This window comes from Juglans regia, chromosome 12 (assembly GCF_001411555.2).
Source record: "Juglans regia cultivar Chandler chromosome 12, Walnut 2.0, whole genome shotgun sequence".
Taxonomy (NCBI): Eukaryota; Viridiplantae; Streptophyta; class Magnoliopsida; order Fagales; family Juglandaceae; genus Juglans; species Juglans regia.
Window position 1 is genome coordinate 3,668,542 of NC_049912.1, and position 72,089 is coordinate 3,740,630.

The 72,089-nt window shown below is 36.4% G+C and overlaps 3 protein-coding genes across 5 annotated transcripts; 2 read left to right on the forward strand and 1 right to left on the reverse strand.

Moving 5' to 3' along the window:
- Positions 1-638: 638 nt before the first annotated feature.
- LOC108998268 (cytochrome P450 87A3-like) lies at positions 639-34,066 on the forward strand. 3 transcript variants are annotated; one of them, XM_035683120.1, is made up of 9 exons: positions 639-880; positions 1,101-1,425; positions 1,516-1,665; positions 1,819-2,067; positions 2,496-2,585; positions 2,708-2,786; positions 3,255-3,361; positions 3,512-3,639; positions 4,204-4,463. In XM_035683120.1, exons 1-9 carry the CDS (start codon positions 675-677, stop codon positions 4,304-4,306), a joined length of 1,437 nt encoding a protein of 478 aa, XP_035539013.1. In that variant the 5' UTR covers positions 639-674; the 3' UTR covers positions 4,307-4,463. The 3 variants fall into 3 exon arrangements, with proteins under 3 accessions (XP_035539013.1, XP_035539012.1, XP_035539011.1); XM_035683119.1 differs by lacking the exons at positions 1,516-1,665; positions 1,819-2,067; positions 2,496-2,585; ... (2 more) ...; positions 3,512-3,639; positions 4,204-4,463 and adding exons at positions 30,593-30,742; positions 30,898-31,146; positions 31,414-31,503; ... (2 more) ...; positions 33,405-33,532; positions 33,705-34,066 and having other exon boundaries at positions 666-880; XM_035683118.1 differs by lacking the exons at positions 639-880; positions 1,101-1,425; positions 1,516-1,665; ... (4 more) ...; positions 3,512-3,639; positions 4,204-4,463 and adding exons at positions 29,535-29,749; positions 30,177-30,501; positions 30,593-30,742; ... (4 more) ...; positions 33,405-33,532; positions 33,705-34,066.
- A 26,156-nt stretch (positions 34,067-60,222) lies between these two features.
- On the forward strand, positions 60,223-60,954 carry LOC118344055 (cytochrome P450 87A3-like). The gene is made up of 3 exons (XM_035683817.1): positions 60,223-60,352; positions 60,444-60,593; positions 60,749-60,954. The coding sequence occupies exons 1-3, from the start codon at positions 60,266-60,268 to the stop codon at positions 60,950-60,952; spliced, it is 441 nt and encodes a 146-aa protein (XP_035539710.1). The 5' UTR covers positions 60,223-60,265; the 3' UTR covers positions 60,953-60,954.
- Positions 60,955-69,696: 8,742 nt separating this feature from the next.
- On the reverse strand, positions 69,697-70,362 carry LOC118343971. Its single transcript, XM_035683486.1, has one exon. The coding sequence runs from the start codon at positions 70,360-70,362 to the stop codon at positions 69,697-69,699; it is 666 nt and encodes a 221-aa protein (XP_035539379.1).
- Between the last annotated feature and the right edge of the window lie 1,727 nt (positions 70,363-72,089).

The window sequence follows — 72,089 nt, forward strand, 5'->3', positions numbered from 1 at the left end:
TTTTCATGCCATGTTAATTTCTAAGTGGATGTTTAGGCTGTGTTTTAAAGTTGAATTGAGTTGAGTTGAGATGATAAAATATTATTATAATATTATTTTTTAATATTATTATTATTTTAAAATTTTAAAAATTAAATTATTTATTATATTTTATATTAAAATTTTAAAAAAAATATAATAATAAATTGAGATAAATTTAAGAAACAAACAAAACCTAAATATAAAAAAAAAGTATTTATAAATAAAGAATGACCTTTCATATTTACTTTTTGACTTTTTCATCTAATGTGCAGACAAATGCTGTTTTGCTTAATCGTAGTCGGCCTGCCTTTCTTGACTCCACCAGTGCTGTTTTGAGATAATTTACTATTACAAAATAGTAAGGAACTGAGGAAAAAGCCGTAGTCGGCCTGCCTTTCGTGAACAACAAATGCTTCCTTCTCAGATCTTCCCTTTCGCATTTCAGTCAACTACTCAAATTTTTTTTTTTAATTTCTGACAGATGACGTCAGCGGTTACATGTACCCATGTCCACGTAATTGCGGATGTATGTAGCTAAGCCTGGCTAGCTACACCATTTTTGCCTATATAAAGACGCTCCGGATCCCCCAGCTCTGGAACTCAAGTACCGCCCTTGATTCAGTACTACTGGGCAATATTTAAAGATATTGATCATGATCATGTGGTTCTTTATTCTATGCCTTTCTGCTTTACTTGCAGTTGGGATTAGTCACTGGGTTTACATGTGGCTTAACCCCAAGTGCAATGGCAAGCTTCCTCCTGGTTCTATGGGCTTTCCCATTATCGGTGAAACCTTGCAGTTCTTCGCTCCTCATCCATTTCACAACATCCCTCCCTTCATTAGAAACAGAATGGAGAAGTACGTAACGTCATATATTATTCTATCGATCATGCATGAATACTAAAGTTCACACACTCTCCACACTTACTGTAGTTTTATTAATCATATCAAAACTGCCATCTTAATTTTCCTTTACTAATCCCAGTTTAATATTTTCCAATTTCCATGTTTAATGCATGGCATGCCCATGATTTAATTTAACTTGCAAATTTATCTGGTTTTGTTTGTATTAATTCAGGTATGGGGCTGTATTTAGAACAAGTTTAGTTGGAAAAAAGGTGATAGTTTCCACAGATCCTGAAGTCAACACTTACATTTTCCAACAGGAAGATAGATCTGTCTTATTATGGTACACAGAGAGTTTCATGAAAGTTCTTGGAAAAAAAAGTCTTCTCACTCATCATGGGGTAATTCACAAATACCTCAAGAACTTGATTCTCCACCTTGTTGGCCCCGAAAACCTTAAGGCAAAAGTAATGAACGAGCTGGATGCAGTGATTTGTAGACATCTGCATGCTTGGGCTAGACATGGAACTGTGGACTTGAAAGAAGTAACCTCAAATGTAATAATAATATTGTCGAAATTCATGCCATATATTTTTATTAATTTTCTCAAAATATTGATCATATATCTAATTTCTATTGTTTTGAAGATGTTATTTGACTATGCTGCTAAGCAGTTGATGAGTTATGATGAGTCAAAGACACCCTTAAAATTGGCAGAGAATTTCAAAGCTTTTATCTATGGTCTCCTCTCTTTTCCTATCGACATCCCTGGCACTGCATACCATGCTTGTCTCCAGGTACTAATTATTATTTAAATATTGCTCATAATATTAATGGAAATTAATAATTATAAGAAAAATGAGCATGTAGCTTGTTTATTTCCTTTTCTTATGTCTTTGAATAATATTTAATATATAAATTAATTAGTTTCATTTTGTGTTTGTTTTTAGGGACGTAAAAATGCTACAAAGATAATTACGGATATCTACAACGATAGGAAAGCATCAAAGATTCATCGTGGTGATTTCTTAGATCATTTGCTTGAGGAAGTGGAGAGTGAAAAGTCTATTTTGAATGAATCATCTGCCATTGACTTGGTCTTGGTGCTTCTGTTTGCTTATCATGAAACTACTTCGACAACCTTAACATTAGCACCAAAGTTTATCTCTGATCATCCAGACGTGCTGGCAGAACTAACGGTTTGTAATAATTAAGATTGTTTAAAATTAAAATCTTTTTTTCAAGCCTTCCTCTGATCTTCATGTTTAATTAGTTGCACCACCACAATTATATATATATATATATATATATATATGAGAAGTACTATTTATATAAAGAGAATATATAAAACTAATATTAAGGTTTGACCACTTGGTTTGACCGTTGGTATTTTTTATTTTTTATTATTATTATTTTTTATTTAATATTTAAGAAAGTAAAGTGTATTGATATATTTTTTTATTTTTTAAAAAATTAAAAATATATGAAAAAAATATGAAAATAAAAAAAGTAACAAAAATAAAAATAAAAAAGGCTGGGCTGCACGCCCAGCGGTAAATGCTGGGCGGCAGAGGTAGCTTTGCCCTTTAATTAAAAGAAGGAAATAATCAATATTTTCATATGGCAGAAAGAGCACGAAGAAATTCTAAAAAATCGTGATGAAGAGACATCTGAAATTACGTGGCAAGAATACAAGTCAATGACTTTTACACATATGGTACGTACGAGTAGTGCTTATGATTAAACTAATTTATAATTAAACCTTGATTTATCCACTGAATTTTATGGTATTCTCTTGTTTATAATAAACTTAGAGATTTCTTAATTTTTAATTTACAGTTTATCAATGAAACTGTAAGGTTGGCAAACATTGTCCCGGGAATTTTCCGAAAGGTCGTAAAAGATGTGAAAGTGAAGGGTAAGTAGAAAAGAAAAATACTATTTGTATTTATAAAAAATTTATTTTTTCACATATTAATAATTGATATGTTAAAAATTATGAAATTTAAAATTTAAAATTTGAATTTGAAAACAAAACTGATAAAATTAATCTTATAAATAAAAGTATAAGTGAAAATTGTAAATATATATAACGCTACTCGTAAAAAAAATAATGGCCTTCGTCTTAAATTTAATCATCTTAATGTAAATAGTTAAGATATAATTCACTTATAATTTGCCAAATCAACATAGATAGCTTGAATAATATATATACTATAAGAAAAATAGATATTTGTGACGAATTATTTGCGACAAAAACAAACACATTTGGCAGGAAATAATAATTTTTGCTGGAAATAACTGATCACAAATAAACAATTTTCTCTTAAATATAGCTTGAATATTGTTGTAAAGATCATAACACTTTTCTGTTTTTGTTTTGCAGGATATACAATTCCTGAAGGTTGGCTAGTCATGGTTGTTCCATCTACTCTACATCTAAACCCAGATGTGTACACCAATCCCCACACATTTAACCCATGGCGATGGGAGGTATGTATAATATTAATATATTTATATTTATGTAATTTGCATTTAATTGATATTATTACTGCAAAAATGTTAATTTAATTAATCATTTTATACTATTGGATATTTTTCTAAGTTGATTTTCTCTTCAAAATGGAATATTGGGAAAAAAAGGGAAAAGAATTGCATGCAGGGTCTAAAACGTTCATGGCGTTCGGTGGTGGTGTGAGACTCTGCGTGGGAGCCGACTTTGCAAAGCTCCAAATGGCCATATTTATTCATTACTTGGTCACAAAATACAGGTATATTATAGATATATATATATATATATATCACAACTAAATTATATTATTTTTATATTTACTTGAAGACTAATCAATAGCGGAACTAAAAATTTGTTGTTGGAAGTCGAGTAAAATTAAAATTATAATAAAATATTTTTTGTTTTATTTTTAGATTAAAATAATCTCTAAGATCAAAATAAATTTATAGAGGGAGCCATGACAAAATGAGATTAATATAATCTTTTTAAATCATAAAAAATTAATATATATATATATTTTCAAATATTAGCCCCTACCCCTTCATAGGTCCGTCCCTGCCTGAAGTTTTTCAACCTTTTCTTCCCTTTTTACGAGCTAGATTTAAAACATTTTTTACACATCATGCACAACTTATTAATGTGACATGTTTTAAATAATTTTATATATTAATATAACAAATACTTAAATGGTAATTATTTAAAATATGGCATACAATAAGTATGACTTATTTATTGATAAAAAACAATATTTCTTACTCTTTTATTTTTCCATTTGTTTGTAACTAATTAATAATATATATATATATATATTTATATAATTTAGGTGGAAAATAAATGGAGGAGATGAGAAGATGATTCGAAAGCCAGGCTTGGTGTTCCCGAATGGTCTACCAATTGAGATCTCCGAAAAGGACATGAAGTGCTGATGAAGGAGATCGTTAGATCCAATGCGAAACGAAATAAATGCACCTCATGATGATCTTATATATTAATGGTGCCTATTATTATATATTGCTGGTTTGAGATATCTTAATTAGGTGAGGGATGCATGGGAATATTGTAATAACTAATTACCACCTTCATAAGTGTGCGCGCGCGCTATATATATATATATATATATATATATATATATATATATATATATATATATATATTACATAAATAAATTAATCATGTATTAGTGATATTGATGATTATTAGTGCGTGTTTAATTTTCCAATCAATAATATGATGATTTTAGGTATTCATGAGCTTATATATGATACAACGTCACGATGAGTACGCTTTTCTTGAGTGCACCAAAACAACCAGATATTGTTGAAGAAATTTGAGCGGATACAGTAATCTAAAAAAATAAATGTGATTTTGAAGCGTGTAGAACACTATATATCTATAAGGTGATAATTGCCCCAACTCAAAAGAGTTTGCTACCGAACCCATTCACCTCCAGGATACAATAAAGTTACAAACTACAAATAGTAATTCTGAAGTTTTTTCTTCAAAATTTTTCTATAAAATTGTGTAAGTTACTAAAAATATGGGAGAATTGAATGTTAAAATTCGTGAATCTCATCCTCTATTTGTAGAGAATGAAATGGCACCATGTAAAAGATCACAACTCTTAACTTGTAACTTTTCAATTGACATATACTGATTTAAAGGTCATGATGTTTCACTTAAAGACCAAGAGGCATGCATGCCCAAGTGGTTAGGTGCGAGTCCAACAATGGCACATTTCTTGTGAATTAATTTTAAAGCATTGCACTCATTCAATGTGCCTCTTCGAATGAGACATGCGCTCTTTAGACCTCTAAGCCTATCTCGTACTTTGATAAATTTTTTTTTTTGAATGCTTATCTCATTAATAAATCGAAGTTACAAATGTGACTTATCGATACAAGAAATTCCAATACACAGAAAATCCAGTTATAAGCCAACTAACTCAACAGATCTGTAGCTTCCCCACACACAAATACATTTGCGGTGGACATTGTCTTAACTTCTAATCAAACTTTCTCGGAACAGAGAAAGCGCTCTGTAAAAACAGAACTTAAAAGTCCTCTCTATCTTCCCAGGGAAGAAGAGTACGGGACACTGCTATGGATATAAAATCCAAAGCCTATTCCTATTTTATTATAACTAAACTAACCAACAACTATAAAAAAACCACATAAACAACTACAAGACCACAAGTTCTGGTGAGACCTCAGACGACACGCCCACCGCAAGCATCGTCATTTCGAGCTCTGGTAGAACGAGCACCCAGCGTATATACAGACCACAACAGCCTGGCCGTAGCATCGCCCAACACTCTCGAAAGCCTTGCCCCGGATTACGTCCGATCTAAAAGCCCAAACCTCACTCGGGTCAACAAAAACAACACCAACATAAGAAACAAGACAAACTACAAAAACTGAAAAGGACAACAATCATAGAAACGAAACAAAAGACAATACAAAAAAACAAAACGGAACAGTGCACATTGATCGGCATTGTTTCGTGCAGAACTGTTCACGCTGGGAGGGAAGCCGACGGTCAGACTTGGAAGACCCGGAGCCAGCGGTTCCACAGCAACCGAGCGTGGTGTCGGTAGAGGGTTCCTCGGTGGCGCGTGGCCCCCACGCGCCAACGCTGTCGGGATTTTCGTCCCGCGCGTGCGGTCTACACGCCACTCTGATGGACGCCGGATTTGGAGGTTTTGTAGATCGGCGGCTGGGCGTCATACCGGTGGGGCGCGTGAAGAGAACTGGTGGCCGGAAAGGCTCGAACGGCTATCCTCCCTTATTCGGCCAAAGAACTAAAAAACACTACACAGAGGTTAAAACTAGACAGAGAAGAGGGAGAGGACAAGGGGAGGGGGCGAGGAGCCGAAGCTCCCACCCCCTTTCAGCAGATCTGGAGGTTTTGGACGGGGTTTTTCGTTTGGGGGTTTTCGTTCGGAGGAAAAAGTCTCCCTTTTGAAAGGCCAAGTAATTAAACGGAAGAACAAAGACCATACTTTGATAAAATTAAATCATCACAATGTAGCCATGGAATTTCGAACAAATTCTCATTCTTTTGAAACAACACTTCATTACCATTGAACCAATGCATCTCCTTATAGTAGTTGTTTACGATGTGTTTCACACACCGATAACTATGTTCAACAACCTGGACTACAAGCAAGGTAGTGGCTTGGGGTTATGGGTAACCTTTGATGCCTAAGTTAGTGTTCCCCTTACTACTTGGGAGAATTTCAGTATATCAAAAGAGCATGAGGCAATTCTAACCTGAGGTTTGGCTTTTATAGCACTAGCCGAGTTAGTCCCCTGTATCTTGTGTGAGATGTATCTGTCTTTTGTACGTGAGGTTATTTAGTTGTTTCTGATGGGGCAAGTCACGTCCTTTTGGTTGGTTGGTGGCGCACACTCTACTGCATACTTTTGCCAATGATAGGGGTTGTGTCGCGCGCACTATTGGTGACAGGTTGCTTTATTGTGAACCCTCTATCCTTGCGTGTGTCACCTTTTTGACAGGGCAATGTCAGGTCACCCTGCATTTGTCTGTCCGTAGTCTGGGCTTCATCTCCCCTGAGCCCTAGGCCCTTTAGCCCATGGTCAGTGCACTTAAAGGGAGGGGGTTATGTGTGACGGCCTTTGGCATGGTCTCAGCCCAGCCCAAGAGGGAAAAATGAATGTCCTTCCCCATTGGGCCCAATCTAGTAAGGGATTTCGCATCCTCTCTAATTACCTTGCCAGTTTCTAATGTATGTGTTCAATGAGAATTTGTAATCATGTACATCCATTTAATTCTTCTGGCAGCTTATGACGTCTGGCATGGGAGGATGTTTGTCATATGCATCTTTTCCTCTTCCCACGTTTGGAGGTTGCATCTAATGGCTTGCCCCATATTTTCTCGTGCAGCAGAAATCGCGGGATCTGTCACCTGTCGTTCTGCATCACAATGACACCTGTCTTTTCCCCTTCTAGGCAACTTGATTGTCGCAGTCTTCTTATTTAAACCCAAGTCCCACATCATTTTCCACTTTCTAACTTTTCAATTTCCTTCGTGCTTCTTAGTCTCTTGTGCTTTCCCCCTATCTTCCATCTCAACCTCTCCTAGCCTTATTCTTCTTCCTCACATGCCTTGAAACCTTACACATGACACCCAATAATGCTTCGTGTTTTGCTCCTTGGGGTGCTTGCGCATCCCATCCATAGGAGTCTTAAGAGTTCTCGGGAAGGGTTTGCCATGAGAATGGGCCTGTACCCTTTGATGTATACTAGCAGACTGCGACTTCCCTTCTGCCGTCCAATCTGAGAGGTTTTGGACATCCTTCTCCTGGTGCTTGCAGAGCTCCATCCCAATGCTTGTAGGATCCTGATGTGCTACTGCATCACTCGGCGCACAATCCTCGAACCCCTCGATAAGGTCTACCTAGACTTGACTGCCAGTGAGTTCTTGTTCACACATAGCGTGTTACACTTGGACAACAACTTGTGCAGTTTTCGTTCCCAGTTGAGGTATCCGGTTGTTCGACTAGAGACTCGTTACTCTCGTATCAAGGATTAGTTTAAACAAATTCTTCTTCATGACGGGAGAAGGTTGGGAGTTCGTAGCTCGGTAGGAGGTTCGTAGTGAGTTCCCTGTCCGGGTAGTTTGGGGGCATTGTACTGGATGACTAGGAGATCAGCCTAGAGATGTCCAGGCATGAGCAATCTTGATTGGAGGCAGTTAATGCCTGGGTGAGGGCATATCCCAATGACGTCAACTCGGAGGCCCTGCTGACCAGAGACAACATAGACCACTTCTTGACTTCTTCGGACTGGTCTTGTTTCACCGGGAGGGGCTTGCCGAAGAGTCAATCATCTTTTAGGGGGTGAAGGAGACCTCCCAGCCCTCCTTTGGAGGGTGGCATGAACAGACCTCGCATTGAGGTTAAGGAGTCATTAGGGTCAGGAGACAGTGGCAACAACTCCGGGTCGCGAAGAAAACTTTTAGAGCCGTGGAGACTGTCAATGAACCGTCACGTTCCTTGGTGAGCATCAGTGATTCTTGAGCCAAGCAAGCACTGCCCCCACCGCTGGTGGTGACTTGGGCTCCCACCACGTTAATAGTCCCCCAAGTTTCTACCCCGCCGAACAACGCGGTGCCGATAAGGGCTCTTAGCGTGGGGGAAGAAGAATTAGAGATGGATTTCTTCTTGGCCTTCCTCGATCTGCCCCTAAAGGACTCCTTAATCTTCGTTCCCCCGCCTGAGGTTCCCTTGGAGTTAGTTGCCTCTCTTAGCACTGGGGATTTTGAAGCAGTTGGGTATGCAGAGATGACGGTGTGCTTGGGCAACAAAACTGAGTTCGTCTCCTTGCACCCTAACCCTAATGTGGGATCATCCCCGAGCCACACTCAGGTCATGGACCTTGACGAGGACAGGGTCTCCATCCCGGAGTCCCCTATCTGAGTGTCCCTGAAGACCGTGACCGTTTAAATCGCAGCCTTGGAAGAATTGGCTGAGGCTGCTCCCCCTTTGACCACCACGAGGTCGCTGGAAGACCCCTAAATTGAAGAAGGGGTTATCCTAATCATCCATTTCAGAAATAAATTTCAAAATTTTGAGGCTCTGTAGCAGCATGGGGCGACAACATGGGAGGGTGCTCCTACGAATGCTAGAGCTAGCCGTGGAGTAAGAGAGGTGCTGGAGCAAACTCTTACCACCGTGCAGGAAGGCGGGGAGGCTTCGCTTGAAATTTACACGGTTCTCGAGACCGAAGATGTATCTGAGCAGGGAGGTGCACCCGTCCACAAGGCAGGAAGGGGAACTGAGTCGGGGAGACTCGAGCTGGGGTTCGTCGTCACAAGCAAGGCGGAAAGGGCACCTGTTTTAGCATCAGTGGTCTATCATCGTGCATAAGGTATGTCTGGGCAGGCCCTAGAGCCACGGCGTAGGGGCATTGCTTGCTAGAGGGAATTTGGGATCTGAAGGAAGGGGACCTAGGAGCCTAGCTCAGGCTATGATCGGGCCCGTCTTGAGGCCATAAGTCGGGAGGCTGGCAAGCTGAAGGCCTTCTTCTCCTCAGTAAGAAACTTAGTTAATTTTTGGTTTGTTGCTTCTTGTTTAATCTCCCCTTGGCTTGTTTTTAACTTTTTTCGTGTTCTTTTGTTCTACCAGGGAGCCGATCAATTGGCTGCCTTGATCGTGAATGAGAGGAATAGGTTGTCTAAGCTACACGACTTAGACATGAGGTTGTGCAAATGGCTGGAGAAAACCTACATGGACCTTTTAGAAAGGTCGAAGCGCAAGTCCTCCCAGCTTGAGTCTCGAACCAAGGAGGTGCGAGATTTGGAGGCCTAGTTGGCTATGGCCAACGTGGGTCAACAGGCGCGAGACCAGGGAATTGCATTTTTAGCATCTGAGCTAGCTGATTTGGGACTTTGATTTTGAGCCTTACGATCCAAGTTAGCTTATGGCTTGGGGGTTGCTGTCCATCTTTTCTCTTGGTTGCTTGAGGTAAAGAAAATCAGCGACCATGCTTGGGCTTGTGGCTACAAGGAAGGCTTGGACAAGCTGAGGGACCACCTATTGGCAGAATGCCTCAAATTGCTATCATCTCCCTCCCTTTGTGCTTTATACCACCTCATGCTAGTTGTTGTTTTCTTGGACATGAATAATCTCTGCAACCTCAGTTTCGGTGGAAAAAATCTCAATACCTTTTGGGGTATTGGTTGTCGCCTACGTTACGTAGATAACCACCTGGATGCCGCACGCTTTGGGCACTCTTGCTTGTTGGCATTTTCCTTCCAATATAGCATGCAATCATTTGGACATGCATGCATTTTGATGTATTTAAACCCCAAGCCTCATTCTGAGGACCGTGCTTCATTAAAAGAGTTAGGCAAAAGTGCATAAGGGAAAACCGTCTTCAAAAGTTTAATAAGCATGTCAAAGGACTTTACACTCCAGCCACCTACTGTTTTGATGTGGAGCAACTTCACAGCGAATGATGGTTTTGAAAAGGTTCTGCAACCGTGATAAAATTGACGCCGAACATCTTCCAACAGTTTCTCAAAAGTGGTTGATTCCAATTGCATCAAGCTAGGACCCCCACTTTGTATTGCCATCTCTTCATCAACACCTACGGTTTGTAGCGGCATGAATATTACCTTACATTTCATTGATATCATCAATGTAACCATCGTCACCAATTTCACCAATCCTCTCTAGCATCTTCATTAAAATTCAGAGATTGTTGCTCCCCATGAAATATCCATTCTGTGTAATTTGGATCCAACTCTATAATGAATACATGTCCTTCCACCTCATTGATAGGAAGAAACAAGAAATTATGGCATCTTCAACACATACGTCTCACTCAATTGTTTTTGTCAGTGTGAGCTCCAGTCATTGTGAGAAACCTTCTAACCCCTTGGACATATTCTGTTGACCTAAACCTATCTCTGGCATGCATCCAACTTTTGTCCATCTAATGATATGCAACATAAATGATTATGAACTGGGTAATTAGGAAAAACATCAAGCATATGTGATTACGCATAATAGACTGTATATTGGTTGGGTCTTTACTGCAAAAAATAAAAAATAAAAATAAAATCTATCATTGATGCTATCAGTTTTCAATGGCCACATACATGCTCTACTAGAATCTGCCTGAAAATTGTTGTTCATGAGTAATATCGAATAAAATATTAACTGTTGAATATAGACTCATAAAATCACTGTAATGAGCTGGAACTAATGTAGTGATAACCACCACATATCTGCTTAAGTACGTTTTTGAATTATAATTAGTTTCTGGACCAAATGAAGTTAATGGAATTCGGGGCAAGGATATTAATTAATATGCATTTTACATTTAAAATCATGTTACTTGCTAATTTTCTTAAAAAATTATAGCTATAATGATGACATCCAATTGATGAAAAACTTCCGTAAAGATGCCCCTAAACTAGATGCTCCAATTACCCTCAATGCATACAAGTTACTGGATGCTCATATTAAAAAATTATGAGATAAAAAATAAATAATAAAGAAGGAACTCAACTTGTGAATCTAGATTGGCTTATGTTTGATAAGACATTAAAAAAGCAGTCAAATAATAGCTTGAGAAATCCAAATTGAAAGTGGTTGAGTTCAAGATTTGAACCATATACAAGTGGCTTTTCAAGTAGAATTTATATTAAATGCATGGAAATGTATGCGATGAAGATAATTTTAATAGATTTTATAATAACATCATTGTATGATATGAAGCATTTTTATACTATGTGAGTGTCATTTGAAGTTTTAAACAGTCTTATCTATATATATTGCTGAATTTAGTTTTCATAGTTAGGTTGTTCTTAATTTATGCAATGACGGAAATTAAGAATTGGATGCAAAAGGCCATTTGTGTTGTTAATTTTTGACGGTTTAAACAAAGACATAATAACTCTTTTGTTGGGGCAATTTATGCAATGACGGAAATTAAGAATTGAATGCAAAATGCCATTTTTGTTGTAGTGATATTACAATGCCTCTAGCGAGGGGTAGAATGCTAGTTCTGACGAGGCATTCTATATTTCTTGTCAATCTCAAATATGATAGGCTTCCACGCTTCTGTTTTAAATGTGGGATCATTTGACGTGGTCCAAATAGATGCAAGACTACAAGTTTGGGGTAGAGTCATGAAAAAGGACGACAACTTCAATATGGGTCAGAGTTACGTGCTATGACCATCGGCCATGATAGTGCATCTAGGACGAATAATGGAACTTAGGATTCAACTTCTTTGATGAGTTCATCAGGCAAACAGTTTAATTGTTACAACAGGCTGGACAGTTTAGACAGGGTTCATAACTACTATACATCGTCTCAAGATAAGGGAGAAGTGGCATCAATACGAATGGGCCCAACTATTACAAATGATTGCCATCTTGCAGGCAGAGTTGCTGACTGGTTGGCTCGGAGCGGGGTGGCTGGTCTTAACACGAAATGGAATATGATTGGGGATTTGCCTAGGATCCTTCGAGGAATAATTCTCATGGATAAACTTGATTTACCATCTTTGCATTGCTGTTAGAGTCATCCATCCTGTGGAGTTTGGTCGTTGTGTTGGTTTGGTAAGATTTTATTGTCTATTTTTGTTGTGCTAATTTGCAGGTGGGGTTTTTTGTTTGTTTTTTCTTTGGCCTGTTTTTTGGACATCAAAATCTAGGCTTTTTTTATGCCTGGTTTCGAAACTTTATATTGTATCCCCAAGTATTAGTCTATAATCACGATTTTCCTCCACCATAAGTGAGGGTTTATTAATAAAATTGGGACGGGATAACTCGTGGACAGGTAATTCTCAACTTAAAAAAAAAACCAACCAGAGGAGAACTCCAAGGTGAAAAACAACATGATAAACAAGTGTTGGGATGGATACAAGGATAGTAGAAAAAGATCATAAATTGGTGACGAATGATGCTACCGAGATGGAATCATGTATCAGAATTATGAGCAAATACCATTTGATTGTACCCGTATTTGATGAGACTGTTGAAGAAGTGGACGAATGTTTTTCAAAAACTCAAGATATGCACCAGGAAGAGAAGTTTTTGGGCAAGTTGTTGGGGGTGAAATTCAATCTATCGACAAATGGAAGTGATAGGCTAGAGGTAAGCAGTCTCCTGTATTTACTTGCGATACAATTGATATCATCCATGGGAAGAGGAAACTTACACTTCAAGAATCCGCATCTTTTGCTGGGAGTAAGACAAAAGTTGCAAAGAAAAAAAAATGAATTGGTTGTCCAACCCAATTGATATCGGCATGCAGCCCTGCCGGGAGAAATAAGGCTACGTACTAAGTTGGAATTATCGAAGGCTTGGCAACCCTTGCACAGTTTGAGACATTGACCGTATATATGGTTAAGGAAATGAAGCCTAGCATCTTATTCCTAATGGAAACAAAGATGCAAACTAATAGTGTTGAGAAACTGATAAACAAATTGGGTTTTGACTCAATATTCTGTGTTGATGGTGTGGGTAAAGGTGGTGGACTAGCCCTCTTGTGGAAGATAGAAGTTACTTTAGAAATCCAAAGTTTTTCCATGAGATACATTATCTCTTAGATAAATGAGAGAGTGGGGAGAGAAGGACGGATGCTAACTTGTTTTTATGGACATCTAGAGGTGGAGAATAGAAAGGAATACAATATGAGTCATCTTGGTTGTTCTGGTGGAAGATATACATGGTCTAATAATAAAAGTGATTGCACTTCCACAAAAGAGCGAATAGATTGGGCAACAACTAATACAAATTGGTGCTTTCGTTTTGGCAATGGGAACGTCACTGTTGTGACAAATTTTTCTTCTAACCACTGTGCTATCTTAATTTCTATTGTAGAGGAAACCTTTCACAAAAGGAGATCATGGAAAATTCATCTACATGAAGCTAGCTGGGCAACTTTTGATAATTGTAAAGATGTTTTCCATGATCCAAATAGGGGATTAGTGCAGATTTGTAAAAAGCTAAAACACTGCATGGGTAGTTTAGAGATCTGGAGCAAAAGCAAATTGAAACAAAATGGTCAGATTTTACAGCAAAAGATAACACAAATGGAGCACTAACAATAGTCATGTAATGCAGATAATCTCAAAGATCTCAAATTAAGCAGTAAAAGAAGAAGTGGAAGGTATGTTAATAGGGAGCAACTCAAGTGGAAAACAAATAGCCAAAATGACTTGGCTACATGATTGGGATCGTAATATAAAATTCTACTATCATTGTGCAAATCAGCGAAGGAAAAGGAACTTTATCTCAAAGGTTATGGACAAAGAAGGCTTTAGTCATACTAGATCAAAAGCAATAGGGGAAGCTTTCACCAAATACTATCAAGATTTATTCTCTACATCGCATCATGTTAATATCACTGAATGTTTTGCAAGCAGTTGATCCGAGGGTGACTCCAACAAGGAATGATGAATCATCAAAACCTTTTTCTGATGAAGAGGTTGAAAAAGGTCTCTTTCAAATGTAACTTCTAAAAGCATCTCGCCCTGATCGTTTCGCAGCTTCATTTTATAAAAAATTATGGCATGTGGTAGGAACAGATCAGGTGAGGGCTACAATTCTTTCTATCTTAAACTCAACTGTCAATCCCAAAGCAATCAATTTCACATACGTAATTTTGATCCCTAAGATCAGTAGTCCACAAAAAGTTTGATTTCAGACCTATTAATTTGTGCAATGTACTTTACAAGATTATTACTGAAGTAATTGTAAATAGGTTGAAGCAAATTCTACCATAGATTATTGCAGAAAATCAGTGTGCTTTATTCCCATGATGGCTGATCTTTTGTGGGGTTCTTAAAACCAACCAAATAAAATACATTGGAAAAGATGGTGTTCAATGAGCTATTGGAAGTGGTAGGGAGGTCTTGGTTTTAGAGATTTGAATTGTTTTAAGAGAGCTCTTCTAGGTAAATAAGCATGGAGACTGATAACAAACCCAGAATCTTTATCAGTTAGGATCTTTCAAGCAAAGTAATTTCTAAATACTAATCTCCTACTGCCTAACCAAGGCTATGAATCTTTTTTTGCATGAAGGAGCTTGAGGTCGGCAGTTGAATTACTCAAGGAAGGTCTTATCTGGAGAGTTGGAAATGGGTGAAAAATCAAGATATGGAAGGATAAATGGGTGCCAAGAGAACTCACGCAGAATACAATCTTCAGTTAAGATGCTTCAGGAAGATGCAATAGTAGCAGATCTTGTAGATATAGAGAATGGATGGTGGAACACTCAGATGATCAAGGATGTTTTTTATGAGGAAGAGGCAAGGATCATTTGTATCCTGCTTGTGTAAGTGTTGAAGATTGTGAAGATAAGCTTGTATGGAAATGTACATCTTGAAAAATGCACATCACCTACAGCAACATATAAAGACAAGGTTTCATGATGAGTCCTCTACAGGTAGATTTAATGGCATCTTGTGGAAGAAGATTTGGTACCTTAACATATCGAATGAAAGCAAAAGGTTTCTCTGGCGATCCTATACAGATTCTCTTGATCCTACCATGTTAAATTTGTGCAAAAAGAAATGTGGTTAAAGACATTTTTGTCCAATCTGCATAACCGAAGTTGAATCAACTGGACATATTCCATGGACTTGTGCTTCAGCCAAGGATGTCTGGATGCTTGTAGGAAGGAAAATTCAGAGAATTTCATTCTGTGCTGATGATTTTGGAGTCATTTTTTAACAACTGCTACCAAAGGTTACTCAATTTATACTTGAATTGGTTTCAATTATTACGTGGGCGATATGGTATAGAAGAAATAATCTGATTCATGAATGTACTTTTTTGCATCCTCAAATGCTCTTTGATCATGCTCAGTTAGCTTATGAAAACTATCAAAGGGCAAATGCGCATCAAACCGGGAGTCATAGACCAGATCAAGTCATCATGGCAACATGGAATCTCCTATGCATGATTGGGTTAAGGTAAATTGGGATGTAGCTATTAAAAAACAACTGATAAGATTGGCATTGGTGTGGTCATTTGCGATTGTCGAGGGAAAGTCCTTGCAACTAAAAAGAAACCTTTGATTTATTATACTTCCCCTGCAGAAGTAGATGCAAGGGGTATGGCTGAAGCCATTCGATTTTGCAAAGCTCTTGGTATGTTCATTTTATATTAGACGGAGATGCTATCCAAGTGGTGAAAGCAATATGGACTAGGGGATTGGATGCTAGCTGATTTGGAAGCCTTATTGAAGATGCTAAGAAGCTTCTTGGGGTGTGGCAAATACGGCATGTAAAGAGGGAAGCTAATATGGTTGCTCGCCATTTGGGCAAAGCTGCAATTATTGAAGTTCTAGAAATCATTGACCTAGACTTTGTTGGTCAATTTTTTTTTTTTTTTTAGAAGAGAACGGTACTCCAAATTTATTAATAACCTTTACTTGTGGAGGAGGAAAACTGTCATTATAGATGGACACTTGGGGGTTACAAATAATCATAAAGTATCAAAACCCAAGCATCTATAAAACTTAAAATATTTAACCACTAGACAAATATCCAAAGATTACAAATAAATCAACAATAAATCAAACCTGAAAAAATAAGAAAAATAGCCTACAAATAAACGTAAGCTCATACCAATAAAAAAAATAACAAAGAAAAATAGATATAATTAAACAAATATCTCACTATGAAATTGGAAAATTAAGGAATTTCAATTCTGTCCATGCGAAGAAGACCCCTTAACTTACTGGACAAAATATCTATGTCTTCAATCTAATCCATGTTTACACCTTCAGTTTCATGCTTAGCTAAAAAATCAACCACAACATTTCATTCACGAAAGACATGACTCACTCTATATTTTCTCCTTTGTACTGGTTAAATGCCAATGCCAATATTTATGTGCTTGATGAAGAATGCTGATTTTTCTTTAAAAAAGAATTATAGAAAATCAAGAAAGGTGTCAAAGAGGTCATCCAAGTCCATATCTAAATAAAGACCATTTTCATTTGGGAAGACGATATTGTTGGCACTGCGAACGAGAATGCGACGGGCTGAAGTGAAGAAAGAAATTTATTTTTGGCCCAAAATTTTCTCTTATCTTTTTCTGAAATGGGAGAGAATGCTTTTTGGGTAAAACTTGGTACATGTGAATGCTTTTTGGGTAAAACTTGGTACAAGTGAATTAATGTTGTAATCATGACAGAGATGGAGTATTAAATGATTATATTTATAAAATATTCTTGATATTTATAAAATCTGCATCCACAAATATAAATGTTAGAAAAATAATGTTACAAATTAAAATAATTCTATTTTAATACTTTTATAATGCACATCATTGATTTGACATAATTTAATTTAAAAAATAAATTTTAATTATTATTAATATTTATGAACCAAATGTGCTTATATTTAACTAGGATTAAACCCAATGATTATTTTATAAACCCGAAAATGCTTATTAGGAGAGATGGGCTCACTTTATAATTTAAGATCGGCTTACCTTTTTTTAGAATCCAAAACAAGGATCCAAGGGAAAAACCCTCCGATCCAAGGCCAAGGCCAAGCCGATTTATATTTGATAAGTGGGATGAGATATAAAATTTTTATCTTATTTTATTTCATTATTATAATTTTTTTAAATTTTTACAAAATATAAAAAAAAATTCAATTTTGTTAAATTTTAAAATAATAATAATATTAAAAAAGAATATTTTAAATTTTTATTAAAAACCAAAAATTGACATCTCACTATCCGGGACTCGTCTTTCACTAGGGTTTTCCACTTGTCCAGCAGTGTCGTTAACAAAAAAATAAGGCATAGTTTAGTGATAAAGAAAAAGGAAAATTTGGACCTGATTTTTCTTTTTGACTAAATGGAGGCTATAAGAAGGTAGAAATTAGCTAATCGTCTGACCTATAACATTTACCGAACAACTACTTAGAGTCGATCACCTTTTCCTCTCTTGTAATTTTATCATCTTGGCTATTTTATCACATATGAAATGACAAGTGCGTGCATTTCCTTATCAAATTGGTAAGTGCTTCGCTGTAGCCGAGCTTAGTAATTACAAATAAATTGCATATACGTGAATAATAATATTTATATTATTACAAACATAATTTTTAATTGTATGGCTAACAAACAAAAAAAAAGGAATTTAAATAAACGAGAAGGAAATTAGTTAAATATTGCTATTTTCTTCAAACAAGAGCATATTCTGGGGATAAAATGATGGTTATAACAACATACAATAACATTATTAATAAACAAATAGAATTCGTTTTAACATGAGAATGAATAATTAAACATACAAGAAAGTAGATGACAAATAAAAGAACGGTGGAAGTGAAAGAAACTAACAAGAAGCGCAATAAGAAAGTGATTCACCAATAGAAAGAACGGATCTAATAGAAAGAACACACACATTCAAAGAAGGCTATTTATTTTTCTTAAATATCACTATATAAAAACTATAAGAAGAAATTATAAGAGATTCGTAGTGGTGGGTGGTGGCGACTTTACATGAGAAATTCCAACCGCCAGCCGATCAGTTCTCAATCGGTTTCGACCAGTTCTTGAATTTGGCAGCCGGTTCTTGTCGTGACGGCCGGTCCGTTTAGTACACCCTTAGTGTGTAGGGATAATGAATAGAAAATCTCGAATTAAAATGATACCGATTTCAATAAGTCGTCTGACACAAAAAATTTCATAATTGTTTTTTTGTCAGAAGATGACACTTTTTCTCAGAGCGTCGGTCAAATCTTTTGCAGTGTGTGATGAAATGAGGCTAATGAGCTGCTGAAGCCTTGATATACAAGGAAAGAAATTTAAAAAAAATAAATTAATAGTAAATAGGTAGTGCAACCTTTTAAGATTATTAAAGGAATTGTAAATAATAAATAGTAAATATCAGTATCTTTTAATAGCATTCACAATGGATTTTGTAAAATATAAATTTCTGTAAAATATAAAAAAGGTGGCCAAAAGTCCATTCCATTGGATCATCTATTATATTTCTATTTTACATTCAGCTACAGTAAATCCTCTATATGTAGAGGTTACTGTTCATTCTTTTAAACAATTTTGTATTATTTCTCTCTCATTTCATCCTCTTTCCTTTTTATCTTATTTTCATTTTAACCTTTTTATCACTTTTGCACGTCTCACTCTCTTATCTCTCATCTAGTCTCTAGTCTCTAGTCTCTAACACTTTGTTTACAGTCTCTTTGACTTTTATGCATACAGAAGTTTTGATATTGTTAATAATAAATGTAGGTATTTTTTTTTTATCATTTTGCTCTTTTTTTAGGTAATTTAAAATATTACATTATACATAAAGAAATATTACAAATATCAAAATATATGATCTATAGAGCAATATTTGAAATATATTATGTGTAGAGAATATAATATTTGAAATAAATACAAAATATTAAAAAATATAATATTTAAATGATATAAATAAAAGAATTTATAAGCTGATGTATGACTTATTGTAAAAATCAATATGTAAAATAGAAAAAGTGAGTTTTGTTGATATATTTTAAAGGATGGGATAAAGAAGCTATTGAAATGCAATTTCATCCAAATTTCACCCAACCCTAAAACTTTCTCTCTCTACTCTCTCTCTCTTTTTCCTTTTTCTCCTTCGACACCGACCTCACCATTTTCTCCAACATCTCTCCCTCTCTCGCTCTCTCTCTCTTTCTCTCTCTCTCTCTTTAAAATCATTTCGAGCCTTTCCATTGCGTCACTCAGTTCTCCACGAAGACTAATTGAAAGCCTGCAGAAAATCAAAGAAAACAGCCTCAAATTTCAACATAGATGACAAAAACGGCAGCCATTGCGTCTGCGTCTAAGGATGTCTTAGATCTACACATATTACCAATGGTTTTTCAATTTGGTTTGTTTTGGTGTACATCGGTATGTTAGTGTAAATGGGTATGATATATCTAGTGACTTTATACAAATTTGAAGGGATTTTGTTTGGATCTGCATTGTTTCTTTGAGATCTAAACATATCTCTGTTTGGAGTTCTCAAAACCATTTTTTTCTGATTTCCTTTCATCTCTTTATCTCTCTGTGTCGGTTTCTTTGTTATAAATTTTCTTTGTGAATCTTTAGAAATTTGAAGAGATTTGTTTGTTACAAATCCGAGTGGTAGTTTTTGTAATAGTGTGAGAAAAATCGGACTGATATTTTTTTGTAATGATTTTTTTGTACAAATCCGACTAGGTATGATTTATTACTGACAGAGGATGTTCACCCACCACGCACAGAAATCTGAGGAATTTCTTATTTTGTTGTTTAGATCTACACATATTACCGATAGCTTTTTAATTTGGTTTGTTCTCGTGTACATCGGTATAATTTCTTTACTCAACTTGTAGAAATCTCAACATCTCACAGATTGTGTTTGGGTTTGGTTTGTGTTTGAATTTTTTTTACTCATACCCAGCCTTTGTTGGCTGCCGCCAGATCGTGTATATGGATATGATTTTGTTTTTGAGAATATTTAGAAATTTCAAAATTTTGTGTTTAGCTTTCATTTTGTACAAATTCGTGATTTTGTGATTGGCAATGGCGGTTGTGATTTTGTGATGATTTACGGTGAGGTTGTGCTGTGCTTAGGTTGCTATGAGGAAGATAATTGTTGTGAGATTGTACAGAGGGACATAAGGGGAAGATGGAAGTGTCATCCATGTTCATCCAGGCTCTTTTAAGTATAAGGATATATATATATATATATATATATATATATATATCTCTGTAACATTACAAAGTCATGTGCGTATGGCGCTGCCTTCTTCACGGTTTCTTCCTCATTGCACACATCTGAGAACCACCTTCCATGCAAACAGCCTCTCCTCCATCGTCAAAAAATGCAGACTACTCCCTGGAACCATCATGTAGAGTGCACACAAGCATCTGGACCCACAAGCCTCCACATCTTGGCCAGCCATTACAGGAAGCAACCACCCAACATCGAAACCACCTTGAAACTCCCTCCACGTTCAGCAATTGAAACCCAGCAGCCACAATAGCTAACCATTGCGGAACACGCCCCACCAAGCCACAACAAGCCCCTGTTTTAGAACCAACAAAACAAAGCAACCTCCATCCAGTAGCTCCACCACAAACCACTACCTCTAGCCAAAAGCAAGAAGGCTATCAGCCCCTAGGGTGGGGCTCTGACTCCGACGGAATCGAAGTTGGGCTCTGATTCCATTTCCAATAAGGAGCTGACTTCAACTCCGAATGGAGCAGAACTTCTATCGAAGTTGGGCTTGCCCAAAGGCCCAATGGGCTGTTTCTCGGGTTTGGCCGAAAAAATCAACACATCGAAGTCCATAAAAATTAACAACTCCAACAAACCCAATCCATAGTCCCCACCACCACGACGGTTCACTTCCAGGCACCAAGTAACTATTCCAACTCCAAGTATCTTGTATTATTTTGGAAATTAAACAATTTTAGACATTATACTACTTAAGTAAAGGATAATACTAACAATGAAGTTAACATAAAAGTTAATGATATCATTCTTGATTCATCTACCCATAATGCGTCTGTCTCAATTCTCCTCAATTATCGTCGGGTTAAAGAATTAAAATAATAAAAATATCTAATTAGTCAATTAAGAATGATGGTTAAAATCCTAAAGTTACCTAACTCAAGTTTATAGCTCTCGACATCATCAACACTGTCTAGTCCAATAGACATTGACCTTAGCCAATTCTATGTGCAAATAAGGGTCTCCACAGTTCTCGGAGCCAATGAACACACGACCAAAGAGGCTAAACGCCGACTCTAAGGCAACTGTAATAACGAAAATGGGCAATACATCCCGAGCTACTCGGGAAAGGACTAGAAACTTGGTGGAATGAATCTTCGACCAAGTTAAACTATGCAATGTACCACTAGGTTCCTCGACATTCTCTACAAAATATCGTTCAACCTCAAATTTACATTGCATAATATTCCTCGATGCTCGAATTTGATGATACTTTTGCATCAAAACTATTGAACTCCTTGAATGTGTGTCATCTACAAAAGAAGTTGAGTATGTCGGTCTTGAGGAGCTCCCACCTGCGCTTGAAGACTGACCACCACTGTTGTTGTAATGGCTATACAAGCCATCAATATCATGCTTCAATACTCTAATGAACTGCTCAACCTTGTCATCACTGAAGACATCTCTAATCCAAAGCTCTACAATAACTAACTTATATCGGGGGGGTCAAGAATCGCAGTCACAAATAATAATTTGTTTATTTTCTAAATAGCCCCTAATATTTATCATACTTTGATTTCATTCGCATAGTCATACCATTCAACAACCTAACATTGCTATCACAACTCTCTCGCAAGTGGTTATAAAGCTTTGAAAGCTCCTCAAAGTACGTGTTTATAGTATAGTATATACTACCAAATATGCGAACAATGATATCATAAAATAATTTCAATAAGTGAATAAAGTACCTCACATTTTCCCAATCAACGGTGTCTGGCGGTTGGAGCCCCCTTCTCCGTAATGTATTCTCCGAAAAAAAAAATATCTCAAACCTCCATCTTCAACCTCCATCCTTACGAAGGCTCTGTGATACTTTTGTGTTACCTCCAACATCGTATATATCGAGTTCCATCAAGTGGGAATGTCGAAGGTCAACATACTACCACATGGAAGCCTTTCAAGGGGAAGCCTTCATGTACTTGAAAATATTGCGGACCTTAAGTATTAACTCATCAACTTCCTTTAGATTGTCATTGACAATAAGATTGATACTATAAGCCCAATCAATTGCACTGACATTAACACTCGTATTGTCAACTATGATGGTCAGAGATTTTTTAATTTCTCAATTGGTCATACAATATATTATTACGAAAATAATTTTTAATTGTATGGCTAACCACCTAAAAAAAGGAATTTAAATAGACGAGAAGGAAATTAGTTAAACATTCCTATTTTCTTCAAATAAGAGGATATTCTAGGGATAAAATGATGGTTATAACAACATATAATAACATTATTAATAAACAAATAGAATTTGTTTTAACATGAGAATGAATAATTAAACATACAAGAAAGTGTGTGTGTGTGTGTGTGTGTGTATAGAGAGAGTTGAGTGCGATTTTCTCAGCTCTATTGTTTTGGATCATGATTCGGTTTCAACTAGGGCTTCACCTATGGTGGCATCCCTTGGCCCTCTGGTGTCATCGGCACTGGTAGGGTTTCCATCCGATGGTGGGAAGAGTGGTGCTGGGGGGGGGGGATCAATGCTAAGGATGAGGGGCATGTGCTGAGGACCTACGTTCAAGCTTTGTCGTAGATTAATGATCCTTCGGGTTTCAAGATTCCTATGAGATATCCAGTGGAGGTGGACGGCAAGTTGGGTTTTTTGTTTACAAAGGCGGAGATGTCAAAAGCGGCGAAGGAGTTTCGGTTTGCGTTGGTTTTGAAATTTTTACGTACGAGACCATCTATTGATGCGGTTCGGTTGGCTATTGTGAAGATGTGGGGGCTGTTAGAGATACCTACTGTAAGTTTCATGGATAATTATCACGTCCTGGTGCAGATGACAAGTAAGAGAGATTTGGTGCATGGGTGGGCGCGAGAAGGGCGTTTGATCGAGGGGTGCAGTTTCCGGATATTTTGTTGGACAAAGGATTTCCCCTTGGTCGAGGAACCTTCATTGGCAGCACAATGGATCTTCTTGCCGGGATTGCCGTTGCATCTGTATCGTTGGGATTGTCTTCAAATTCAGGCTACCAGGTTTGGCAAATATCTGGGCACGAACAATGCCACTTTGAACAAGACTTGGGCGATGGGTGCTAGGATTTGTATGGAGATAGATCTAGCGGTTGAGTTGGTTCAAGGTTGTCCGATTATGGTAGCAAACAAGAAGCGGTGGTAGCCTGTTCAGTTTGAAAAATTGGGATTCTGTTGTTTTAAGTGTAGGCATCAAGTGCATACTGATGTGGTGTGTAGAATGGGGCGGACTGGTGTTCGCCGTGGTCCAGAACAAAGGGAGAGGGGAAAGCAGGCTGTGCTCAAGGATGTTGGGCAAGAAAAACCTACTCCAAAGTCTGTAAAGGACACTCAGGCTGTTGAGGAGATGCCAAATGTGGAGGCCTTGACTTCGGGTACAATACTGGTTGGGGAAAGGCAGATGGAGGGTGAGAAAGCAGGGATTCACAAGTTGGGAAATCAAGCGAGGGTTCCTCCGAAGCAATCTAAACAAACTATAAAATAATACAACTTTTTTAAATTAAAAAAAATGATATTTAGATTTTTTTAAATTTATAATATTTCTATTTAGATTTCTTTCTTTTCAAAATTTAATAAAATATTTTAATGTAAAGAATTCTATTATTATAAACTATTTTATTACTATTTATAAATATTATAAAGATAATTTATACGTCAAACAAGCTCTAAAAGATATGACACAATATTTTTACTATCAACCGACTTTAAAAAAAAAAATGCAGTATCTGACAGGAGTTCATTTCAATTTTGGATAATGTTAAATATAAGTTTCAAATAGATAAATTTCATATAAATCTTTTATAAAATAATAGGTCACACTAATAAATAATAATTTTTTTATAATTTTTTAAGATGGGATCCACTTTTTTATATAGACTTATATAAAGCTTGTTAATTTGAGACTTATATAAATGATTTCTCTTTCCGTTTATTATGATAGGCTTAAATAATAGGATGAAAATTTTTTGTTTTAAATAAAAATTTAAAATATTATTATTATTTAAAAATTTTAAAAGAATAAATTATTTATTATACCTGCCCTAAAAGTCCTGAAAGAGGAGCAAAGAAGTCTCCAGAACTCGAGATGCATGGCCACATGTTATCTGAATCCATACAGTGTTGAGTCGTTGACCAGAGTTCAGTCTTTTCACGTCGACTAGTACGAGATACTTGTCTTGAAAATTTATTTATCGTTTGATTCTGAAAAAGAAAATTCAATTATTGTTGACACTTGTCAAACCCACGTGAGTCTGACTAAATAAATGCAATTCAAACTAGAATTCAAATAGAATTGGTAGATGTAAAATTATTTATATCTTTTACAATACTTTATATAATTATATTTTAAATAAAAAATATTTTACAATAATATGTTGTAACATAATATTATAAGATAAGTGTATTTTTCTAAAATAATATTATTTTTATAAAGTGTTTTATAAAATTATCCTTCATTTAACACATTATTATGAGATGTATTGTAAAAAATATTGTGTATAAATTATTTTCCAAACAAATTATGATAGAAATTATGAATGTTATATAAATGAAAAATAATTCATAGTGTAAACATTTCTTTTAAAAAAATATGGAATAAATCTTAAAATCATATGAAAAACCTACATTTTCATTAGTCATTGGCTGGTTTAGTTATACAAAACTAAATTATTTCTTTTCATATAAGCATTATAATTTTTTAAAAATTCTTACATAAGATATAATAAACAATTTAACTTTTTCAAATCTCAAAATAATAATAATATTAAAAATAATATTCTAATAATATTTTATTTAATTCATCTAAAATCATCTTATCTCATCTCAGTATCCAAATAGACAAGTCAAACAAGTTTTACAAAACTAATTTGAATCACAAAATGAATTCTTGCAGTTGTAGATTATCTCGGACATAAGAGAATTGTTAGGTATATAAAAGGAGTAATGCTACATATAATCATGAAGTGCATTAGAACCGTACAATAATTTTAAAAAGTAGTGAAGTTCACTATTAAAATATTAGTTTTTTTTCCTATAAGTCTTGTGATTACTTATTTTTTTAAAATGAGTTGTGCGGCGCTTATGCACTATATGACTGCAAATCTCATTTCTTATATAAAAAGTTTTTATAAAAGAAAATTGATAAATTTATAATTAGTTTACAAATAATTTACTACTCTATTTAAAATGAATGGTAGTTATATAAAATCAAAATTATCATTTAATAAAATTTCATAATTATATTAGCTGATTTAAAATAAGTCGTAAACTAATTATGAAATTACTGTCAATGGGTACAGAGCCCAATGTTGACTAATCCCACACTACAAGTTAAGTCATAAGCCATAATTGAGTAACTACAATCGAGCCGGATTATAACACTTTGTCCACTAGCTAGAAGCTAGCAAAACCTGTTTAATTATTCGGAAGTCCTAGGCTCCCACACTTATATATATTACAGCATATGCTATTTACGGCCTTCATGATCAATCTAAAGCTATATACAATTCCATAAAAGTAATAGTGCTTTCTTTCTTAAAAAAATTCTATTTATCATCTTCATAATTCACACCATATATTACATATAATTTTTAATTTTTAATTTTTTTTCTCTTACTAAATGTATAATATATAGATGATGAGTAGAAAAATTTAATTAATTTATGAAGAATAAAATAAAAAAAAAATTCTTAAAAAAATTAAGAACTAAAAAAAAATGTAATGTATGATATATGAGAATGATATTGAGTAGCAAAGCTCTTCTTTCTTAGGGTGGATTGTCATGGAGTTAACTTCATTTGGTTCTTCAGGTTTCCAAACTCTCTTAGATTGGGACATTGTTTGGATGATTACGCTGAGTTTGGTAAATATAAGACTATTTTATTGTTACTATTTATTATTATTAATAAATTATTTATTATTTTTTTATTATTATTTATTATTATTTTTTATTACTGTTTATAGATCACATCACATCAACATCTAAACATAGTCATATCTTAGTTTGGTTGGTGGGTCAACTATTTTGGAACTAGCTTGCTCTAGTCGTGTACTATATATAACTCAGACTTCCAATGGAATTAGGGTGGGGTTGGAATATTGTGGCTCAAAACCCCCGAAAGAGGTTTTATTGGTCGCCTCTGCTGACTTATACACATATCTTTTCCTCTCCTTTTTACCAGCGTATAGCAACTGCTCGAGCATGCATTTATAGCTGGAAGAGTTTGCACCAATTAATTTTAAGATAACTTTGTGCTGTCGCTTTGCAACACATTACAAGAAATAGGACCTTTTTCAACTCTACAATTCGTCGCAAATAATTCTATAAATCACTATAAATATATTTTTATAGTGATTTATACTGAGCCGAATTTTCGTCATAATTGTTTAGACATTTAAAAGTTTAGCCAACGAAATTAAAAAATCGTCATGAAAGATATTTATTTACAGTGATTTTTTTCGCTGCTAATATTATAAAAAAAATTCTGCATATTTAATTTTTTCGCTTCTTACTATATTTGCTACAAATAATGATTCAGTACTTAATTCACCATCAATATGCCAATATACGTACAAAATGCACCATTTCTTTTTTAGTACCTAATTTCCTACTTCAACTCATTCACAATATTACCAAATAGTACTTTAATCCAATACTTATAACCATAATAACATATAACATAAATTCAAGTTTTCATCCAATACATTAATACATCAGACCCTTTAAGGTTACTATACACTAGCATATGGTGCATTAATAGAAGGCAATTAAGTATTACAAATGGGAGCAGCTAATGTCTCTTACATGCTTTAAAGTACAGAAACATCCACAATACAATTTTACTAGTTAAAACAAATATGAAAACAAATGGTGGGTGGAGCTCATCCGCAACTTCCAATATCGATCGTTGATTTGCGATGACCTGGTGATTGAGCGGCAAAGATCGATCCAGGTGTCTGGAACAGGGTTATCAAGTATATATACACTACATTCTACATAAGCTGCACAAAAGAAATATCCTAGTTGAAAATATGCAATTAATATGAAAACAAATAGTGTACATGAACAAATAATGGTGCAATTAATAGGAAATCTGCAGTGGAGTACATACACTGCCTTCTACATTACACAATCTTTTTTGGCATAAGTTGCACACGAAAAAATAACAGAAATTATCTATATCCATATTATTTAAAACTTTTTTTTACATTCTAAACCAAAAGAGAAAAAAAAATCATGTACATGAACCATGATGAATTCTAGCTAGTTAGCTACCTAATAGTAATATATATTGTTAATCTAATTAAAAAATGTATTAAAATGGAAGTATATATAGATATTCAAGACGATGATGATCTATATTAGATCATGTGGTACATTATATTTGCATACCACAAGCATGCTAAGGAAGATGATTCCAAATGTGCATACAGTTGTTCATGAAGGATTATTGTTATTTTTTTTTAGCATCTTCCTCAATCAAGGGCGGCAGAGGTTTGATTAGCTAAACTAAGTCATGAGAAATCTTAATCTCCAATTAGTAGCTAGCTGTTCTTCATCATCATCATCAACAATTACCATCTAATCAAATTCAATGTAAAAAACCGTTCCTCCATTCATTCAAGTTAGCTAGCCCAAAAATACTATACAATACATATTCAGACAAGTTCCATTCACCTTTTCATATTCTATATTACATAATTCAAATTCAAGACCTTCCATTGAACAAACATAAATGTATAACTTCAAACTAACTTTAATCATCAAATTCATTAGTCAAATATCAAAGTTGATATGTGCCTAGGTTAAGAACAATTAGGAAATATGACAAAATAAGATGCATTTCTAAAAGGTTTAAAAAGTAGCATACCGAGATCATTCTGCTGATTACTCTCATCAATATCCTTAAAGCAAACAAACGATAAGGTTAGAGAAAGAAAATTAAAATGCAAGTAAAAAAACTACATCGAAACATAGTTCCTTTTGACTTTCTTCTAATAGAGAGAGTGCAATAGCACGATCCATATCTTCATTCTGGCTCTCTGCCCACATATCCTACATATTCCCCATAGAAACATTATACAAGGAGGACCATATCAAATAAAAGAAATTGTAAAACATAATATAAATTGAGTATATCGTCTACTAGGAAATGACAAGCCAAATCTGTTAACGAGGAAGCTGAGAGGGGTGGTCGTGGTGGTTGCTTGGCATGGAGTGGTGGCTCGGGAGGAGCACGGTGGCGCTGGAGAGAGCTGGTGACCGTGGGTTGCGAACAGAGCTAGGGAGATAGGGAGGGCCTCGGGCTGCTGGACTGGGCGTTGAGGAGAAGGGGGCTCCGAAAAAACAATCTAATAAATTAAAAAAAAAATTCTCTAGATATAAAAGTAATATGCAAAAAAAATAAGAATTGTAGTAAATTTATTATAGTACAAGTACTTTATTTATAAGAATCATGTTATCATATATGTTAGTGATAATATGATGGTTACATATATTAAAACTATTAGTTTATTTATATTGTAGTATACATATATTATTTTATATTAATTAATACATGTTAGTATAGTATTGAATTTATTATAGCACGGTGGGCTGAGCTACTAATGTGGCTACGAGTGAGCAGATACTAATGGGCTTAGCTACTAATATAGACCTCATAATTATTTATGTCAACATGTATTATGGTACTTAGACATAATTATTTATGTCGAGTGAGCAGATACTAGTGAGCCGTAATCTACTGTCGTTCACGGCTGTACCCATGTCCACGTAATTGCGTATGTCTGTAGTTAAGCCAGGCTAGCTACACCATTTTTGCCTATATAAAGAAGCTCATCCCCCAACTTTGGAACTCAAGTACCGCCATTGATTCAGTACTACTCGGCAATATTTAAAGATATTGATCATGATCATGTGGTTCTTTATTCTATGCCTTACTGCTTTACTTGCAGTTGGGATTAGTCACTGGGTTTACATGTGGCTTAACCCCAAGTGCGATGGCAAGCTTCCTCCTGGTTCTATGGGCTTTCCCATTATCGGTGAAACCTTGGAGTTCTTCGCTCCTCATCCATTTCACAGCATCCCTCCCTTCATTAGAAACAGAATGGAGAAGTACGTAACATCATATATATATATATATATATATATATATATATATATATATTGCATGCATGAGTCTTCAGCTTATTAGCCAGGATAGAGGATGTACAAGCATTCTCTCTTTTAAGAATATAATACAAATAATTAATTTTATTCTTAACGCTTTATGCGTTAACTAAAAGAATAAGATTAATAATTTACATCTATAATAGAATTTTATATTAGCAATGCGTGCAGTAGACTCCACACTTAGTACTATAGTATTATTCATATTAGAATTGCCATCTTAATTTTCCTTTCCAGATCCCATTTTAATATTTTCCAATTTCCATGTTTAATGCATGACATGCATATCTGTTGCAATACTATTATTCTTAATTATTGCCCATGATTTCATTAACTTGCAAATTTATCTGGTTTTGTTTTTTCATTAATTCAGGTATGGGGCAGTATTTAGAACAAGCTTAGTTGGGAAAAAGGTGGTAGTTTCCACGGATCCTGAAGTCAATACTTACATTTTTCAACAAGAAGATAAATCTGTCTTATTATGGTACACAGAGAGTTTCATGAAAGTTCTTGGAAAAAAAAGTCTTCTCACTCATCACGGGGTAATTCACAAATACCTCAAGAACTTGATTCTACACCATGTTGGCCCCGAAAACCTCAAGGCAAATGTAATGAGTGAACTGGATGCAGTGATTTGCAGTCATTTACATGCTTGGGCTAGACATGGAACTGTGGACTTGAAAGAAGTAACCTCAAATGTAATAGTAATATTGTCGGAATTATGCGATCTATAATTTTTGTTAATTTTCTCAAATATTGATCATATATCTAATTTCTATTGTTTTGTAGATGTTATTTGACTATGCTGCTAAGCAGTTGATGAGTTATGATGAGTCGAAGACACCCTTGAAATTGGCAGAGAATTTCAAAGCTTTTATCTATGGTCTCCTCTCTTTTCCTCTTGACATCCCTGGCACTGCATATCATGCTTGTCTCCAGGTACTAATTATTATTTGAATATTGCTCATAATATTAATGGAAATAATTAATAATTATAAGAAAAATGAGCATGCATCTTGTTTATTTCCTTTTATTATGTCTTGAATAATATTTAATATATAAATTAATTAGTTTCATTTTGTGTTTGATTCTAGGGACGTAAAAATGCTACAAAGATAATTACGGATATCTACAACGATAGGAAAGCATCAAAGATTCGTCGTGGTGATTTCTTAGATCATTTGCTTGAGGAAGTAGAGAGTGAAAAGTCTTTTTTGAATGAATCATCTGCCATTGACTTGGTCTTGGTGCTTCTGTTTGCTTATCATGAAACTACTTCGACGACCTCAACATTAGTACCAAAGTTTATCTCTGATCATCCAGATGTGCTGGCTGAACTTACGGTTTGTAATAATTAAGATTGTTTAAAGTTAAATAGAATAGAATATATAAAAATAAACTTATAAATTGATGTAATTTTATATAATCTATTAGATATATTTTATAATATTAAAATTAATTTTATAATATGATATACTGTATCAAGTCATGTCAATTTATAAATTTATTTTTATTAATCTCCTTTAAATTAAAATATTATATATATATATATATAAAAGGATTGATATATTAATTAATTGAAGGAATGATGATCATATTTCATGTGGCAGAAAGAGCACGAGGAAATTCTGAAAAATCGTGATGATGAGACATCTGAAATTACGTGGCAAGAATACAAGTCAATGACTTTTACACATATGGTACGTACGTGTAGTGCTTATGATTAAACCTTTTTTTTTTTTGTGCAAGTAAATATTTATAGATAAATTAACAGATACAAGACATAAGTTTAGGGGGATAAAAGTCTCTTATAGTCTTCACAAAGCCAACACACATTACAACAAAAAAGTAAAAATACAAAGGGGATGATTGGAGCCAAAAAATTGACTTCTACCCAATTTCTACTAGGGGAGACTGCTTGACGACGATTTTTATATAGTCTGATGAACAGACTATTAAACTACAGCTAGAAGCCACAATATAAGAATGTGTGCTACAACGTGTTGGTCTGGACTGGCTGGAAGGAACTGTCACATCCACTTTCGCTCGATCTTCGATTAGAGAAAGCGAGAACATAGTGTAGCAATTAAAAACTGAAATGAATCGCCGGTGAGGGACTACCACTAGCTGTGGTGGTGCGTGGTAATACACACGCCACACCTGGAAAGGGTTGAAAAGACCGAACAGGAAGATCCGACACTACTGATCCTGACAGTGCCGCGCGTGGTGGTAGGAAGCTTCCGCAGGCATGGCGGAGCATGAAACTTGGGCATGGCATAGACCGCACGTGAGGTTTATGCGCCACTCAAATGGGCAGATTTCTTCTGCCGTCTTGTAGATCAACGCCAGGAGAGGCTGATGGCGGGGAGTGTGTCGGACTTTGCTCATCGGAAAGCAGTAGATTGACTAGTTTCGATGCAACCAGTGGAAACTAACATAAAAATTAGGGAAAGAAAAACCTAAACAGGGATGAAGGTTGGTGAGGGAGGGAGGTGGGTGAAGCCCCCCCTCCGCCCCCCCCCCAGCAAAAGGATCAAACTCCTGGAGGAGGCGATTTTGTTTTCGAAAGCGGGAGAGAAAATGAGAGACTAAACAAAAACTCGTGCTTATGATTAAACTAATTTGTAATTAAACCTTGATTTATCCACTGGATTTTATGGAATTCTCTTGTTTATAATAAACTTAGAGATTCCTTAATTTTTAATTTGCAGGTTATCAATGAAACCGTAAGGTTGGCAAACATTGTCCCGGCGATTTTCAGAAAAGTCGTAAAAGATGTGGAAGTGAAGGGTAAGTAGAAAAACAAAACTGCTATTTGTATTTGAGAAAAACTTATAAAAAATTTATTTCTCCATGTGTCAGTAATTGATATGCTGAAAATTATTAAATTTAAAATTCAAAATTTGAATTTGAAAACAAAACTAACAAAATGAGTCTTGTAAATTAAAAGTGCAAGTAAAAATTGTAAGTATATATAGTGCTACTTGTAGAAAAATAATGGCTTTCGTCTTAAATTTAATCATCTCAATGCATTCGTTAGTTTGCACATTATTTTTAAGTGATTAATTAATGTGATCATGATCATCATTTATATAAATGGATAAGTTATAAATCACTTATAATTTGCCAAATCAACACAGATAGCTTGAATAATATGTATACTCCAAGAAAAACCGGCATTTGTGACGGATTATTTGCGATAAAAACATACTCATTTGATAGAAAATAATCATTTTCACTAAAAATAATTGGTCACAAATAAACAATTTTCTTGTAAATATAGCTTGAATAGCTTGAATAATGTTGTGAAGATCAGAACACTTTTCTGTTTTTGTTTTGCAGGATATACAATTCCTGAAGGCTGGCTAGTCATGGTTGTTCCATCTGCTCTACATCTAAACCCAGATGTGTACACCGATCCTCACACATTTAACCCATGGCGATGGGAGGTATGTATAATATTAATATATATTTATATTTATGTAATTTGCATTTAATTTATATTATTACTGCAAAAATGTTAATTTAATTAATCATTTTATACTATTGGATATTTTTCTAATTTGATTTTCTCTTCAAAATGGAATATTGGGAAAAAAAGGGAAAAGAATTGCATGCAGGGTCTAAAACGTTCATGGCGTTCGGTGGTGGTGTGAGACTCTGCGTGGGAGCCGACTTTGCAAAGCTCCAAATGGCCATATTTATTCATTACTTGGTCACAAAATACAGGTATATTATATATTAATATAACCAATACTCAAATGGTAATTATTTAAAATATGGCATACAATAAGTATGACTTATTTATTGATAAAAAACAATATTTCTTACTCTTTTATTTTTCCATTTGTTTGTAACTAATTAATCTATATATATATATATATATATATATATAATTTAGGTGGAAAATAAATGGAGGAGATGAGAAGATGATTCGAAGGCCAGGCTTGGTGTTCCCGAATGGTCTACCAATTGAGATCTCCGAAAAGGACATGAAGTGCTGATGAAGAAGAGATCCTTAGATCCAATGCGAAACGAAATAAATGCACCTCATGATGATCTTATATATTAATGGTGCCTATTATTATATATTGCTGCTTTGAGATATCTTAATTAGGTGAGGGATGCATGGGAATATTGTAATAACTAATTACCACCTTCATAAGTGTACACACACATATGTATATACACATATGATGATTTTAGGTATTCATGAGCTTATATATGATAGAACGTCACAAAGAGTACACTTTCCTACCAAAACAGCCAGATATTGTTGAAGAAATTTGAGCAATACAGTAATATGAAAAAATAAATGTAATTTTGAAGCGTGTAGAACACTATATATCTATAAGGTGAAAATTGCCCCAACTCAAAAGAGTTTGCTACCAAATCCATTCACTTCCAGGATACAATAAAGTTACCAACTACAGATAGTAATTCTGAAATTTTTTCTTCAAAATTTTTTTATAAAATTGTGTAAGTTACTAAAAATATGGGAGAATTGAATCTTAAAATTCATGAGTCTCATCCTCTATTTATAGAGAATGAAATGACACCATATAAAAGATCACAACTCTTAACTTATAACTTTTCAATTGACATATACTGATTTAAAGGTCATGATGTTTCACTTAAAGACCAAGAGTCATGCATGCCCAAGTGGTTAGGTGCGAGTCCCCCAATGGCACCTTTCTTGTGAATTAATTTTACAGCATTGCACTCATTCAATGTGCCTCTTCAAATGAGCCTTGTGCCCTTTAGACCTCTAAGCCTATCTCGTGCTTTGATAAAATTAAATCATCACAGTGTAGCCTTGGAGTTTCGAACAAATTCTCATTCTTTTGAAACAACACTTCATTACCATTGAACCAATGCATCTCCTTATAGTAGTTGTTTACGATGTGTTTCACACACTGATTACTGGGTTCAACAACCTGGACTACAAGCAAGGTAGTGGCTTGGGATTATGGGTAACCTCTGATGCCTAAGTTAGTGTTCCCCTTACTACTTGGGAGAATTTCAGTATATCAAAAGAGCACGAGGCAAATATAACCTGAGGTTTGGTTTTTATACCACTAGCCGAGTTAGTCCCCCGTATCTTGTGTCAGAGGTATCTGTCTTTCGTACGTGAGGTTATTTAGTTGTTTCTGACGGGGCAAGTCACGTCCTTTTGGCTGGTTGGTGGCGCAGACTCTACTACATACTTTTGCCAATGATAAGGGTCGGGTCGTGCGCACTATTGGTGACAGGTTACTTTATTGCGAACCCTCTGTTCATTCGTGTGTCACCTTTTTTACGGGGCAATGTCAGGAATATCGGCGCCTTGTCACCCTGCATTTGTCTTTTCGTAGTCTGGGCTTCATCTCCCCTGAGCCCTAGGCCCTTTATCCTTTATGTAGCCCATGGTCTGTGCACCTAAGGGGAGGGGGAGGGGAGGGGTATGGGGAGGGAGGGGGTTATGTATGATGGCCTTTGGCATGGTGTCAGCCCAGCCCAGGGGGAAACATGAATGTCCTTCCCCATTGGGCCCAGTCCAGTAAGGGATTTCGCATCCTCTCTAATTACCCTGCCAGTTTCTAATATATGTGTTCAATGGGAATTTGTAATCATGTACATCCATTTAATTCTTTTGGCAGCTTATGACGTCTGGCATGGGAGGTTGTTTGTCATATGCATCTTTTCCTCTTCCCACGTTTGGAGGTTGCATCTAATGGCTTGCCCCATGTTTTCTCTTGAAGTAGAAATCGCGGGATCTGTCACCTGTCGTTCTGCATCCCAATGACACCTGTCTTTTCCCCTTCTGGAAAACTCGATCGTCGCAGTCTTCTTATTTAAACCCAAGTCCCACATCATTTTCCACTTTCTAACTTTTCAGTTTCCTTCGTGCTTCTTACTCTCTTGTGCTTTCCTCCTATCTTCCTTCTCAACCTCTCCTAGCCTTATTCTTCTTCCTCACTTGCCTTCAAACCCTGCACATGATGCCCAATAATGCTTCGTGTTTTGCTCCTTGGAGTGCTTGCACATCCCGTCCATAGGCGTCTTAAGAGTTCTCGAGAAGGGTTTGCCATGAGAATGGGAATGTACCCTTTGATGTATACTAGTAGACTGCGACTTCCCTTCTGCCGTCCAATCTGAGAGGTTTGGGACATCCTTCGCCTGGTGCTTGCAGAGCTCCATCCCAATGCTTGAAGGATCCTGATGTGCTACTGCATCACTCGGCGCACAGTCCTTGAACCCCTCGATAAGGTCTACCCAGACTTGACTGCCAGTGAGTTCTTGTTCACACATAGTGTGTTACACTTGGACAGCAACTTGTGTAGTTTTCGTTCCCAGTCGAGGTATCAGGTTGTTCGACTAGAGACTCGTTACTCTCGTATCAAGGATTAGTTTAAACAAATTCTTCTTCATGACGGGAGAAGGTTGGGAGCTCCTAGCAAGGTAGGAGGTTCGCAGAGTTCCCTGTCCGGGTTGTTTGGGGGCATTGTACCGGATGACAAGGAGATCAGCCTAGAGAAGTCCAGGCATGAGCAATCTTGATTGGAGGCAGTTTTTGCTTGGGTGAGGGCATATCTCAATGACGTCAACTCGGAGGCCCTGCTGACCAGAGACAACATAGACCACTTCTTGACTTCTTTGGACTGGTCTGGTTTCACCGGGAGGGGCTTGCCGAAGAGTCAATCATCTTTTAGGGGGCGAAGGAGACCTCCCAGCCCTCCTTTGGAGGGAGGGGTGAAAAGATGTCGCATCGAGGTTAAGGAGTCATTAGGGTCAGGAGATAATGGCAGCAACTCCGGGTCGCGAAGAAAACTTTTAGATCCGTGGAGACTGTCAATGAACCGTCACGTTCCTCGACGAGCATCAGTGATTCTTGAGCCGAGCAAGCACTGCCCCCACCGCTAGTGGTGACTTTGGCTCCCACCACGTTAATAGTCCCCCAAGTTTCTAACCCGCCGAACAACGCGGTGCCGATAAGGGCTCTTAGCTTGGGGGAAGAAGAACTAGAGATGGATTTCTTCTTGGCCATCCTCGATCTGCCCCCAAAGGACTCCTTAATCTTCGTTCCCCCGCCTGAGGTTCCCTTGGAGTTAGTTGCCACTCTTAGCAATAGGGATTTTGAAGCAGTTGGGTATGCCGAGATGACGGTGTGCTTGGGCAACAAAGCTGATTTCATCTCCTTGCACCCTGACCCTAATGTGGGATCATCCCCGAGCCACACTCAAGTGATGGACCTTGACGAGGATAGGGTCTCAATCCCGGAGTCCCCTATCTAAGTGTCACTGAAGACCGTGACCGTTTAAATCGCAGCCTTGGAAGAATTGGCTGAGGCTACTCCCCATTTGACCGCCACGAGGTCGCTGGAAGAACCCCAAATTGAAGAAGGGGTTATCCTAATCATCCATTCCAGAAATAAATTCAAAAATTTTGAGGCTCTATAGTAGCCTGGGGCGACAACAGGGGAAGGTGCTCCTACGAATGCTACAGCTAGCCGTGGAGTAAGAGAGGTGCTGGAGCAAACTCTTACCACCGAGCAGGAAGGCGGGGAGGCTTCACTTGAAATTTACAAGGTTCTAGAGATCGAAGGTGTACCTGAGCAGGGAGGTGCACCCGTCCACAAGGCAGGAAGGGGAACCGAGTCAGGGAGACTCGAGCTGGGGTTCGTCGTCACAGGCAAGGCGGAAAGGGCACTTGTTTTGGCATCAGTGGTCTATCATCGTGCATAAGGTATGTCTGGCCAGGCCTTAGAGCCATGGCGTAGGGGCGTTGCTTGCTAGAGGGAATTTGGGATCCGAAGGAAGGGGACCTCGGAGCCTAGCTCAGGCTATGATCGGGCTCGTGTTGAGGCCATAAGTCGGGAGGCTGGCAAGCTGAAGGCCTTCTTCTCCTCAGTAAGAGACTTAGTTAATTTTTGGTTTGTTACTACTTGTTTCATCTCCCCTTGGCTTGTTTTTAAATTTTTTTGCGTTCTTTTGTTCTACCAGGGAGCCGATCAATTGGCCGCCCTAATTGTGAATCAGAGGAACATGTTGTCTAAGCAACACGACTTAGACATGAGGTGGTGCAAATGGCTGGAGAAAACCTACATGGACCTTTTAGAAAGGTCGAAGCGCAAGTTCTCCCAGCTTGAGTCTCGAACCAAGGAGGTGAGAGATTTGGAGGCCTAGTTGGCTATGGCCAACGTGGGTCAACAGGCACGAGACCAGGGAATTGCATTTTTAGCGTCTGAGCTAGCTGATTTGGGACTTTGATTTTGAGCCTTACGATCCAAGTTAGCTGATGCCTTGGGGGTCGCTGCCCATCTTTTCTCTTGGTTGCCTGAGGTAAAGAAAATCAACGACCATGCTTAGGCTTGTGGCTACAAGGAAGGCTTGGACAAGCTGAGGGAGCACATGTTGGCAGGATGCCTCAAAGTGCTATCATCTCCCTCCCTTTGTGCTTTATTCCACCTCATGCTAGTTGTTGCTTTCTTGGACATGAATAATCTATGCAACCTTAGTTTCGGTGGAAAAAATCTCAATACCTTTTGGGGTATTGGTTGTCGCCTACGTTATGTAGATAACCACCTGGATGCCGCACGCTTTGGGCACTCTTTCTTGTTGGCATTTTCCTTCCAATATAGCATGCAATCATTTGGACATGCATGCATTTTAATGTATTTAAACCCCAAGCCTCGTTCTGAGGATCGTGCTTCATTAAAAAAGTTAGGCAAAAGTGCATAAGGGAAAGCAATCTTCAAAAGTTTAATAAGAATGTCAAAGGACTTTACACTCCAGCCACCAATTGTTTTGATATGGAGCAACTTCACAGTGAATGATGGTTTTGAAAAGGTTCTACAACCATGATAAAATTGACGCTGAACATCTTGCAACAGTTTCTCAAAAGTGGTTGATTCCAGTTGCATCAAGCTTGGACCCCCACTTTGCATTGCCATCTCTTCATCAACACCTACGGTTGTAGCGGCATGAATATCACCTTACATTTCATGGATATCATCAATGTAACCATCGTCCCCATTTTCACCAATCCTCTCCAGCGTCTTCATTAAAATTCTGAGATTGTTGCTCCCCATGAAATATCTATTATGTGTAATTTCTATCCAACTCTGTAATGAATACATGTCCTTCCGCCTCATTGATAGGAAGAAATAAGAAATTATGGCATCTTCAACACATACATCTCACTCAATTGTTTCTGTCAGTGTGAGCTCCAGTCATTGTGAGAAACCTTCTAACCCCTTGGACATATTCTGTTGACCTAAACCTATATCTGGCATGCATCCAACTTTTGTCCATCTAATGATATGCAACATAAATGATTATGAACTGGGTAATTAGGAAAAACATCAAGCATATGTGATTCCACATAATAGACTGTATATTGGTTGGGTCTTTACTGCAAAAAAAAAAAAAAAAAATCTATCATTGAAGCTATCAGTTTTCAATGGCCACATACATGCTCTACTAGAATCTGCCTAAAAATTGTTGTTCATGAGTAATATCGAATAAAATACTAACTGTTGAATATAGACTCATAAAATCACTGTAATGAGCTGGAACTAATGTAGTGATAACCACCACATATATGCTTAAGTACGTTTTTGAATTATAATTAGTTTCTGGACCAAATGAAGTTAATGGAATTCGGGGCAAGGATATTAATTAATATGCATTTTACATTTAAAATCATGTTACTTGCTAATTTTCTTAAAAAATCATAGTTAGGTTGTTCTTAATTTATGCAATGGCGGAAATTAAGAATTGGACGCAAAAGGCCATTTGTGTTGTTAATTTGTGACGGTTTAAACAAAGACGTAATAACTCTTTTGTTGGGGCAATTTATGCAATGACGGAAATTAAGAATTGAATACAAAAGGCCATTTTTGTTGTAGTGATATTACAATGCCTCTAGTGAGGGGTAGAATGCTAGTTCTGACGAGGCATTCTATATTTCTTGTCAAATCTCAAATATGATTGGCTTCCACGCTTCTGTTTTAAATTTGGGATCATTCGACGTGGTCCAGATAGATGCAAGACTACAAGTTTGGGGTAGAGTCATGAAAAAGGACGAGAACTTCAATATGGGACAGAGTTACGTGCTATGACCATCGGCCATGATAGTGCATCTAGGAGGAATAACAGAACTTAGGATTCAACTTCTTTGATGAGTTCATCAGGCAAGCAGTTTAATTGTTACAACAGGCTGGACAGTTTAGACAGGGTGCATAACTACTACATCGTCTCAAGATAAGGGAGAATTGGCATCAATACGAATGGGCCCAACTATTACGAATGATTGCCATCTTGTAGGCAGAATTGCTGACTGGTTGGCTTGGAACGGGGTGGCTGGTCTTAACACGGAATGGAATATGATTGGGGATTTGCCTAGGATCCTTCGAAGATTAATTCTCATGGATAAACTTGGTTTACCATCTTTGCGTTGCTGTTAGAGTCATCCATCAGGTGGAGTTTGGTCGTTGTGTTGGTTTGGTAAGATTTTATTGTCTATTTTTGTTGTGCTGATTTGCAGATGGGGTTTTTTGCATGTTTTTTCTTTGGCTTGTTTTTTGGACAGCAAAATCTAAGCTTTTCTTATGCCTGGTTTCGGAACTTTATATTGTATCCCTAGGTATTGGTCTATAATCATGGTTTTTCTCCACAATAAGTCAAGGTTTATTAATAAAATTGGGACGGGATAACTCGTGGACAGGTAATTATCGGCTTTTTATAAATAAATAAATAAACCAATATTTACTTGCGATACAGTTGATATCATCCATGGGAAGAGGAAACTTACACTTCAAGAATCCGCATCTTTTGCTGAGAGTAAGACATAAGTTGCAAAGAAAAAAAAAATGAATTGGTTGTCCAACCCAATTGATATCGGCAAAAGCAACCCTGCCGGGAAAAATAAGGCTACGTACTAAGTTGGAATTATTAAAGGCTTGGCAACCCTTGCACAGTTTGAGACATTGACCGTATATATGGTTAAGGAAATGAAGCCTGGCATCTTATTCGTAATGGAAACAAAGATGCAAACTAATAGTGTTAAGAAACTGAAAAACAAATTGGGTTTTGACTTGATATTCTGTGTTGATGGTGTGGGTAAAGGTGGTGGACTAGCCCTCTTGTGGAAGATAGAAGTTACTTTAGAAATCCAAAGTTTTTCCATGAGATAATTATCTCTTAGATAAATGAGAGAGTGGGGAGAGAAGGACGAATGCTAACTTGTTTTTATGGACATCTAGAGGCTGAGAATAGAAAGGAATACAATATGAGTCATCTTGGTTGTTCTGGTGGAAGATATACATGGTCTAATAATAAAAGTGATTGCACTTCCACAAAAGAGCGAATGGATTGGGCAACAACTAATACTAACAATAGTCATGTAATGCAGATAATGTCAAAGATCTCAAATTAAGCAGTAAAAGAAGAAGTGGAAGGTATGTTAACAGGGAGCAACTCAAGTGGAAAACAAATAGCCAAAATGACTTGGCTACATGATTGGGATCGTAATATAAAATTCTACTATCATTGTGCAAATCAGCGAAGGAAAAGGAACTTTATCTCAAAGGTTATGGACGAAGAAGACTTTAGTCATACTAGATCAAAAGCAATAGGGGAAACTTTCCCCAAATACTATCAAGATTTATTCTCTACATCACATCAAGTTAATATCACTGAATGTTTTGCAAGCAGTTGATCCGAGGGTTACTCCAACAACGAATGATGAATCATCAAAACCTTTTTCTGATGAAGAGGTTGAAAAGGGTCTCTTTCAAATGTATCCTCTAAAAACATCTGGCCCTGATCGTTTCGCAACTTGATTTTATCAAAAATTATGGCATGTGGTAGAAACAGATCAGGTGAGGGCTACAATTCTTTCTATCTTAAACTCAGCTGTCAATCCCAAAGCAATCAATTTCACATACGTAATTTTGATCCCTATGATCCGTAATCCACAAAAAGTTTGATTTCAAACCTATTAGTTTGTGCAATGTACTTTACAAGATTATTACTGAAGTAATTGTAAATAGGTTGAAGCTAATTCTACCATAGATTATTGCAAAAAATCAGTGTGCTTTATTCCCATGATGGCTAATCTTTTGTGGGGTTCTTAAAACCAACCAAATAAAATACATTGGAAAAGATGGTGTTCAATGAGCTATGGGAAGTGGTAGGGAGGTCTTGGTTTCAGAGATTTGAATTGTTTTAATAGAGCTCTTCCAGGTAAATAAGCATGGAGACTAAAAACAAACCCAGAATCTTTATCAGCTAGGATCTTTCAAGCAAAGTAATTTCTAAATACTAATCTCCTGCTGCCTAACCAAGGCTATAGATCTTTTTTTGCATGAAGGAGCTTGAGATCGGCAGTTGAATTACTCAAATGATCAATGATGTTTTTTATGAGGAAGAGGCAAGGATCATTTATATCCTACTTCTAAGTGTTGAAGATTGTGAAGATAAGCTTGTATGGAAATGTACATCTTCACAGTGAAAATTTCACATCACCTACAACAACATATAAAGACAAGGTTTCATGATGAGTCCTTTACAGGTAGATTTAATGGCATCTTGTGGAAGAAGATTTGGTACCTTAACATATCGAATGAAATTAAAAGGTTTCTCTGGCAAGCCTATACAAATTCTCTTGATCCTACCATGTTAAATTTGTGCAAAAACAAATGTGGTTAAAGACATTTTTGTCCAATCTGCATGACCGAAGTTGAATCAACTGGACATATTCCATGGACTTGTCCTTCAGCCAAGGATGTCTGGATGCTTTTGGGAAGGAAAATTCAGAGAATTTCATTCTGTGGTGATGATTTTGGAGTCATTTTTTAACAACTGCTACCAAAGGTTACTCAATTTATACTTGAATTAGTTTCAATTATTACGTGGGCGATATGGTATAGAAGAAATAATCTGATACATGAATGTACTTTTTTGCATCCTCAAATGCTCTTTGATCATGCTCAGTTAGCTTATGAAAACTATCAAAGGGCAAATGCGCATCAAACCGGGAGTCATAGACCAGATCAAGTCATCATGGTAACATGGAATCTCCTATGCATGATTGGGTTAAGGTAAATTGGGATGTAGCTATTAAAAAACAACTGATAAGATTGGAATTAGTGTGGTCATTCGAGATTGTCGAGGGGAAGTTGTGATACCCCCATATGAAATAGATAAGGGTAGGTGGTGTATGGAATCCCACATTGCTTGGGAAGGAAAAGTTCTTGCTCTTTATAAGGTTCCAATGGGGCTCCAATTGTATCATTGACTAGTCCTTTTGAAGTATAGGTCATGTGGTTTGGGCCTTCTATTGGGGCTTTATAAATGGTATCAGAGACAGGTTCCAACCAGAAATGTGGGACTTGAGCCATGCCACCTATAATAGACAAGCCCGTCGAGGATGTCGGGAATTTAAGGGGTGTAGATTGTGATACTCTCATATGATATGGATAAGGGTAGGTGGTGTATGGGATCCCACATTGCTTGAGAAGGAGAAGTTCTTGCTCTTTATAAGGTTCCAATGGGGCTCCAATTGTATCATTGACTAGTCCTTTTGGAGTATAGGCCATGTGATTTGGGTCATCCATTGAGGCGTTATAGAAGTCCCTGCAACTAAAAAGAAACCTTTGATTTATTATACTTCCCCTACAGAAGTAGAGGCAAGGGGTATGGCTGAAGCCATTCGATTTTGCAAAGCTCTCGGTATGAACCATTTTATATTAGACGGAGATGCTATCCAAGTGGTGAAAGCAATATGGACTAGGGGACTGGATGCTAGCTGCTTTGGAAGCCTTATTGAAGATGCTAAGAAGCTTCTAACACATAATGGGGTGTGGCAAATATGGCATGTAAAGGGGGAAGCTATTATGGTTGCTCCCCAATTGGGCAAGGCTGCAATTATTGAAGTTCTAGAAATCATTGACCTAGACTTTGTTGATAATTTTTTTTATAAGAGAACAGTACCCCAACTTTATTGATAGCCTTCACTTGTGGCGGAGGAAAATTGTGGTTACAATGGACACTTAGGAGTTACAAATAATTATAAAGTACCAAAACCCAAGCATCTATAAAAGCTAAAATATTTAACCAATAGACAAATATACAAAGATTACAGATAAATCAACAATAAATCAAACCTGAAAAAATAAGAAAAATAGCCTACAAGCAAACGTCAACTCACACCAATGAGAAAAATAACAAAGAAAAACATATACAATTAAACAAATATCTCACTACGAAATTTGGAAATAAGGAATTCCAATTCTGTCCATGTGTAGAAAACTCCTCAACTTACTGGGCAAAATATCTGTCTTCAATCCAGTCAATGTTTACACCTTTAGTTCCCTGCTTAGTTAAAAAATAAGCCACAACATTTCCTTCACGAAAGAGATGACTCACTCTATATTTTCTCCTTTGTACTGGTTGAATGCCAACATTTATCTGCTTGATGAAGGATGCTGGTTTTTCTTAAAAAAAATTATAGAAAATCAAGAAAGGTGTCAAAGAAGAAATTTAAAACGTAGTCAAGGTCCTCCAGTTTTTTTTTTTTGGTACTCATCCAAGTCCATATCTAAATAAAGACCATTTCCATTTGGGAGGACGATATTGTTGGCACTGCGAAAGAGAATGTGATGAGCTGAAGTTAGGGTGTAACCAGTCCGGTCTGGTACAGTTTTGGACAAAATTTAAAACCAAACTGGTATATACCAGTTTTACATTTTTCAAAGCCGTTTATGCACCGGTTACCCTCCTAAACCGGTACCTCCAGTTTTACCGATTTCCAGTCCGGTCCGGTCCAATTAAACAATGCAATCCATATACACAAACTGTCAAACACACACACACACATGCACAAACTATCAAACACTAACACACACACACACACACAGACATTTACACAAACACACACAAACAAATTCAAAAGAGTTAATCCATATACACAAACTGTCAAACACACACACGCACACACTGACATATACATATACACAAACACATAAATTCAAAAAAGTTAAATCCATATACACAAAATGTCAAGCACACACACACACACAAAGACATATACATATACACAAACACACACAGACACACAAAGACACACACAAACACTAGCCATTGGCAACTTGCGGACTCAAGTTCATGCATATTGAAAGGGGGGAAATAATATTAATAATGGTAGATTATTAGCACAGAAGCTTCCCAGCCTAAATACATTGCATCAACAATGACAATTAACTTAAAGCATTAGGATTAAGCACTTCAAAAAACTAATCTACAAAAACAGCCAACCCAATGGTTTCCCATATATAGGCTACAAATACTTCGATCAAAACATCAAGGACCGTACACTACTCGAAATAAAGAAGATTAAAAATATTATAAATGGCACAAACCGAACACTAACTTGAGAGAGGGGCGACGCAACGTTGAGAACTTGAGAGAGGGGCCGATGACGAGATGTGCGACAGAGACTCATAGAGTGAGGCAAAGAGACAGAGACAAGACTCGAAAGGGTAGAGACTGAGAGGCAGAGTCAGAGAGAGGCGGAGAGTGAGGAAGAAAGGGGTGCCGACGGAGGACTGGAGGATGCGATGGAGGCTGTTACGTGCAGCCCAGTTCCACTTAATAGAGGCTTTGGAGGGGCTGGGCTGATGGTTTCTAGAGGGGGGGGGGGCGCTGCGCTAGGGTTTATGAGGGAGAGGGTGGGAAACTGAAATGTATTATTAAGTATGAAAGTAAAGTGATTTCTAAGGGAGAGGGTTTAGGGGGAACGGAATCTGAAGGGTTTGGGGGAAACGACACCGTTTCTTATAGTGATTTAATACCATATAATACTAGATATATATATATATATATAGTTATATATATTTTGTAATAGTGATTTAACCTATTAAAAAAATTGTTATAGACTTATAGTGATTTATATAGTGATTTACGGATTTATATGTAATACTATAGTATATTAGTATAGTATTAGTTATAATTATTTAATATAACTATATTAGTATAACTATAACTATAGTCTATATTAGACTATTAGTATTAGTAATTTAGTATATATGTATTAGTATTAGTTATATATTAGTGAAGCTATATAATATATTAGACTATATAATAGTATTAGTTATATATTAGTGTAGCTATTAATATTTTAGACTATATAATAGTATTTGTTATATATTAGTGTAGCTATATAATATATATATATATATATTTTGGATAAAGAAATTGATCTCATTAATCAACTTCAAACGCATACAAGCAAACTAGTATTACAAAGGAAAAAAACAGGATCATTGACTCATTTCCTTAGAAACCACTTGAAGAATACAAGAGGGGCATATCTCGATATCATACATGTCTTCAGTACACTCGAAAGCCGCTTGAGCAAGCCTGTGAGCTGCCATGTTAGCCTCCCGGTAAACATGTGAGATTGACCAAACAACATCTGAGGTTAGAACCTCTTTGGCATCTTATATGAGACAACCACCTAAGCTCCAGTTAGGACTGTCTTGGTTCATTTGGTCCACTACCTGCTTTGAGTCCCCCTCCAAACAGAAGTGCCTTATTCCAATTTCCTTACAAAAAACACAAGCCAAAAGTAGCCCATATGCTTCAGCATCAAAAACACTGCACCTCAAGGGTCTGTTAGCACGAAGGGCACCTATCACAAGACCTTGATGATCTCTGATAATTACCCCAATGCCAATCCTTCCCATCCTCGATTGCACAGCTGCATCCCAATTCACTTTTAGACTTTCTACTGCAGGCTTAGTCCATCTGTGAACCCTTGCCATATTTTCTGAGTTAGCACCAACATCCTTTTGCAGAGCCTCATTATGAAGAGACAATTCTGTCCTGGCCTGTGCAATGATTTCCCGAGGGTGTTTAAAGGCTTTTCCATGTAAGACATCATTTCTTCTCGCCCATATTACCCTCATTGTAACAGCTACCTCATTTAACTCCTCTGAATCAAGCTTGCCAATCAATTCTGCCCAGATATTTAAAAAAAAAATCACTATGAGAAGAAATTTTTTGCACTTTCATTGGACCTTGACACCAAACATCTTGAACACCACTACATCCCCATAAGGCATGCCCAGAAGTCTCATGTTCTCTCTTGCATATTAAACAGATGTTATCCTTTACCACCTTTCTTCTTTTCAGGTTAGCCATAATGGGCAAGACTTCACTGCATGCCCTCCAAACAAACATTCTGGTGGCAGGAGGTACCTTGAGCTTCCAAATGGACCTCCACACATGGCAGTCCATTGTTCTGCCTGAAGACTCTCCTGCTCTCTTTCCAATTCTTTGCCAAGATAGTATCCACTTTTAACTGTGTAGCTGCCATTAGGAGTAAATTGCCAAGTAAGTTTGTCTTCTCTTCCTCCTAAGCTGATGGGTATTGCTTTTATGCCCTCTATTTCCTGATGAGTAAATAGGTCAGATATGAGAGACTCCTGCCATATCTTCAGTTGAGGATCAATGATGTCACTGACTTTGTCACACTAGCAGTCAGCATCTCGAGGAGTCAAAATTTTTTGTGCAAGTAAAGAGGGTATCCATCTGTCTTGCCAGATGTTAATCTTCTGTCCATTTCCAACCCTCCAAATGAGGCCTTTTTTTAATAGAGTTAATCCAGCATGTATTCCTCTCCATGCAAAAGAAGGCCTAATTCCCAGCTTTGCATCAAGCAAATTTCCTTGGTTGAAGTACTTTTGCTTTAGAATTTGTGCCACTAGGGATGTAGGATTTTGGAGGATCCTCCATCCCTGTTTGGAAAGTAAGGCAATGTTAAAACATCTTAGATCTCGAAATCTAAGCCCTCCCATATCCTTCTTGCCACTAAGTTGCTCCCAATTGGCCCATTGAATTTTTGAAGAGTCTTCATTGAATCCCCACCAAAACCTCTTTAGAATCTGGTTCAATTTCCTTGTTATAGATGCTGGTAAAAGGAACATCCCCATTGCATAGGTGGGAATGGCTTGAAGCATAGCATTGAGCAATATTTCCTTTCACTGCAGAGAGAAATTTGGTCCTCCAATTAGTAACCCGAGACCAAGTTCTATCAATTAAAGAGTGGAAAGAGGCTATCTTCTTCCTACCCACCAAAGTAGGTAAACCCAAGTATTTCTCAAAATTGGATGTGGATTGCACACCTGCTAGATGCATGATCTGCTGTTGGGTCATCAGTGCAGTGTTCTTGCTAAAATAAATTGCAGAGTTGTCCTTGTTTAAAACCTGTCCTGATCCTTTCTCATATAGCTCAAGGATATTAAGGACACACTTAATTTCCTCATACTTGGCTTGGCAGAACAAAAGGCTATCATCAGCAAAGAAGAGGTGGTTTACTTTAATTGGACCTCTGCCAATAGCCACAGGAGTTAAACTGCCACATACCTCAGCATGTTTGAGGAGAGAAGAGAGGGCTTCAGCACATAGAATAAATAAGTAGGGTGACAAGGGGTCTCCTTGTCTTAGGACTCTCGAAGGTACAAACTTTTTCTGAGGTTCTCCATTAACAAGTATTGAATAAGAAACAAAAGTTAGGCAAGCTTTTGTGATATGGATCTAATGTCCAGGAAAGTCCATTTTGATCATGATGGCTTCAATAAATTTCCACTCTACCCTGTGATAAGCTTTACTCATGTCCAATTTTAGAGCCATGAATCCTTTCTTCCCTTTCATTCTAGATTTCATAGAGTGGAGGACCTCATAGGCTACCAAGGTGTTATCAGATATGAGCCTTCCAGGCACAAAGGCACTTTGATTGGGGGTAATGATTTGAGGCAATATGTGTTTTAGTCTATTTGCCATAGTTTTTGACACAACCTTGTATAAAACATTACATAGACTTATAGGTCTGTAATCCACTACTCTTTTGGGGCTTTGAACTTTGGGTATAAGAGTAATAAACGTGTCATTAACCTCACTGAGAGATCCACCATGATTGAGGAAATCAAGAGCAAAGTTACAAACTTGATCCCCCACTACCTCCTAGCTTTTTTGATAGAATTGGATAGGAAAACCATCAGGGCCTGGCGACCCCAAGGGATTCATTTTAAAAACAGCTGCAGTGATTTCTTTCCTAGTGAAAGGCTTTAAAAGCCAAGCTTTCATATCCATGTCTAATTTGGTGTCCATTGCTTGCAGACATTGGTCAATAGATAAAGGTTGGGATGTAGTGAATATAGAGGAGAAAAAACATGTGAATACCTCACCAATTTCTGACTGGTCAGTGACAACCTTGCCTTGCGAATCCTCTATGCTTTTGACTGCATTGATCTTATTTCTCTGGCTTGCTTGTATGTGAAAATACTGAGTGTTTCTGTCCCCATGTTTCAGTCAGTGTTGCTTTGCCCTTTGCTTCCACTTTATATCATTAGCTGTAATGGCAGATACCACCTCCTCTTGAATTTTTGTCATAGCTGCCACGTGCTCACCTGTACCAGAATTTTGAAGGTGCCCAATATTTTGAGTCCCATTGTTTATGATATGATCCTCTTGTTGCTTAAGAGTTTGCCTCCATGTCATTAGACCCTTTTGGCATAGTTCAGGCTGTGTCCTTAAGGATTTAGCCTGACAATTTGTTATACCAGCATTTTGCCAAGCCTCACCCACCACCTTCAAACATTCTTCCTTTATTTCTCAAGCCATCTCATATCTAAAGCACCATCTTTTTTTTCTTCCTCCCATTAGTGGTGTTGTGTAAACTAATTGACAAGGGGGAGTGATCAGATCTAATGGCAGGAAGAACATTACAGACATCATGGCAATATAACTCATTCCATTCTTTATTTCCAAAAGCTCTGTCAATTTTTTCTTTTGTAAAGTCATTACCACTTCTGTTATTTGACCAAGTAAACCTTTGCCCATATGAATGTATATCATTGAGACCACAGTATTCCACAGCTTGTCTAAAGTCCTCAATCTGTTTATATGGTCTGCTGGCTCCACCAATCTTATCACTCTGATGAAGAATCTCATTAAAATACCCAATACATAACCATGCTATGGAAGTGGTGGGTTTTAGCATCTTAAGTAATTGCCAACTACTGCCTCTCTTCCCTGTGTCAGGATGTCCACAGAAGTCCGTGAATTGTCATGTTGGTCCATTTCCTTTCTCCTAGATCAGAGCACTAACGTGCCATTTAGTATAATTAATGATAACACACCAATCATCTTTCCAGAGGAGGGCAATACCCCCACTAAGTCCCATACAATCCACTATAAAGCACCCATCCATTTGCAAAAACCTCCTAACTGCCTCCATTTTATTTCTTCTGCATTTAGTTTCCACTAGGAAAACTAAATTGGGGTACTTTTCCTTAGTTAGATTCCTAAGGACCTTAATTGTCCGAGGGTTCCCAAGCCCTCGGCAATTCCACACTAGAATGCTCATTGGTCATGGCAGGGCTGAAAGCCAGCCTCTGCCTTAACCATGGGAATATCTGTGGTGTTATGGCTTCTCTTTGCCTTTTTTGAACTAGCCTCCTGTAAAGTTGAGCTCCTTTTACACTCCCTCGCATACATATTCCTTGCATTGTATTTTGAGCTGTCAACTAGTTTTGACATACTTTTGCCTTTTGTATTAGTCTCACACTCCCAGGCCTTCCTTTTCCATTTCCTCAAAGTCCTCAGACCCTCAACCTTTGCCATTGGCATGATAATATCTTCACCAGGTAGTTTATCCAGGGCCATCCTACTATCATCATGTTGAATAGAAGAAACTACACCAATAGTGGGTGCAACCATGCTGCCATTATTGGAACTTTCCTTCGTACCCCTTTCAAGCCCTATACCCCTTATAGGGTCATGGGGGCTATATGTCCCCGACATTAGGTTAGCTGCAAAATCCTCCCCCACGTGGAGACCCTGGATCTCCTGAGGGCCACCAGGTTCTAAGCACCTAGCATCCTCCTGTCCAAATATAGCCATTTTCTGGTCAGATGATTGACTTACACCCTGGCTTCTAGCCATATTCCCGATGCATGAATCCTTAGTAGCTCCTTCTCCTGCTTTTTCTTCTGTAGGTGACAGATTGGTGCCTGCCTGAGGCCCTCATTCCTTCTTTTCTGCTGACACCTTCTCCATTTTCTCTACCACCTCTTTTGAATGGACTTCTGATGTACGATGCACCAACATATCTTGGACCATAGTACCCTATCCCCCTTTCTGACCCGTCTGTTGGTTGCTCCTCCCTTTGATCCACCGTATCTACGGCTATCGAAGATGTTTGTGCTCCTGGGCTGTCCTCGAAGCCATGGACCATACTGAGATGGGGGCAATGTATCTCCTTGCTGAGCATTAAGAGCTGTTGAGCAGCCTTTGCCTTTGTGATTAAGAATTCCACACTGAAAACAAAAATTTTGCAGCCTCTCCTATTTGAATGAGATCCAGTGTTGTTTGTCATCCAGCCTTAACCATTTCCCTCGTAGTAAAGGTTTGTTGAGGTCCACTGCCACCCTAACTCTAAGGCATCTTCCCCATGCAAGTCCATCTGCTTCTGCTTCTACTCTAATGACCGGGCCTATAGCCTCTGCAAACTGCTCACCGAAACCTTCTGTCATGACTGATAGTGGAAAACTGTGTAGTTTTATCCAAAATGGCTCAAAACAGAACTTCAACCCATCTATGGATTCCTTCTCATCCACCTCCATCATGGTGAGGAGGTGTCTGTCAAAAAACCATGGACGTCCACTCAGCACCTTGTCTTTGTCTTCTATTTTCTGAAACTCGATCAAGAAGTACTGATCACCAAGCTCCTTAAAGGTCACCCACCCATCCAACCTCCATATTTGAGACATTGTGATTCTGAATACTTCACTATTCACTCCCTTCTCCGTCATAGCCTTCCCAACAATACAATACTTTCCTCTCTTTTTTTGTCGCCCTTGAAACTCTTCTACTGGACGTGGAAGCAAGCACTTTCTTCTTTAGAAAGGTGTAATCTTTCCCAGCGTGATGCCAGGTCCTCCGCCTCCATCGCGTCTATCTACTCAACGATACTATCAACAATCAAAACCAACTCACCGAAGTGAGACTTAAACCTTTGTTGAAACAACAAAGGCACTGGAACCTCACGCTTTCTCCCAGAGAAAGGGAAGGCACTCGAAGGACCGACAATTTATTGTGTATTAGCTATATAATATATTAATATTATACTATTAGTATAGTTATATATTAGTATTAGTTATAAACTTATAGTGATTTATTATAATTATATTAGTAAAAGTATAACTATAGTCTATATTAGACTTTTATTATTAGAATAACTATATATTAGTATTAGTTATAGCTATATATTATAGTATAGTGTTAGTATTAGACTATTAGTATAGCTATTAGCTTTATATTAGTATTAGTTATAGTGATTTAGTATAGCTATATTATTATAATTATAACTATAGTCTATATTAGACTATTAGTATTAGAATAACTATATATTAGTATTAGTTATAGTGATTTAGTATAACTATATTAGTATAAGTTATAACTATAGTTTATAGTAGACTATTATTATTAGAATAACTATATCATTATTTTATATGTGATTATTTAGTATAGTGATTTAAATACTAATAGTAATAGTAATATAGTATTAGACTATTAGTATTAGGTCATAAAATGTAATAATATTGAGAATTTATTAGGCCATCAAAATTTAGTAATAATATATGAGTGATTTTCTTTCTTTTTTGGTTCCTATTTCTTATGATAAAATATTATTAATTAATATATATATATATATAAGTTTAAAGTATATTATCAATTAATTTTTCATCTTTAAGATTAAACTTTTATTTTATAAATTATAATAATATTAGCTTATATATAATTATATTAATAACATATGATCAAACAAATTACAAATGTTCATATTTATGATTAACATTTTATGTATAATTTATTAAATTATAATATGAAATTATTTCATATATTATATATAAAAATTTCATATATAATAATATATTATATATAAAACTTATATATATATATATTTTTTTCCCCAACTGGTCCTGTCCCGGGAACTATGGAACTAGGACCAGACTGGATTCGGCCGATTTTTCGGTTACAAGAACCGATCCTGGACCGATCTGGTCTGGACCGATTTTCCAGTTTCCAGGTTTAAATTTCTAGAAGTGAAGAAAGAAATTTATTTTTGGCCCAAAATTTTCTCTATCTTTTTATGAAATGGGAGAGAATGCTTTTTAGGGTAAAACTTGATACACGTGAATTAATGTTGTAATCGTGACAGAGATTGAGTATTAAATGATTATATTTATAAAATATTCTTGATATTTATAAAATCTGCATCCACAAATATAAATGTTAGAAAAATGTAAAAAAAAAAAAAATTAGAAAAATATTGTTACAAATTAAAATAATTCTATTTGAATACATTTACATCACATACTATTGACGTTATATAATTTGATTTGAAAGATAAATTTTAATTATAATTAATATTTATGGACCAAATATGCATATATTTAATTAGGATTAAACCCAATGATTATTTTATAAGCCCGAAAATGCTTATTAGGAGAGATGCGCTCACTTTATAATTTAAGATTGGCTTACCTTTTTTAGAACCCCAAAACAAGGACCTAAGTGAAAACCCTCGGATCCAAGCCCAAGCCGATGATATGTTTTATAAATGTAATATAAAATTTTTATCTCATCTCATTTCATTATTATAATTTTTTTAAATTTTTATAAAATATAATAAAAAATTCAATTTTTTTAAATTTTAAAATAATAATAATATTAAAAAATAATATTTTAAATTTTTATTAAAAACCAAAAATTGACATCTCACTATCCGGGACTCGTCTTTCACTAGGATTTTCCACTTGTCCAGCAGTGTCGTTAACAAAAAAAAAATAAGGCATAGTTTAGTGATAAAGAAAAAGGAAAATTTGGACCTGATTTTTCTTTTTGACTAAATGGAGGCGCTATAAGAAGGTAGAAATTAGCTAATCGTCTGACCTATAACATTTACCGAACAACTACTTAGACTCAATCACCTTTTCCTCTCTTGTAATTTTATCATCTTGGCTATTTTATCACATCTGAAATGACAACAAGTGCGTGCATTTCCTTATCAAATTGGTAAGTGCTTCGCTGTAGCCGAGCTTAGTAATTACAAATAAATTGCATATACGTGAATAATAATATTTATATTATTACAAACATAATTTTTAATTGTATGGCTAACCAACAAAAAAAAAGGAATTTAAATAAACGAGAAGGAAATTAGTTAAATATTGCTATTTTCTTCAAACAAGAGCATATTCTGGGGATAAAATGATGGTTATAACAACATACAATAACATTATTAATAAACAAATAGAATTTGTTTTAACATGAGAATGAATAATTAAACATACAAGAAAGTAGATGACAAATAAAAGAACGGTGGAAGTGAAAGAAACTAACAAGAAGCGCAAAAAGAAAGTGATTCACCAATAGAAAGAACGGATGAAAGAACACATTCAAAGAAGGCTATTTATTTTTCTTAAATATCACTATATAAAAACTATAAGAAGAAATTATAAGAGATTCGTAGTGGTGGGTGGCGGCGACTTTACATGAGAAATTCCAACCGCCAACCGATCAGTTCTCAATCGGTTTCGACCAGTTCTTGAATTTGGCAGCCGGTTCTTGTCGTGACGGCCGGTCCGTTTAGTATACCCTTAGTGTGTAGGGATAATGAATAGAAAATCTCGAATTAAAATGATACCGATTTCAATAAGTCGTCTGACACAAAAAATTTCATAATTGTTTTTTTGTCAGAAGATGATACTTTTTCTCAGAGCGTCGGTCAAATCTTTTGCAGTGTGTGATGAAATGAGGCTAATGAGCTGCTGAAGCCTTGATATACAAGGAAAGAAATTTTAAAAAAATAAATTAATAGTAAATAGGTAGTGCAACCTTTTAAGATTATTAAAGGAATTGTAAATAATAAATAGTAAATATCAGTATCTTTTAATAGCATTCACAATGGATTTTGTAAAATATAAATTTCTGTAAAATATAAAAAAGGTGGCCAAAAGTCCATTCCATTGGATCATCTATTATATTTCTATTTTACATTCAGCTACAGTAAATCCTCTATATGTAGAGGTTACTGTTCATTCTTTTAAACAATTTTGTATTATTTCTCTCTCATTTCATCCTCTTTCCTTTTTATCTTATTTTCATTTTAACCTTTTTATCACTTTTGCACGTCTCACTCTCTTATCTCTCATCTAGTCTCTAGTCTCTAGTCTCTAACACTTTGTTTACAGTCTCTTTGACTTTTATGCATACAGAAGTTTTGATATTGTTAATAATAAATGTAGGTATTTTTTTTTTTATCATTTTGCTCTTTTTTTAGGTAATTTAAAATATTACATTATACATAAAGAAATATTACAAATATCAAAATATATGATATATAGAGCAATATTTGAAATATATTATGTGTAGAGAATATAATATTTGAAATAAATACAAAATATTAAAAAATATAATATTTAAATGATATAAATAAAAGAATTTATAAGCTGATGTATGACTTATTGTAAAAATCAATATGTAAAATAGAAAAAGTGAGTTTTGTTGATATATTTTAAAGGATGGGATAAAGAAGCTATTGAAATGCAATTTCATCCAAATTTCACCCAACCCTAAAACTTTCTCTCTCTACTCTCTCTCTCTTTTTCCTTTTTCTCCTTCGACACCGACCTCACCATTTTCTCCAACATCTCTCCCTCTCTCGCTCTCTGTCTCTTTCTCTCTCTCTCTCTCTTTAAAATCATTTCGAGCCTTTCCATTGCGTCACTCAGTTCTCCATGAAGACTAATTGAAAGCCTGCAGAAAATCAAAGAAAACAGCCTCAAATTTCAACATAGATGACGAAAACGGCAGCCATTGCGTCTGCGTCTAAGGATGTCTTAGATCTACACATATTACCAATGGTTTTTCAATTTGGTTTGTTTTGGTGTACATCGGTATGTTAGTGTAAATGGGTATGATATATCTAGTGACTTTATACAAATTTGAAGGGATTTTGTTTGGATCTGCATTGTTTCTTTGAGATCTAAACATATCTCTGTCTGGAGTTCTCAAAACCATTTTTTTCTGATTTCCTTTCATCTCTTTATCTCTCTGTGTCGGTTTCTTTGTTATAAATTTTCTTTGTGAATCTTTAGAAATTTGAAGAGATTTGTTTGTTACAAATCCGAGTGGTATTTTTTGTAATAGTGTGAGAAAAATCGGACTGATATTTTTTTGTAATGATTTTTTTGTACAAATCTGACTAGGTATGATTTATTACTGACAGAGGATGTTCACCCACCACGCACAGAAATCTGAGGAATTTCTTATTTTGTTGTTTAGATCTACACATATTACCGATAGCTTTTTAATTTGGTTTGTTCTCGTGTACATCGGTATAATTTCTTTACTCAACTTGTAGAAATCTCAACATCTCACAGATTGTGTTTGGGTTTGGTTTGTGTTTGAATTTTTTTTACTCATACCCAGCCTTTGTTGGCTGCCGCCAGATCGTGTATATGGATATGATTTTGTTTTTGTGAATATTTAGAAATTTCAAAATTTTGTGTTTAGCTTTCATTTTGTACAAATTCGTGATTTTGTGATTGGCAATGGCGGTTGTGATTTTGTGATGATTTACGGTGAGGTTGTGCTGTGCTTAGGTTGCTATGAGGAAGATAATTGTTGTGAGATTGTACAGAGGGACATAAGGGGAAGATGGAAGTGTCATCCATGTTCATCCAGGCTCTTTTAAGTATAAGGATATATATATATATATATATATATATATATATATCTCTGTAACATTACAAAGTCATGTGCGTATGGCGCTGCCTTCTTCACGGTTTCTTCCTCATTGCACACATCTGAGAACCACCTTCCATGCAAACAGCCTCTCCTCCATCGTCAAAAAATGCAGACTACTCCCTGGAACCATCATGTAGAGTGCACACAAGCATCTGGACCCACAAGCCTCCACATCTTGGCCAGCCATTACAGGAAGCAACCACCCAACATCGAAACCACCTTGAAACTCCCTCCACGTTCAGCAATTGAAACCCAGCAGCCACAATAGCTAACCATCGCGGAACACGCCCCACCAAGCCACAACATGCCCCTGTTTTAGAACCAACAAAACAAAGCAACCTCCATCCAGTAGCTCCACCACAAACCACTACCTCTAGCCAAAAGCAAGAAGGCTATCAGCCCCTAGGGTGGGGCTCTGACTCCGACGGAATCGAAGTTGGGCTCTGATTCCATTTCCAATAAGGAGCTGACTTCAACTCCGAATGGAGCAGAACTTCTATCGAAGTTGGGCTTGCCCAAAGGCCCAATGGGCTGCTTCTCGGGTTTGGCCGAAACAATCAACACATCGAAGTCCATAAAAATTAACAACTCCAACAAACCCAATCCATAGTCCCCACCACCACGACGGTTCACTTCCAGGCACCAAGTAACTATTCCAACTCCAAGTATCTTGTATTATTTTGGAAATTAAACAATTTTAGACATTATACTACTTAAGTAAAGGATAATACTAACAATGAAGTTAACATAAAAGTTAATGATATCATTCTTGATTCATCTACCCATAATGCGTCTGTCTCAATTCTCCTCAATTATCGTCGGGTTAAAGAATTAAAATAATAAAAATATCTAATTAGTCAATTAAGAATGATGGTTAAAATCCTAAAGTTACCTAACTCAAGTTTATAGCTCTCGACATCATCAACACTGTCTAGTCCAATAGACATTGACCTTAGCCAATTCTATGTGCAAATAAGGGTCTCCACAGTTCTCGGAGCCAATGAACACACGACCAAAGGGGCAAAATGCCGACTCGAAGGCAACTGTAGTAACGAAAATGGGCAATACATCCCGAGCTACTCGGGAAAGGACTAGAAACTTGGTGGAATGAATCTTCGACCAAGTTAAACTATGCAATGTACCACTAGGTTCCTCGACATTCTCTACAAAATATCGTTCAACCTCAGATTTACATTGCATAATATTCCTCGATGCTCGAATTTGATGATACTTTTGCATCAAAACTATTGAACTCCTTGAATGTGTGTCATCTACAAAAGAAGTTGAGTATGTCGGTCTTGAGGAGCTCCCACCTGCGCTTGAAGACTGACCACCACTGTTGTTGTAATGGCTATACAAGCCATCAATATCATGCTTCAATACTCTAATGAACTGCTCAACCTTGTCATCACTGAAGACATCTCTAATCCAAAGCTCTACAATAACTAACTTATATCGGGGGGTCAAGAATCGCAGTCATAAATAATAATTTGTTTATTTTCTAAATAGCCCCTAATATTTATCATACTTTGATTTCATTCGCATAGTCATACCATTCAACAACCTAACATTGCTATCACAACTCTCTCGCAAGTGGTTATAAAGCTTTGAAAGCTCCTCAAAGTACGTGTTTATAGTATAGTATATACTACCAAATATGCGAACAATGATATCATAAAATAATTTCAATAAGTGAATAAAGTACCTCACATTTTCCCAATCAACGGTGTTTGGCGGTTGGAGCCCCCTTTTCCATAATGTATTCTCCGAAAAAAAAAATATCTCAAACCTCCATCTTCAACCTCCATCCTTACGAAGGCTCTGTGATACTTTTGTGTTACCTCCAACATCGTATATATCGAGTTCCATCAAGTGGGAATGTCGAAGGTCAACATACTACCACATGGAAGCCTTTCAAGGGGAAGCCTTCATGTACTTGAAAATATTGCGGACCTTAAGTATTAACTCATCAACTTCCTTTAGATTGTCATTGACAATAAGATTGATACTATAAGCCCAATCAATTGCACTGACATTAACACTCGTATTGTCAACTATGATGGTCAGAGATTTTTTAATTCCTCAATTGGTCATACAATATATTATTACGAAAATAATTTTTAATTGTATGGCTAACCACCTAAAAAAAGGAATTTAAATAGACGAGAAGGAAATTAGTTAAACATTCCTATTTTCTTCAAATAAGAGGATATTCTAGGGATAAAATGATGGTTATAACAACATATAATAACATTATTAATAAACAAATAGAATTTGTTTTAACATGAGAATGAATAATTAAACATACAAGAAAGTGTGTGTGTGTGTGTGTGTGTGTATAGAGAGAGTTGAGTGCGATTTTCTCAGCTCTATTGTTTTGGATCATGATTCGGTTTCAACTAGGGCTTCACCTATGGTGGCATCCCTTGGCCCTCTGGTGTCATCGGCACTGGTAGGGTTTCCATCCGATGGTGGGAAGAGTGGTGCTGGGGGGGGGGGATCAATGCTAAGGATGAGGGGCATGTGCTGAGGACCTACGTTCAAGCTTTGTCGTAGATTAATGATCCTTCGGGTTTCAAGATTCCTATGAGATATCCAGTGGAGGTGGACGGCAAGTTGGGTTTTTTGTTTACAAAGGCGGAGATGTCAAAAGCGGCGAAGGAGTTTCGGTTTGCGTTGGTTTTGAAATTTTTACGTACGAGACCATCTATTGATGCGGTTCGGTTGGCTATTGTGAAGATGTGGGGGCTGTTAGAGATACCTACTGTAAGTTTCATGGATAATTTTCACGTCCTGGTGCAGATGACAAGTAAGAGAGATTTGGTGCATGGGTGGGCGCGAGAAGGGCGTTTGATCGAGGGGTGCAGTTTCCGGATATTTTGTTGGACAAAGGATTTCCCCTTGGTCGAGGAACCTTCATTGGCAGCACAATGGATCTTCTTGCCGGGATTGCCGTTGCATCTGTATCGTTGGGATTGTCTTCAAATTCAGGCTACCAGGTTTGGCAAATATCTGGGCACGGACAATGCCACTTTGAACAAGACTTGGGCGATGGGTGCTAGGATTTGTATGGAGATAGATCTAGCGGTTGAGTTGGTTCAAGGTTAATAAGATTAATAATTTGCATCTATAATAGAATTTTATATTAGCAATGCGTGCAGTAGACTCCACACTTAGTACTATAGTATTATTCATATTAGAATTGCCATCTTAATTTTCCTTTCCTGATCCCATTTTAATATTTTCCAATTTCCATGTTTAATGCATGACATGCATATCTGTTGCAATACTATTATTCTTAATTATTGCCCATGATTTCATTAACTTGCAAATTTATCTGGTTTTGTTTTTTCATTAATTCAGGTACGGGGCGGTATTTAGAACAAGCTTAGTTGGGAAAAAGGTGGTAGTTTCCACGGATCCTGAAGTCAATACTTACATTTTTCAACAAGAAGATAGATCTGTCTTATTATGGTACACAGAGAGTTTCATGAAAGTTCTTGGAAAAAAAAGTCTTCTCTCTCATCACGGGGTAGTTCACAAATACCTCAAGAACTTGATTCTACACCATGTTGGCCCCAAAAACCTCAAGGCAAATGTAATGAGTGAACTGGATGCAGTGATTTGCAGTCATCTGCATGCTTGGGCTAGACATGGAACTGTGGACTTGAAAGAAGTAACCTCAAATGTAATAGTAATATTGTCGGAATTATGCGATCTATAATTTTTGTTAATTTTCTCAAATATTGATCATATATCTAATTTCTATTGTTTTGTAGATGTTATTTGACTATGCTGCTAAGCAGTTGATGAGTTATGATGAGTTGAAGACACCCTTGAAATTGGCAGAGAATTTCAAAGCTTTTATCTATGGTCTCCTCTCTTTTCCTCTTGACATCCCTGGCACTGCATATCATGCTTGTCTCCAGGTACTAATTATTATTTGAATATTGCTCATAATATTAATGGAAATAATTCATAATTATAAGAAAAATGAGCATGTATCTTGTTTATTTCCTTTTATTATGTCTTGAATAATATTTAATATATAAATTAATTAGTTTCATTTTGTGTTTGATTTTAGGGACGTAAAAATGCTACAAAGATAATTACGGATATCTACAACGATAGGAAAGCATCAAAGATTCGTCGTGGTGATTTCTTAGATCATTTGCTTGAGGAAGTAGAGAGTGAAAAGTCTTTTTTGAATGAATCAGCTGCCATTGACTTGGTCTTGGTGCTTCTGTTTGCTTATCATGAAACTACTTCGACGTGCTGGCTGAACTAACGGTTTGTAATAATTAAGATTGTTTAAAGTTAAAAACTTTTTTTTCAAGCCTTCTTCTGATCTTCATGTTTAATTAGTTGCACCCGCACAGATATTTATATATATATATATATATATTTATATATATGAGAAGTACTACACATATAAATAGAATATATAAAAATAAACTTATGTAATTTTATATAATCTATTAGATATATTTTATAATATTAAAATTAACTTTATAATATGATATACTGTATCAAGTCACGTCAATTTATAAATTTATTTTTATTAATCTCCTATAAACTAAAATATTATATATAAATATATATATATATATATATATATATAAAAGGATTGATATATTAATTAATTGAAGGAATGATGATCATATTTCATGTGGCAGAAAGAGCATGAGGAAATTTTGAAAAACCGTGATGATGAGACATCTGAAATTACATGGCAAGAATACAAGTGTGAGCTCCAGTCATTGTGAGAAACCTTCTAAGCCCTTGGACATATTCTGTTGACCTAAACCTATATCTGGCATGCATCCAACTTTTGTCCATCTAATGATATGCAACATAAATGATTATGAACTGGGTAATTAGGAAAAACATCAAGCATATGTGATTCCACATAATAGACTGTATATTGGTTGGGTCTTTACTGCAAAAAAAAAAAATCTATCATTGAAGCTATCAGTTTTCAATGGCCACATACATGCCCTACAAGAATCTGCCTAAAAATTGTTGTTCATGAGTAATATCGAATAAAATACTAACTGTCGAATATAGACTCATAAAATCACTGTAATGAGCTGGAACTAATGTAGTGATAACCACCACATATATGCTTAAGTATGTTTTTGAATTATAATTAGTTTCTGGACCAAATGAAGTTAATGGAATTCAGGGCAAGGATATTAATTAATATGCATTTTACATTTAAAATCATGTTACCTGCTAATTTTCTTAAAAAATCATAGTTAGGTTGTTCTTAATTTATGCAATGATGGAAATTAAGAATTGGACGCAAAAGGCCATTTGTGTTGTTAATTTGTGACGGTTTAAACAAAGACGTAATAACTCTTTTGTTGGGGCATTTTATGCAATGACGGAAATTAAGAATTGAATACAAAAGGCCATTTTTGTTGTAGTGATATTACAATGCCTCTAGTGAGGGGTAGAATGCTAGTTCTAACGAGGCATTCTATATTTCTTGTCAATCTCAAATATGATAGGCTTCCACGCTTCTGTTTTAAATTTGGGATCATTTCACGTGGTCCAGATAGATGCCAGAATACAAGTTTGGGGTAGAGTCATGAAAAAGGACGACAACTTCAATATGGGACAGAGTTACGTGCTATGACCATCGGCCATGATAGTGCATCTAGGAGGAATAACGGAACTTAGGATTCAACTTCTTTGATGAGTTCATCAGGCAAGCAGTTTAATTGTTACAACAGGCTGGACAGTTTAGACAGGGTTCATAACTACTACATAGTCTCAAGATAAGGGAGAAGTGGCATCAATACGAATGGGCCCAACTATTACGAATGATTGCCATCTTATAGGCAGAGTTGCTGACCGGTTGACTCGGAATGGGGTGGCTGGTCTTAACACGGAATGGAATATGATTGGGGATTTGCCTAGGATCCTTCGAAGATTAATTCTCATGGATAAACTTGGTTTACCATCTTTGCGTTGCTGTTAGAGTCATCCATCAGGTGGAGTTTGGTCGTTGTGTTGGTTTGGTAAGATTTTATTGTCTATTTTTGTTGTGCTGATTTGCAGGTGAGGTTTTTTGCATGTTTTTTCTTTGGCTTGTTTTTTGGACAGCAAAATCTAGGCTTTTCTTATGCCTGGTTTCAGAACTTTATATTGTATCCCTAGGTATTGGTTTATAATCACAGTTTTCCTCCACCATAAGTCAGAGTTTATTAATAAAATTGGGATGGGATAACTCGTGGACAGGTAATTATCGACTTTTTATAAATAAATAAAAAAACCAATATTTACTTGCGATACAGTTGATATCGCACATTGCTTGAGAAAGGCAAATGCGCATCAAACCGGGAGTCATAGACCAGATCAAGTCATCATGGTAACATGGAATCTCCTATGCATGATTGGGTTAAGGTAAATTGGGATGTAGCTATTAAAAAACAACTGATAAGATTGGAATTAGTGTGGTCATTCGAGATTGTTGAGGGGAAGTTGTGATACCCCCATATGAAATGGATAAGGGTAGGTGGTGTATGGAATCCCACATTGCTTGGGAAGGAAAAGTTTTTGCTCTTTATAAGGTTCCAATGGAGCTCCAATTGTATCATTGACTAGTCCTTTTGAAGTATAGGTCATGTGGTTTGGGCCTTCCATTGAGGCGTTACAAATGGTATCAGAGACAGGTTCCAACCAGAAATGTGGGACTTGAGTCATGCCACCTATAATAGACAAGCCTGTCGAAGATGTCGGGAATTTAAGGGGTGTAGATTGTGATACTCTCATATGATATGGATAATGGTAGGTGGTGTATGGGATCCCACATTGCTTGAGAAGGAGAAGTTCTTGCTCTTTATAAGGTTCCAATGGGGCTCCAATTGTATCATTGACTAGTCCTTTTGGAGTATAGGCCATGTGATTTGGGCTATCCATTGAGGCGTTACATAAGTCCTTGCAACTAAAAAGAAACCTTTGATTTATTATACTTCCCCTACAGAAGTAGAGGCAAGGGGTATGGCTGAAGCCATTCGATTTTGCAAAGCTCTCAGTATGAACCATTTTATATTAGACGGAGATGTTATCCAAGTGGTGAAAGCAATATGGACTAGGGGACTGGATGCTAGCTGCTTTGGAAGCCGTATTGAAGATGCTAAGAAGCTTCTAACACATAATGGGGTGTGGCAAATATGGCATGTAAAGAGGGAAGCTATTATGGTTGCTCACCAATTGGGCAAGGCTGCAATTATTGAAGTTCTAGAAATCATTGACCTAGACTTTGTTGATAATTTTTTTTAGAAGAGAACAATACCCCAAGTTTATTGATAGCCTTCACTTGTGGCGGAGGAAAACTGTAGTTACAATGGACACTTAGGAGTTACAAATAATTATAAAGTACCAAAACCCAAGTATCTATAAAACCTAAAATATTTAACCAATAGACAAATATACAAAGATTACAGATAAATCAACAATAAATCAAACCTGAAAAAATAAGAAAAATAGCCTACAAGCAAACGTCAACTCACACCAATGAGAAAAATAACAAAGAAAAACATATACAATTAAACAAATACCTCACTACGAAATTCGCAAATAAGGAATTCCAATTCTGTCCATGTGTAGAAAACTCCTCAACTTACTGGGCAAAATATCTGTCTTCAATCCAGTCAATGTTTACACCTTTTGTTCCCTGCTTAGTTAAAAAATAAGCCACAACATTTCATTCACGAAAGACATGACTCACTCTATATTTTCTCCTTTGTACTGGTTGAATGCCAACATTTATCTGCTTGATGAAGGATGCTGGTTTTTCTTAAAAAAATTATAGAAAATCAAGAAAGGTGTCAAAGAAGAAATTAAAAACGTAGTCAAGGTCCTCCAGTTTTTTTTTTTTTTTTGGTACTCATCCAAGTCCATATCTAAATAAAGACCATTTCCATTTGGGAAGACAATATTGTTGGCATTGCGAAAGAGATTGCGATGAGTTGAAGTTAGGGTGTAACCAGTTCGGTCCGGTATAGTTTTGGACAAAATTTAAAATCAAACCGGTATATACCGATTTTACATTTTTCAAAGTTGTTTATGCACCGGTTACCCTCCTAAACCGGTACCTCCAGTTTTACCGATTTCCAGTCCGGTCCGGTCCAATTAGACAATGCAATCCATATACACAAACTGTCAAACACACACACACACATACACAAACTATCAAACACTAACACACACACACACACACAGAGACATTTACACAAACACACACAAACAAATTCAAAAGAGTTAATCCATATACACAAACTGTCAAACACACACACACACACACACTGACATATACATATACACAAACACATAAATTCAAAAAAGTTAAATCCATATACACAAAATGTCAAACACACACACACACAAAGACATATACATATGCACAAACACACACAGACACACAAAGACACACACAAACACTAGCCATTGGCAACTTGCGGACTCAAGTTCATGCATATTGAAAGGGGGGAAATAATATTAATAATGGTAGATTATTAGCACAGAAGCTTCCCAGCCTAAATACATTGCATCAACAATGACAATTAACTTAAAGCATTAGGATTAAGCACTTCAAAAAACTAATCTACAAAAACAGCCAACCCAATGGTTTCCCATATATAGGCTACAAATACTTCGATCAAAACATCAAGGACCGTACACTACTCGAAATAAAGAAGATTAAAAATATTATAAATGGCACAAACCGAACACTAACTTGAGAGAGGGGCGACGCAACGTTGAGAACTTGAGAGAGGGGCCGATGACGAGATGTGCGACAGAGACTCATAGAGTGAGGCAAAGAGACAGAGACAAGACTCGAAAGGGTAGAGACTGAGAGGCAGAGTCAGAGAGAGGCGGAGAGTGAGGAAGAAAGGGGTGCCGACGGAGGACTGGAGGATGCGATGGAGGCTGTTACGTGCAGCCCAGTTCCACTTAATAGAGGCTTTGGAGGGGCTGGGCTGATGGTTTCTAGAGGGGGGGGGGGCGCTGCGCTAGGGTTTATGAGGGAGAGGGTGGGAAACTGAAATGTATTATTAAGTATGAAAGTAAAGTGATTTCTAAGGGAGAGGGTTTAGGGGGAACGGAATCTGAAGGGTTTGGGGGAAACGACACCGTTTCTTATAGTGATTTAATACCATATAATACTAGATATATATATATATATATAGTTATATATATTTTGTAATAGTGATTTAACCTATTAAAAAAATTGTTATAGACTTATAGTGATTTATATAGTGATTTACTGATTTATATGTAATACTATAGTATATTAGTATAGTATTAGTTATAATTATTTAATAGAACTATATTAGTATAACTATAACTATAGTCTATATTAGACTATTAATATTAGTAATTTAGTATATATGTATTAGTATTAGTTATATATTAGTGAAGCTATATAATATATTAGACTATATAATAGTATTAGTTATATATTAGTGTAGCTATTAATATTTTAGACTATATAATAGTGTTTGTTATATATTAGTGTAGCTATATAATATATCTTTCTTTTTTTTTGGATAAAGAAACTGATCTCATTAATCAACTTCAAATGCATACAAGCAGACTAGTATTACAAAGGAAAAAAACAGGATCATTGACTCATTTCCTTAGAAACCACTTGAAGAATACAAGAGGGGCATATCTCAATATCATACATGTCTTCAGTACACTCGAAAGCCGCTTGAGCAAGCCTGTGAGCTGCCATGTTAGCCTCCCGGTAAACATGTGAGATTGACCAAACAGCATCTGAGGTTAGAACCTCTTTGGCATCTTATATGAGACAACCACCTAAGCTCCAATTAGGACTGTCTTGGTTCATTTGGTCCACTACCTGCTTTAAGTCCCCCTCCAAATAGAAGTGCCTTATTCCAATTTCCTTACAAAAAACACAAGCCAAAAGTAGCTCATATGCTTCAGCATCAAAAACACTGCCCCTCAAGGGTCTGTTAGCACGAAGGGCACCTATCACAAGACCTTGATGATCTCTGATAATTACCCCAATGCCAATCCTTCCTATCCTCGATTGCACAGCTGCATCCCAATTCACTTTTAGACTTCCTACTGCAGGCTTAGTCCATCTGTGAACCCTTGCCATATTCTCTGAGTTAGCACCAACATCCTTTTGCAGAGCCTCATTATGAAGAGGCAATTCTGTCCTGACCTGTGCAATGATTTCCTGAGAGTGTTTAAAGGCTTTTCCATGTAAGAAATCATTTCTTCTCGCCCATATTACCCTCATTGTAACAGCTACCTCATTTAACTCCTCTGAATCAAGCTTGCCAATCAATTCTGCCCAGATATTTAAAAAAAAATCACTATGAGAAGAAATTTTTTGCACTTTCATTGGACCTTGACACCAAACATCTTGAGCACCACTACATCCCCATAAGGCATGCCCAGAAGTCTCATGTTCTCTCTTGCATATTAAACAAATGTTATCCTTTACCACCTTTCTTCTTTTCAGGTTAGCCATAATGGGCAAGACTTCACTGCATGCCCTACAAACAAACATTCTGGTGGCAGGAGGTACCTTGAGCTTCCAAATGGACCTCCACACATGGCAGTCCATTGTTCTGCCTGAAGACTCTCCTGCTCTCTTTCCAATTCTTTGCCAAGATAGTATCCACTTTTAACTGTGTAGCTGCCATTAGGAGTAAATTGCCAAGTAAGTTTGTCTTCTCTTCCTCCTAAGCTGATGGGTATTGCTTTTATGCCCTCTATTTCCTGATGAGTAAATAGGTCAGATATGAGAGACTCCTGCCATATCTTCAGTTGAGGATCAATGATGTCACTGACTTTGTCACACTAGCAGTCAGCATCTCGAGGAGTCAAAATTTTTTGTGCAAGTAAAGAGGGTATCCATCTGTCTTGCCAGATGTTAATCTTCTGTCCATTTCCAACCCTCCAAATGAGGCCTTTTTTTACCAGAGTTAATCCAGCATGTATTCCTCTCCATGCAAAAGAAGGCCTAATTCCCAGCTTTGCATCAAGCAAATTTCTTTGGTTGAAGTACTTTTGCTTTAGAATTTGTGCCACTAGGGATGTAGGATTTTGGAGGATCCTCCATCCCTGTTTGGAAAGTAAGGCAATGTTAAAACATCTTAGATCTCGAAATCTAAGCCCTCCCATATCCTTCTTGCCACTGAGTTGCTCCCAATTGGCCCATTGAATTTTTGAAGAGTCTTCATTGAATCCCCACCAAAACCTCCTTAGAATCTAGTTCAATTTCCTTGTTATAGATGCTGGTAAAAGGAACATCCCCATTGCATAGGTGGGAATGGCTTGAAGCACAACTTTGAGCAATATTTCCTTTCGCTGCAGAGAGAAATTTGGTCCTCCAATTAGTAACCCGAGACCAAGTTCTATCAATTAAAGAGTGGAAAGAGGCTATCTTCTTCCTACCCACCAATGTAGGTAAACCCAAGTATTTCTCAAAATTGGATGTGGATTGGACACCTACTAGATGCATGATCTGCTGTTGGGTCATTAGTGCAGTGTTCTTGCTAAAATAAATTGCAGACTTGTCCTTGTTTAAAAACCTATCCTGATCCTTTCTCATATAGCTCAAGGATATTAAGGACACACTTAATTTCCTCATACTTGGCTTGGCAGAACAAAAGGCTATCATCAGCAAAGAAGAGGTGGTTTACTTTAACTGGACCTCTGCCAATAGCCACAGGAGTTAAACTGCCACATACCTCAGCATGTTTGAGGAGAGAAGAGAGGGCTTCAGCACATAGAATAAATAAGTAGGGTGACAAGGGGTCTCCTTGTCTTTGGACTCTCGAAGGTACAAACTTTTTCTGAGGTTCTCCATTAACAAGTATTAAATAAGAAACAGAAGTGAGGCAAGCTTTTGTGATATGGATCTAATGTCCAGGAAAGTCCATTTTGATCATGATGGCTTCAATAAATTTCCACTCTACCCTGTGATAGGCTTTACTCATGTCCAATTTTAAAGCCATGAATCCTTTCTTCCCTTTCATTCTAGAGTTCATAGAGTGGAGGACCTCATAGGCTACCAAGGTGTTATCAGATATGAGCCTTCCAGGCACAAAGGCACTCTAATTGGGGGTAATGATTTGAGGCAGTATGTGTTTCAGTCTATTAGCCATAGTTTTTGACACAACCTTGTATAAAACATTACATAGACTTATAGGTCTGTAATCCACTACTCTTTTGGGGCTTTGAACTTTGGGTATAAGAATAATAAACGTGTCATTAACCTCACTGAGAGATCCACCATGATTGAGGAAATCAAGAGCAAAGTTACAAACTTGATCCCCCACTACCTCCCAGCTTTTCTGATAGAATTGGGTAGGAAAACCATCAGGGCCTGGCGACCCCAAGGGATTCATTTTAAAAACAGCTGCAGTGATTTCTTTCCTAGTGAAAAGGCTTTAAAAGCCAAGCTTTCATATCCATGTCTAATTTGGTGTCCATTGCTTGCAGACATTGGTCAATAGATAAAGGTTGGGATGTAGTGAATATAGAGGAGAAAAAACATGAGAATACCTCACCAATTTCTGACTGGTCAGTGACAATAGTGGGTGCAACCATGCTGCCATTATTGGAACTTTCCTTCGTACCCCTTTCAAGCCCTATACCCCTTATAGGGTCATGGGGGCTATATGTCCCCAACATTAGGTTAGCTGCAAAATCCTCCCCCACATGGAGACCCTGGATCTCCTGAGGGCCACCAGGTTCTAAGCACCTAGCATCCTCCTGTCCAAATATAGCCTTTTTCTGGTCAGAGGATTGACTTACACCCTGGCTTCTAGCCATATTCCCGATGCATGAATCCTTAGTAGCTCCTTCTCCTGCTTTTTCTTCTATAGGTGACAGATTGGTGCCTGCTTGAGACCCTCCTTCCTTCTTTTCCGCTGACACCTTCTCCATTTTCTCTACCACCTCTTTTGAATGGACTTCTGATGTACGGTGCACCAACATATCTTGGACCATAGTACCCTTTCCCCCTTTCTGACCCGTCTATTGGTTGTTTCCTCCCTTTGATCCACCGTATCTACGGCTATCGAAGATGTTTGTATTCCTGGGCTGTCCTCGAAGCCATGGACCATACTGAGATGGGGGTAATGTATCTCCTTGCTGAGCATTAAGAGCTGTTGAGCAGCCTTTGCCTTTGTGATTAAGAATTCCACACTGAAAACAAAAATTTTGCAGCCTCTCGTATTTGAATGAGATCCAGTGTTGTTTGTCATCCAGCCTTAACCATTTCCCTCGTAGTAAAGGTTTGTTGAGGTCCACTGCCACCCTAACTCTAAGGCATCTTCCCCATGCAGGTCCATCTGCTTCTGCTTCTAATCTAATGACCGAGCCTATAGCCTTTGCAAACTGCTCACCGAAACCTTCTGTCATGACTGATAGTGGAAAATTGTGTAGTTGTATCCAAAATGGCTCAAAACAGAACTTCAACCCATCTATGGATTCCTTCTCATCCACCTCCATCATGGTGAGGAGGTGTCTGTCAAAAAACCATGGACGTCCACTCAGCACCTTTTCTTTGTCTTCTATTTTCTGAAACTCGATCAAGAAGCATTGATCACCAAGTTCCTTAAAGGTCACCCACCCATCCAACCTCCATATTTGAGACATTGTGATTCTGAATCCTTCACTGTTCACTCCCTTCTCTGTCATAGCCTTCCCAACAATACAATACTTTCCTTTTTTTTTTTTTGTCGCCCTTGAAACTCTTCTGCTGGACGTGGAAGCATGCAATTTCTTCTTTAGAAATGTGTAATCTTTCCCAGCGTGATGCCAGGTCCTCCGCCTCCATCGCGTCTATCTACTCAATGATACTATCAACAATCAAAACCAATGTTTTTAATTTCCCCGTACCGAAGTGAGCTTAGAACCGTTTTAGGCCCTAAATTTAGAAATTTTTTTTTTTTTTTTTTTCGTTTTTTCAAACTACAAGTTTATTTTTTGACCCCCAATTTAGACTAGACTATTTATAATTTATATGTATGTATGTATTTATATATAATTTATTCATATATAAACTATTATTTTAAAATATAATTGTTATATATATTTATATATAATTTATTCATATATCGACTATCCCGAAACGGTACACGAAACGGTACCGGTACCGAAATATTTCGTTCCAGTGTCTTGACCGGTACGCCATCCGGTACGGTATTCAAAACATTGATCAAAACCAACTCACCGAAGTGAGACTTAAACCTTTGTTGAAACAACAAAGGCACTAGAACCTCACGCTTTCTCCCAAAGAAAGGGATGGCACTCGAAGGACCGACAATTTATTGTGTATTAGCTATATAATATATTAGACTATATAATGGTATTAATATTATACTATTAGTATAGTTATATATTAGTATTAGTTATAAACTTATAGTGATTTAGTATAATTATATTAGTAAAAGTATAACTATAGTCTATATTAGACTTTTATTATTAGAATAACTATATATTAGTATTAGTTATAGCTATATATTATAGTATAGTGTTAGTATTAGACTATTAGTATAGCTATTAGCTATATATTAGTATTAGTTATAGTGATTTAGTATAGCTATATTGTTATAATTATAACTATAGTCTATATTAGACTATTAGTATTAGAATAACTATATATTAGTATTAGTTATAGTGATTTAGTATAACTATATTAGTATAAGTTATAACTATAGTTTATATTAGACTATTATTATTAGAATAACTATATCATTATTTTATATGTGATTATTTAGTATAGTGATTTATATACTAATAGTAATAATAATATAGTATTAGACTTAAAGTATATTACTAATAGTAATATAGTATTAGACTATTAGTATTAGGTCATAAAATGTAATAATATTGAGAATTTATTAGGCCATCAAAATTTAGTAATAATATATGAGTGATTTTATTTTTTTTTTTGGTTCCTATTTCTTATGACAAAATATTATTAATAATTTAATATATATATATTTTAAGTTTAAAGTATATTATCAATTAAGTTTTCATCTTTAAGATTAAACTTTTATTTTATAAATTATAATAATATTATCTTATATATAATTATATTAGTAACATATGATCAAACAAATTACAAATGTTCATATTTATGATTAACATTTTATGTATAATTTATTAAATTATAATATGAAATTATTTCATATATTATATATAAAAATTTCATATATAATAGTATATTATATATAAAACTTATATATATATTTTTTCCAACCGGTCTGGTCCCGGGAACTATGGAACTGAGACCAGGCTAGATTCGGCCGGTTTTTTGGTTACAAGAACCGATCCTGGACCGGTCTGGTCCGGACCGATTTTCCAGTTTCTAGGTTTAAATTTCTAGAAGTGAAGAAAGAAATTTATTTTTGGCCCAAAAT

Coding starts and splice junctions, on each gene's coding strand:
- LOC108998268 (XM_035683120.1), top strand. CDS start 675: ATGATCATGTGGTTCTTTATTCTATGCCTTTCTGCTTTACTTGCAGTT. Junction 2,068..2,495: donor ACGTGCTGGCAGAACTAACG/GTTTGTAATAAT, acceptor TTCATATGGCAG/AAAGAGCACGAAGAAATTCT. Junction 2,586..2,707: donor CAATGACTTTTACACATATG/GTACGTACGAGT, acceptor TTTAATTTACAG/TTTATCAATGAAACTGTAAG.
- LOC118344055 (XM_035683817.1), top strand. CDS start 60,266: ATGAGTGAACTGGATGCAGTGATTTGCAGTCATCTGCATGCTTGGGCT. Junction 60,353..60,443: donor TGAAAGAAGTAACCTCAAAT/GTAATAGTAATA, acceptor ATTGTTTTGTAG/ATGTTATTTGACTATGCTGC. Junction 60,594..60,748: donor CATATCATGCTTGTCTCCAG/GTACTAATTATT, acceptor GTTTGATTTTAG/GGACGTAAAAATGCTACAAA.
- LOC118343971 (XM_035683486.1), bottom strand. CDS start 70,362: ATGACAGAGAAGGGAGTGAACAGTGAAGGATTCAGAATCACAATGTCT.